Genomic DNA, 52728 nt, shown 5'->3' with positions numbered 1-52728 from the left:
CAGGAAAATCAAAACTAATTTTAAAGGGAAGACAAGAAGAATTAAAAATACACACACACAATAGAATTAGAGGGATCAATTGTGGAATGGTTGGCAATAGTGGTAGGCATTATTAGAGGGAATTATTGAAGGAAAGAGGGTGAAGGGAGATAGAGATGAATTCATAGACAAATGAGAACATAATGAGATTAAAAAAGAGTGAATGGACGATCCTTGGTTGTGAGCTGAAGAGACACGGTTTCTACAATTTTTTTTTTTTTTCATAAGTATATACCTCATTCCATTATATTGTGAATCATCTATTAGACAAAGGTCATTATAGTTGTATTATTGTGCTAAGGGAGGTCAGTATTAATTTCAAAATTTGAGGGGAGCTAAGTGAAATTGTCATAACCTCAGGGGAGGTTTTTGAAATTATCCCTTATAAATATCTTGCATGAATATTCTAATTGTGCCGCGTGTAAATTGCTTAATTTTATTTCCACAAGTGACTCTTCTGACGGCTGCTCCTGCCCGTATCCGACTCTTCTCATCTATGACTTGACAAGAGCCTCCACAGTCTTTTACAACAAAATAGCACTAATCTTTTAGCATATGTGGTTGGCCAACAAAGATCGCTATCATGTACATGTTACAGATGGATGGCCATCCCCCCGTACATGCTATAGATAGCAAATTAGACAGTACTTTCTACCCTTCTATTCTTTTGAAAAACATTAACCTGGACCTCAACCTTTAGGCAGATACTACATTAGAACTCCTTCGTTCACAAGTCTTGACCAAACTACATTAAATTTGCCCTTATCCAGGGAAGAAAGGTGCTATCCCTTCAATTTAAGGGGGAAAGAAAAGAATTAATTAAAAAAAAAAGCAGTGGACAAGGTTAACTACTTACGTAGCTAGATCTCGAGCCATTGACGAGGGCAAACTTTTTCTTCAGCAATTGAGCTGGATCTTGACTAGGAAAGAGATCAGCAAGCCTGTCTTTCAGTTGCTGCACTTATTTATTTGAAGTAGCTATTGTTACAGACAGAATTACAGACACAAACAAGGTTAATTAATTACCTAGCTAGCATCATATTTACCCATGAACCATACCATATCAACTTACCCTAAAGGGTTCACCAAACTTACATTATATCAAAAAAGACTTTTGAGCTCATCACCATGAATACTAGCCCCATACCACAAATTTGAAGCAACCAATCCAGGAAAACTCTCAGGCATAAACAAAAGATCATCATCCTCACGGTCACATGTTCCATATATATTGCAATCAGCTCTTTTTGGCATTTCATTTTTGGGTTGCACCAGCGGTTGTTGAACTACATGATCATCCTCCATAGTCTTCAATTCAGTAGAAACCTCCTCCTGGCAGCTGCCACCGACACTGTCTGTGTCCGAATACTTCGTGGGGTCCGGCATATCGGCATCTTGGCCAGTCAGTTCTTGCACCAAAGCTCTAAATTCTGAGGCGCTAGTCTTCACCTTCATGGGATTTGATATGTACACAACCTTCACTGGCTTTTTCTTGTTTTTGGGCTGTTTGTTTGTCTTTTTCTGATTTACGCTCAGCATTTTATCCATTTCACTGAGTGAAGCAGAACTTGAAGTCAAAAGGGTTTCTTTTATGGTGGCTTTGGGTACAGTGGTGATGCAGAAAAGGGAGGTTTCCGGGAAAGGAAAGCAAGGAGTGGGAGGAAAACTGAAGGAAACAGAGGTGTCCTGGTAAGGATATTTGGAAAATTTGTAAAGAAAGAAAAAGACAAAGTACTATATAATGATGGTAAGCCCAGGCTCAACTAAGGGCGCGTAGATTCAGTGTTTGATTTGATTGGGATCACTGGATGCGCTTGGATAGCTGTTTGTACAAAAATTAATGCAGCAAAAATAAAAGTAAAAATTTACACACAAACCAAAAGGGCAAAAAAAAGGGATAATTTTAGAAACCTCCCCTGAGGTTTTTGATAATTTCACTACGCTCCTCTGAGATTTAAAAAATTATATTTACCTTCTTTAATTTGATAGTTTTAGTAACAAAATCTTAAAATACTAATATTGACTTGATCAAATTTTTAAATGAATACCCAAAAATACCCTTATATAATGAATTTTAATTTATTTTCTTATATAATTATAAGATTGTCTAATATAATTATAAGGAAAATATGTCAAATTTTTCATGTCCATATCTACTATTTGATAAACAACTATAATAATAATTTTATTATTATGATAGAATACTTTTGATAGTACTTTATTATGGATTTAGATTTATAAGATAGAAAAAAAATGTTGAAATAATTCATTTAGAATTTATAAATTTTTTGGATAGTGGGATTATCATAATTTGGTAGTGATTTTGGGCCATTTTTTTTGATTTATTATTAATTTTAGTACCAAAAAATAGAAAATAAAGATCAGCAAAAATATTGGATTACATATAAAACTAACTCGTGAAAAAAATCACTAGTTCGACATTTGATTACAATAAAAACTAGAAACAATAGTGGTAGTTCTATAGTTTTATTGACGAAAAATTAAAAAAGGAAAAAGAAGGAAAAGATGAAAAAAATAATTTTAAAACTCATTCTAAGTATAAGCATACCAAATAAGGGAGTTTCATTAAAATATATATGGGTAAAATTATCATTTTAAATGACAAGGAAGGTATGTGTAATTTTTAAACTTCAAGGAAGCTCAGTGAAATTGTCAGGAATCTCAGGGAAAGTTTCTGAAATTATCCCAAAAAAATGTACGAAGCCAGGAACAGAAGTACAAAAGTTCAACGTTGGAACAGTGCGTTTTAATCAAGAATAAGTGAATAACAAAGAATGGCACGGGAGGTTTTAAAAGTTTATTAAACAATATAGTAACATTTTTCAATTACAAAAGTCGGACTACAAGTCCTTAAATAGAGAAATAAAACCATAAAATATATTTCAATACTAATACCTAAATACAATCCAACTTTATTTTCTAAACTAACATTGACACAAATTCTAATCTAGTAACCAAATAATAAATCCAATTCTAAAACAACTAAAATTTTAAATAATTTGATTTAATTATTCTGACATTGCATCTCTTAAACCAAACTCTTCAATGTTGTTTTTTCCAATGCCATTACGAGCTTGAATTCCCATTGCAATCTTTGTAGCGGAATAACTCATGTGCAAGTTCAATTTGCAACTAATCTTCACTTTCTTCTTCACGCATGGGGTAGATTAAGCTTATATTTTGTACACAATTCAATAGTTAATCCCGCTTGATCAAAAAATTCATTAGTGTTCACCCATTCATCATTAGGACCATCATATTTATGATAATCATCTAGACAATTTTCAAGAAACAACAAATCATATCTTTCCTTTTTCCAATAATTTTTACTACAAAAATTTGCAATTCCACAATTCTAAATAATTTTATCTATCCTACCAATAAAATCAACAAAATATTATTCAAATCTTCATTCAAATAGATATTTTCTTTGAGAAAGTCCCTATCCATGGCAACTCACATACAAACTTACATAACTTCACGAAAATTTAAGTGTCTTCCTTGCTAGAATTTCTTAATTTTCTTAGCCTCCCTAGCTTCATCCTTGATCAAACTCCATTGTAGAATCAATCACAATAATTTGGCAAGAACGTTTTCCCTGGTTATTATACAAGAGAAGGATTTTCTTATCGTTGTCAATACTAATAATTTCGACAAAATTCCCTCTATCCAAATTAGGGCCAATTTTTTCCCTAAAGTCAATAAATGAGTATCCCAAAACTAATCCCTATGGTCCAATTTTTCAATATACGGGTATTCTATCACAACTGTACATTTCTATAATACAAACTCCTTTATCACAAATTTTACATACCCTCCAGGCCCTATAAACATTCCAAAATCAAACTCTTGAATTAAGAGTTTCGATACCATTTGCTAGCCCATAAAATCACAGAGCGACAGTAAAACTAAAAGCTTACACACAAACAATCAACAAGACGAACTAGCCGCACGGCTTTCTTCATCAATGAGCAAAAAGGGACATCCCGAAACCAGAAACAAGAGTGCGTTCTAATCAAGAAGAACAAAGAAAGGCATGGTAGGTTTTCAAAGTTTATTCAATCAACATAATAACTTTCCTCAATTACAAAAGTCGGACTTAATGTCCGTAAATAGAGAAACAGAATCATAAAATTTATTTCAATACTAACATCTAAACATAATTCAATTTTATTTTCTAAACTAACTTTGACACCTATTCTAATCTAGTTTCAAATAATAAATCCAATTCTAAGACAATTAAAATTGTAAATAGTTTGGTTTAATTATTCCAACAATATTGAGCCAATGTCGTTGTCCATATAGAAACTTTGTACACTATTCAGCATTTGCTAGTTTATGCTTGTACCGTGCAATAATAATTAATTGGATTGTAGTGCAACCCTTTTAGGGGAAAGAATCAGTCTTCATCCTATTTTATTGAGTAGTGGCATTTTGGATTAATGTAACTGTACCCAATTTGTAAATTATTTGGCTAGCTTGTGAAGGATACAAGCTGCTAAAGAAAAAGGCGGATTCTCACTCATGTTTGTACACCATTGACCATTCAGCATTTGCTAGTTTCTCTTGACCTTTCTATCAGTGTGGAAAAACAGAAAGTACTAATTACAAGTCGATGACAATGGTAGAGTCGTAGGTGCCATAATAATAGGGGTATTTTTATTCAATTTACATAGCTAAAAAGTAAAGAATTATTAGAGATATTTTTACTGTAGCACTTTTTGTGATGTGATATATGTGAAATAAAAAGATAATTGAGAAGATAAAAAGGTGTGTTGGAAATTGTAATGATGATGTAAGCAAATATATTTTGACAAATAAACCGCAATCCAAACAAACCACTGTCAGTAACAAATAAGTAAATGCTTCCAAGAATGTTTTCAGACTTTTCTTGTTTCTTTCTTTTTGTTTTTTTTTTTTTACTTTGAGAATATAGTGGTAGATTATACTGTTCAAGCAAAAAAGACCCATAGTAACTCTTAAAAGACATGTATGTCATAAACAATCACACAGTCAAAAAGTTTGCCGGTAACAACTTTAAAGAATATGAATAATCATTCCCCAGATAAAATTGATGTCGGTTTTTCTCTATTCTTTTTGAATTTTTCCATTCGAGAATTTACATACAACTACGATATTCACAACAAAAATATTAAGAGCAACTCACTAAGAAAAGTGCATATGTCATTTACAATCAGAGGGGAGAGTGTTAGCCTTTAGAATAATGTCATTTTGCTGTGTTTGAAGTTTTGTAGTACGTTTATTTGCTCCTTGGATACTTATGTTGGATATTTACACCACAAAGTTATGAAAACATGCATGCCAAATTGCCCTAACCTCTCATTAATTCCTGATTAAAGAGAGTACATAAACAAAGAACTAAACTATATATATTACATCAAAATGTAGAAAAGATTAGTCATGTTCTTAATAGATAAATAGTAGTTCTTTATTTACTAACAAAATTTATCAAAAATTCCTTGAACTTACCTTTAAGCATAAGTAGTGGTATAGCATTTTGTTAGTTTTGTTACTAAAGTATTGATTTGCACATCTCAAAAGTTCTTGCACAACTTTTATTTTATTTAGATCGAAATAAATATATGAACAAAAATATATAATATGAAAAATATGTAGTAGGCATAAGCAAGAGGGTAGACTTGGAAGAGAATTGTGTGCCAATATTTTTGTTTCACTTTTGATATCACTCTTTATGACAGGAATTAAAATGAAGTCAGTGTAATTTTTAATATTAGAGGATATTTAAGTGAAATTGTCAAAAACCTTAGAGGAGGTTTCCGAAATTATCCCAAAATTTAACCCACTTTTTTACATTTTAATTTGCTAATCCTAATCCGTAGACACGCGCCCTGCTGGCACACGTCAACTTCGTACAGCAAGGCTGTGCTATCCACATATTAATATGCACCACGTGGCAAGATAGTAGCCAATCCCAATCCCGACATCACGCTTTCGTCATAGAATGACGCCATCACGTCGACTTCAGACCTCATGCGACTGCTTTGGCTTGGCTTAACATCCACGTGAATGGTACACATTTTGGATGTTTATCTAAATATTTACCCTAATTTACTATAGTTATTTTAGAAAAAAATATTGATATCTGTCCAAAACATTCAAAACATCCTCTGTTTTCTAAAAATTCACCAAATCCCTTCCTCCTCAACACCTGCCACCGACAACTTTTGCCATCGACTACCAGTACCCTAATTAATGTACTTTTCTTTTGATTTTTTTCTTTTTAAGTTTGCAGGTATTTTAAATTGTTACTATAGATGGTGTTGCAAACAAACTTTCTTTCTTTGTTTTTTTTTTTTAAATAGACCATCCAAACAAACCCTAAGTTCACCCGGAATGTTTTAAGTTTTAAAAATAATCACCATGGATTTTGGAAATATGTAAATCATTTAAGAGTGTAAACGAGTCGAGTTTAATCGAGTGGTTCGTAAACTTGATTCGCCAAAGGTCGAGCTCAAACTCACATTGCTCGAGTTCGAATTCGATTTCAAGTAACTTGAACTACTTGACGAGTGGAGTTGGAGTTTAATATGTGAAACTCGAAACCTCATTGAGTTTAATCAGGTTCAATTAAACTTCATATATATATTTTGTTAAATTTTTTATTGATTACTATCAAATGTCTCGATTAGTATCTATTTTATACCTTTTGTATAATTATATAAAAATATAAATTTATATTTATTAAACTTGATTATGCTGAATTAAGCTCAAAACAAGCTAGATTGGGCTCGATAAGTTCAAATTCGAGCTCAAATTCTGGTAATACAAAATAAAATCGAGTTTAACTTTCAAGAGTTCAACAAGCTCGAACTTGAGTCCATATTTTTTAATTCGAGTTTCATTGGACTCGATTACACCTGTAGATTCAACAATAAAAATTAGGAAAACATTTGTTTTGAATGGAACGAAGGAACTGTAGTGAAATTACATAAATTATAATAACCCTATGAAAAACTGTAAAATTTGGGAAGATAGTGGATTTTAGCGCGAACCGAATGAGCATCCAAAAAAAATAGAAAGGGTTTGTCACACACGATCGCTGTTAGGGTGTTGATGAATGCGTACCGGTTGTGAAAGTTTTATGTACTTAAATTTACCAATTGAAAATCGGTTTGAAATTGTTGTAACTTATGCTGTATATGTATGACAGACCTTGTTAAATTTCGTAGTTGGTTCAGTGGACAGATTTATTCTACAGTAATTTTGGAAACTTCAGTAATAAAATCTATCTGTTTATTTCATCAACAGATCAAAACCACAAGTAGAGCAAAACAAGAAAATGACAACACTCATATTCAATCATTTGTATGGAAAATAATCAGTAGATAACTCTGTGGTCAAGACCAAAAAATTTCGTCAAGAACTCGTGCATATACAAATTTCTGGTGGATATTTCATTCAACCTTTGCACATAGTGGGCTTTTTCTCCGGTTGTTTTCGTGTCGAACTTTACAAGACTTATTAGATTGCGTGTTTCTCTGTCTATTTTTAAGTTGAATACTGGACCTTTTTTGTTTCCTAGAACGCCAAAGTATACATTCACTTTCAAGATAACTTTTCCACCAAATGATTAATGATATTCATTATGCAAGACAACTTTTCCACCAAAGAATTAATTATATTTATCATCCAAGATTAACTTTTGTCTGACTATACTACTTCCATCAATAATATTAAGAGAAAAAGGTCAAAATATTAAAAAAAAAAAAAAAGGGTTAAGATGCAAAATGTAGATGATGAATTAGTGATGAGGAATTCATAGCGAACAATAGTAAAAGTAGTCGTAAAGGCTGCATCACAGTTCACATCATCAGATTGTGATCAATGTAGAGAATGTGATCAGAGGGAGCTCTATCCTCAAAGGATGCTAAATAATATGATGGCTACCATAACACTTATGGAAAAAGTGGCAATATGCATAAATTGAAACATTTATGCTGATTGTAGACTTCAACTACTACTGAGTTCAAGACTTTGTAGGAGATTTATTGGTCAAGCGTTTTTGCTAGATTCATTGGTCAAATACTTTTTGGCACCTATGCTGATTAATCTTGGGTTGTAAGATATAAAAAAAAAAATAGCATAGAGCTAAGGAATTTTGATTATCCTTCTAGAACTATGGTTAGATCATCTCCATCTACATTAATTTTCTCTTCCATTGACGGCTTCTTTATTCCCACTCTTGTCCTTCTTATATAATTTTACAAAAAAAAAGAAGAAGAAAGAAAGAAAGAAAGGGACTTGGGTGGTAGATAAGATCACTAGTTCAAGGATCTTGAAGTTAGAATTCTGCAGTTCAAATCCTTATCTTTTTATAACTTAATATTTTTTGCTAATTTTTCTGTTCTCATTTCTGGTATACCAATAACTTCTTCATTTTTATACTCAAGATCGCAATCATGAAACATGAACCTCTATAATATTTAAAAGACATGATGACATGAGGATCCTCTGATCATCAGTATAAAAAAGTAAATTACTTGAAAAATACAGTAAAAGAAGACAAAAATCACAAACATCGGTCAGGATGAGCAGAGGTAGAATAACAATAGTGTAGCATTCACCTGCTGGTCACTTGTCAATGTCTTTATAAACAAGGCATGGCAAGAAGACGGCGCAGCTTGAGTTTTCAATGCTGTTTTTCGTCCTAAATTTGCCAAACAAGGATTTTCTGCTGCATTCATTGATCTTCTACTAGATAAAATAACTGCTAGTACTAGGATGTCACCCTTGTAAATTTTTTTTTTATCTTTGTTAATAGAACGGCAACACTTGTATTATTTTATTCTATATGAAAGAAAAATCTTAATTGAGTTATATAAAACGTTAAAGAAAAGAGCTATCTAGATTGTATGCGTGTATTGACACACTATAATTTTTTTTTTTTAACTACTAAGTGTTAAATTTGAGTTCTCGACCTACAATTCACAGAGAAATTTAAGTTTTAATTTAACAAGTTGGTTAAAAACAAGTGGACAAGTTGTCTTTGCCCTTGTATCGTTTGAGTCATATCAAAAGAGCTATCTAGACTGTACGCATGTATTGACACACTATAATTTTTTTTCAACTATTACGTGTTAAATTTGAATTCTCAACCTATAATTCACTGAAAAATTTTAAGTTTTAATTTAACAAGTTGATTAAAAACAAGTTGACAAGTTGTCTTTACCCTTGTATCGTTTGAGTCATATCAATTTGCCCTTGTATCGTTTCAGTCATATCGGCAAAGACAACTTGTCCACTTATTTTTAACCAACTTGCTAAATTATATGAATCACAGACTGAAAAACAAATGTTTCTTTCATAACTCAGCGTCGTGCAAACAATACACTAAGTTGTGCTACTGTGTTAGCACATTAGTAGTTGAAACAAGGACGTTGTTGCCGACCCCTAGGACGCATTCATTACTCACACTCGTCATGGTCCACCAGGTTTCTGTCATTTTTCAAGTTCATAAATATCTCTGGGGATGAAAGACGTTAAATAGCTGAAAAATGGACCATTTTGTCTGCCTCTCATGTGTTACCTCAGTCAATCAATTCGTTATTTGATGCTGGCTACAACCCCAGCTTAAATTTATGGAACTCAGCAATTACATTAATTTCCACGATCAATCATCATATGTGATAACATGAAACTTGAGAGCTAGGCTTTTAGATGGAAGAAAAAAAATTCAGCACAAATTAACATGACAGAGTATCAATTACATGCTAGCTTCAAACATGATCATGTAAAGTTTTAAGGGAAATGGACACAGAAATTAGTTTTGTTGTTGTCGTTTTTTTACTTCCTGCTAAATCTATATGGGCCAAAACTCTGTAACGTACTCGGTCCAGATACCATATACTTTTTATTTTGCACGTCCCAAAATATTTATCATGTTTTAAAAAATGAAAATAATAAATTTTACTTTTTGTTACACTCTTTTTCTTTTATATATCTTTTTAAGGATGAGATGTAGCCTACCAATTCATATTTTCGAATTTTAAGGCGTAAAGTTGAAAATATTTAAACAATTAACATGACCTATATAAACACGCCAAAATTAGCTACTTGAATTCCGAAAAGTACAAATATTTACAAGGGAGGAAGTTTCTAATCCCCAAGTTGGCTGCTAATTATTTTCTTCAGTGGCACAATAAAAGAAAGAATCCAGTTTTTTAAGTGCGCAGAATTCATGAAACTTGTGTTCCTTTCCAGAAGTTAGAAATGAACAGTTCTGGTCAATAATGGAGTTCAAAGGCTTCAATTTTGTAGTTATAATCTCACTTAATTTTAGAATGAAAAACAAAATGGTAAGTATGTAAATGCTCTACAAACTTTGACCAAAATCAACAAGGTATTTTATCCAAAAATATATGTATATATATTTGAATATACAGACACAACTATGCGACTAAAGTGTCACTAGTCACTAGATAGGATGAAAAAAGGGCACATCTCTTTGTTCTCATATTTTCGCTCTCCTTCCTATACTTTATAGTGATACATCTCACAATCGTACTATTTTGCAAAATAATTTAATAATTTTCGCTCTCCATGTTTATCAATCTTTTAAATCAAACGTCAATAATTTACACCTACTCTACCTCTATAATATCAGGAAGGGGACAGACTCAACTAGGTCATTGAAAAACGAACGAAACTAAACCAACAACTTCTAAATCAGACTAGTGCCCTTTAGCGCCCATTGAATTTGAAGAAGCCACGTATAAGCGACAATTAACCGGAGATAAGGGTTGCACCCTTCACTTCTCACCCCAGAAAAGGCTACTTTAACGGCCACCACAAAATGTGCAGCGAACAGCAGCGTCCTTGCTACCCTTGAATCAATTTAAAGCATGTCGGTTTGGAAAAGTGGAAGTGAGCGGTATTGCATAAAACACACAGGAACAAATCAAAGCATCCAGTTATACACGGGACATCATCAGGCTGTAATCGTACGCCTAATAAATGCTGCATTTAAGCTCCACGCCATTAACTTTAACAGCACTGAGTTTCCTAAAGCAGTGAAACAGTCTGGGGAACTCCTACTACTAGAATTGGACCATAACAGATTGTGATGCTTCTCCTAGAATTGGTCCATTTTTGCACGGAATACTCTGTTTTGGGACCACGAAATTAAGAGAGGCCAGGCCACCTGTGTTGAAATAGACGGAGGCAACGACAAGAGAGGTTATGGAGAACAGAAAATGGTGAGGCAAAGAATTTGTAACGAAATCAACAAGAAGAAATTTACCAATGTGGTATTGCCAAAAACTAAACAATCCCAAGTTGCTTACCTAGGCGATCCTCAGCCCAAAGGGAACAGAAAGTTTTACCCACTTCATTCTTCCCAGTAGCAGTGCTAGGTGCCAAATGAGCATAGATATATAAAACTTTTGATTTTGTCTTTTATGCTGTTTTTGTCTTCTCTTCATCTCTGTAAAACTGACTGAGTCTGTAATTGTGCATATTTCTGATTTTTAAACTACTAGCTCCAATACACAACATGAAAAACGTGCCTCATACCTAATTGGCCTATATGACAGCAATGAAAAATAACAAGATAACTTTGTGGGTCAGTGAGACATAGGGATGCCGAACCACTCAGGCCAGAGTCACTCTGGCCCTCCTCCTGCCTCTTTGGTTTTGGTGTTGATTGAAAGATCAAATCTTCCACTTGTGTTTTCTTCTTTTTTTTTTTTTTTCAATTGTCATCTCCTACTTCCACTTGTGTTTTCAATCAAGTGTTTTTCGAAAATTTTAGCTAAAGGATGCACAAAATATCCGTTTAATCTGATAACAGTTCAATTCTTTCTAGTTTTCTATTGATTCCTTTGAATCTATTCCTTACTCTTAAGCGTAGAGTAGAAATAGGAGTAATAATAATATAAAAATTATCGTGTCAATGGAGAGAGAGAGAAAGAGAAGGAGAGAGAGATGCTAGAAAGTTAATTATGAAGCTTCATTTCAAAGGGCAGTGACAAACAAGAATTGCTAGACAGTTACTACTTTTATCGCTTCCTTTAAATGATTAATCACCAGGGATTCTCAAGTGATGATCAAACAGGCCTACACAATGATTTGCCCTATCCCCTCTTTAAGTGTGAAATTAAAAGAAAAAGGTTAACTACTTTGACAAGATAACTTGATGACTCAATGATTAGCAGATGATCAATCAAACATTTCCTGATAATGGAGTTGATGAAGCCTTTGAGCTCTGGATAATTGCCAGAAGACAAGTGATTCAATTTGAAATTAATGCAGTATGGCACAGTTAAAACTACAAGATAATGGAGTATTTTGAAAAAAAAAAAAAAAATGGCAGCAGGATGGACGGCCAAACTTCAAAAGTTGATTCAATAATTCTTCTGCACCTCAAAAAAATAAACTATAAACGATCCAGCATTGATTTGATTTCCTATTACGCTAGATGCCAAATAAACTATAAAGTACCACGAAACAATTACAAATGCCTATGCCTGATTCCACAGCTACAACCTTGAACAGTTAATTATAATAAGAAACAACAGTTTGCTACTTCTCTTCATTTTGTGGAGCCAAAACAGTAGGAGGTTATGTAGGACACAAAAAGCCCACCCAGTTCTGCCTAAATATGCTACACAATATACAGATGTGAAGAGACATGGCAGTGCTGAAAGTGCCAACTAATGCTCATGTTTGACACGCGCCTTGAGTATTCCAGGAAGGGGAGGAGAGGTGGGAGGCCTAGCTGGTATGCTTGGTATCGAAGGTTGATGGACTTGAGGCTGGAACACATTGGCCATGGAACTTTCACCTCCATCAGCAGAAACATTTTGTGGCACATTGTCACTCTGTGGCCTCTCACAAAATTTCATTGCTTTGAGAACATAATTATCATCATGTAGCTCAAAAGGAGTGCTGCAATTAATAGATCAGACAAAATAAAGCGATTATGAACTTCAGAAGGTACTGGATTGCCTATCAGAACCGTTGCACTATTGTATTTAGCATGTATGCATATTTACATCACAAACAGCATTTATAACCAGCAAATCTCTCATGCATGAGTAATTTATGAAGGCCTCATACATGCTTTACTCACACTTTCATAACCTAAAATTGTCATAAATATGCTTACCTATTGAAATCAAAATGCACCAGCTGCATATCTTCTGATATTTCCACCTCAACTGTGGCATGAGGACGAGTCTAAAATTTCACAAAGAGAAGAAAACCACGGCAATGTTAGAAGTTTTGTCAAATAAAAACATAGAGGAGTTGTAAGTGTCCTGAATCTATGAACTCTAATAAACATTCGTAGCCGTCCAATAGGAATCATTACTATGAGCTCTAATCAACATTTGCAATTGTCCAGTGGGAATCATTACGCACACTAAAATGCACTGAGGTAATCACATTAAACCTTTCAAACAAGCAGGAGATTTCAGTGGAGGACTAGCTCTTTTCGAAGCCTTGATATACCTTCCATTGCTTAGCGTATGATTTGGGATAACATGATAAAATTCTTTGATCAACCACTGGCATCAGTTGATCACATTCATTATTTATCTGGAAACTCTCAAAATTTTTATAATTTAGTTAAAACTAACTGAAAAGCAAACATAAGCTTGTGCCACAATACTTCTCAGATCTCAAGGACTTCTCTTCCAGACTATCGCCATCCTCAGCTTGAACACTTCAGACCAACCAACCACAATTTTATCTTTATGTAAATCTGTCAGAGCTACTATTGTGTCATTTGTTGTGCTCTACCCTGAAAAACATCTCACCAGTTGCAGCCTATAGAGGACAGAAAAAGAGGGTAATTATGATGAAGTTTGAATACAGGTAAGGCCATTCATCCTCGTGGCTCAGAGTATTAATTGTTTAGTTAGAACTTTTAAAGGAGATCAAGTGATTAAAGCCCTTGAACTCTGTAATGATGGTAAAGCGCCTCAAGGTGGTGACACAATGATCTTCTGGCAGAAATGCTATTTAGGTGGAAAAGGAAGACGTTATGGACCTAAATGGGTACTTTAACTACCATGAGATGTTTGCCAAGTGCCTTACTGCCATCTTTGCCCATCTCCAAAATAGGACATTAATGCAACACAAAGAAACATGGGGCATAGGTCCATCAACCTGATGCAGTCATTTCAAAATACTATTGTCAACCTGTTAGCTTTGAGACAGATAATTCTCCAGATTAAAATCACAAAGACATCGTGCACTTTTGAATGAAAGCAAGTCTTAAAATTTACAAATGGATGTTGACACAGGGATCAGGAAGGGAGGGAGGTTGGTCCTTGGAAGAGTGACGCTAAAAAAAGAAATCACAAGAAAAAAAGCAGGCTTATTACCATGAAAGCTGGGGCATCCTTCTTGACTCGGTCAAAAGATGGGCTTTCATACCAACTTGGTGAAATGATAGTGTTTTTGGTGTCCTCCCAAAAATTCTCTATCTTAACAAATGGCTTTTCATATGGTATCGAGACAGTAAACACTCTCTTCCTTGCTCTTTACTTTAGAAAGGACGATTCAGAAAGCAGAGACAGGCAGCGGTGCTCAACTACAAGTTGGAAATCATCCGCCTTTTATTTAATAAAGGCATGTATTTTTTTGCAATTCTAACAGAAGATAGGTGAAAGCAAGTCCATTCTGCTATATCTTCAAACTATGTTAGGTCTCTTGCAATTGTTAGGAAGAATAAGGTATTTACTTTTGCAAGAAACTTGCGATAAAGAATTTGAGTGCCGGGAGCTCAGTTTAGGGGAAAGCGTGAAGAAAGAGGTAGGAGATTTGGCAGAAACAATAGGACAAGACTAGCACCTTGACTATCATGAAGGACTAAAATTACAGTTACTCCTACCAAAAGAAGAATATTATACTAATGAAAGCTAAACTTCTTACACACTTGTTTGCTCTTCATTGAAGTCCCATTGGAACTAATTGAAAACTAAAAGCAACTCCCTAGAGGGGTAGATCATTGAAAAAGGCACTTAGGCAAATGGGATCTGATATCAACAACTACTGATGCTAGGTGCGAAGAATTTGAAGTAGTTTAAGATAGCACTTCAATGGAAGTCTTTAGGGAAAATTTTCAAGAAACTGAGAGTTTCCGAGAAAAATTAAATAGCAGCAAGCACTTGTGGAGGTTAAGCAGATAGGCAGATGAGGTTTGAGTTCTTATGTAGCTATAGTGCAATGGCATCAGAAAAACTTGGTGGTTTGAGAAATAGCACTGGCTTTGAGAATGGCAGAATTACATTTTGCAAGGACATCAAGTCGTGATAAAGCTCTAAAAGACACTTATCTTCATTTAGGAGTGCAAGGAATATGAGTTATGTAGATTAATTTTGTGAGCATTAACATTACCGGTTGGTGTGGCAACCAGTCTTAAATAGTTACAGACCAGAGAATGTAAATTAATTAGATATTTCTATAACCTTTACGAGTCCAATGAAAAGATGGAAGCTACAAAGGTTGAAGCAACATTAAAGTTGCCTTCTGTCTATTTTGTTATAAAAGTTGGTAGTCATCCACTAGAAGTATGTCACTTTAGATATAAATTTCTTTAGAAGCAGATATGTATAACTTATGCACCAAAAGAAGTTGCATTTTCTGCTTAGGGGAGGCTACTCAGAAAAGCATCCTAAAGATGATAATTTGAAAAAAGAGAAGGGAGATTCATGCAATTTCCCATTGAGTGTATCAAAGAGTATAGAGATGCAAGGAATCTTCTTTTGATTGTCAACTGCATGAAGCATTTGGAATTCACTTTCAGCATCTGAGAAATGAGATACACAGCAGCAATATCAGAACCAGTAAGAAATTCTTAATTCAGCTGAGATTGTACAGGTAATGAAGCAGCTGCAATTCTAGACGATAACCCTCTGTGCATTTACTTTTTGGCAGAGTCAAAGAACTTGAACCATTTCAAAACTATAGCGATGAGAATATCTTCATCAACAATAATCTTTAAGAGAACTCCACCAAAGACTCCTACATACTTACAGTAAGATGAATAGTTCCGTTTTTCCTTTTTCTTTTCCGGAAATTTGGTTTTTTAAGTCACTGACCATGAGTACAGGCTTGCCAGTGCCTTGATGCCCTTTTCAACAAAGTTGTACTTCTACAGGAGAACTGCGGAGGAGGGAGGTTCATATATTTCTTTTGCCAATAAGTTTGGAAAATGCTAAAAGAACACCTTTTAGTATCTCATCTTTTGGGCTTCACATGAAACACCAAATGTCAGATAATCTAAAGCAGCTAATTCCCATTACTGACCTTTATTGGAAAAGCAACTTATACTTGAAAAACAAACAAATTTGCACCCAAAACCTACCATTAGGAGACACATGAGTAGTGTATTTGAGCACTATATACTTGAATGCAAGTTTAGACATTCAGTCTAGTTAAAACACTCAACATTTAAAAAGGAACAAGTTAACTAGCAACTTTTCCTGATACGGCCACGGCCCGGGGGGGGAGGGGAGAGAGAGATGGTCATCCAAATGCACAATTGACTAATCCTTTTGTGAGACCCTCATCAACAGTAAAGTGATAGTCAGGTATGTGTACCTGGACCAGTATAAACGGTAACGCGACACCACCACTGGGAGCATTTCCTGACCCATACAATTGTTCGTTGCGTTGTATGAGATTCTGAAGACCTACGTACTTCACAGGTGAAAGAGTAAAAGCAGAAAGACACACTAGTCACAAGTGAATCCAAAAAGGTAATCACCATTAGATGATACTAAACAACTGCTCGAAAAATCCAAGAAACTGATAAAAATGATGCTCAGACAGGTAATTCGTACTTGTTCCTCCAGTTCTTCCAAATAGGCTGCTTTCTTCTCAATCCTGTTCCTTAATCCAAGTCGCTCATTCTGCAATTGTAACCTTTTGATTAGTTTATATCAGCATGTATAGAGAAAGAATATCTCCCTGCCATATAAGGTCTCAGAAAAAAAAAAGCAAAAAAAACTAGCAACTGAGAACAAGTACAATGAAAAGTATGCAATTAAAATCAAACCTTTAGCTCTTCAATATCATTCAAACTAGTACGTGGTAGACCCTTCCACTGTATTTCCTTTTTATCTTTTGAAATTATATCCATTGCCATAAGGACATTCAGAGCATCGTACACTCTTCGTCGTATATTTTTTTCATCATATTGTTGCTGTACACATGTGAAGACAAGTTAAAAAACACATTAGAAACCTTAACCAATTGTCATCTGTAATAACAGATAAAAGTTTCCAAAATTGAAAAAATAAACGGACCAGAAAAAAGTAGACAAACCTGGTCTGGAGATGAAATAGTATTGTTGGGATCTGCAAATTCAGCCACTAGTTCATCTGCAACCTGGAGGGCAAAGATATATATATATATATATATATATATATATATTAGGCAAGCAATTTCTGGCTGAAATAGCAGAATTATAAAAAAGAGCCCAATAAAATCATTTCAAGCGAACGTGGTTTATAATTCTACAGGCAGAACTTAAACTTAGTTTGAGAGCCCAAAAAACAATAAATCCCACCAATCTCAAAAGTTTAAAATATCCACAGGAAAGATTAAGATTTCATTCACAACCTCACATGAGATGTTATTCTTTTGCATATCAAAGAAAAGAACACAATTTCAACTGTCCTATTTCTATTATTTAACTTCTACAGATGAAGAAAATCAGATGATTCTAGAATTTATTAAGCTGCAAGCTACTTACAGAGTTATTGTTTGATTTTGACTCATATACAGAACGATATAAAGCAAAAAAAAAAAATAGTAATGCCTCTAGAAACAGCTTTTGCTTTTTAAATCTTTTACAATGAAATTAGAATTTCAATTTCTTTAGCCACTTTTTCAAGTGTGTACTTTTATAGTTGCTCAGATAACAAAAGCTAAAGCAACACCTTCTTAGCCTTTCCTTTAAGACAGTAAAGACCCTTATTTCTGTGGCTCCAAACAATTAACATTCTTTGCAAATCATAAAGGTTTGGGTAAAATAACAAAAAACTCCCTGTGATTTGGCGAATATTCAATTTAACTCCCTTTGGTTTGGAAACCTACACTATACCTCCCTGCAGTTTCGACTGAATTGAGAATTGGACGGAAAACATTCAATCTAACAGTTAAGCATGAAATATCAAATATTGCCCCTGCTATATGTGGAATGATTTCCATTCAATTTTCAATTTAGTCAAAACCGTAGGGAGATATAGTGTAGTTTTTCAAACCAAAGAGAGTTAAATTGAACATTCGACAAATCACAAGGAGTTCATTAATACAGGGGCAATATTGACATTTCATGTACAACCGTTAGATTGGATGCTTTCTGTCCAATTTTCAATTTAGTTGAAACCACAAGGAGTTATAGTGTAGGTTTCCAAGTTAGAGGAAATTAAATTGAACATTTGGCAAACCACAAGGAGTTTTTTTTATATTTTACCCTAAAGGTTTCTGCCACCTACTATTGTCGCGAATATGATGAAAATTTCCACATTACTCATGCAAAAAGCAAACAAGCTAATGTTCTTAGGTTAAAAGAACATAATTAGATGCAGGAGAATGTCTATCTGAAGAAGTTTCTCTTCACATGCAGCACTCAAGGGATACTGTAGTGCGAATTATAAGGAATTACAGTAATTGAGTTAGTTTTTTAACTTAAAATTGCTATTCCTTTTTGGTTGGTTTATGATTTTCCTCTTATTAAGTATCATTTAAGTTTAACCACTTGAAGTTAATTACAGTAAAACAAGTGCAGTTTACTTTTAACTTTTAAAAAGGGTTCTTTCTTGCAATCAGAAGCTTCTAATAAATAGCCCCAATTCAAAGATTTCTTGAGATTTTTCTTGAAACTAAAGTTTTATCATAAATCAAAATCCTTCCATTGCACTTTGGCCAAAATCAGAATTTCACTTTCAAAGTTCTACTGTTCGATTCAGAACACAGATTTCAAAATTCTAGTGCTCATTTCCAAGATAGGAGTATTTCACTTTTAACAAGGGTTCTTTAGCAAATCAGAAGTTTCCGAAAAACTAAGCTTATATGACACATCAAGATCCTTCTACAGCACTTCAGAGAACATCATGGCTTCAGTTTCAAAATTCTAGCATTCAATTCAGAGCACCAGATTTCTAATATTCCTAAAAAATAGCCAAACTTTCGGCTATTATCAAGATTAGCTTTCAAGACCACTTTTCTACAAATTACAAGAACACCAAATATAGAAGGAAGCACAAACAACTGAAAGAAAATAAAGCAATAATCTGTCATTAAAAACTCTCTTGGTGCTATGAAATATAACTTCTAGCCTACGAGTATATCGTTCTCAAAGATAAAGCCATTTGGCTAGGCATGAAAAGATACAAAGAGAACATGAAACAAGAGTGTAAAAAATAAGCCTAAAGTCAGAGAATAGATCTACAGAAGCAATGAATGAATTTGCCAAAGCTTTTTATTTGGGTCCCAAATTCATGAAAATTGTTAATCACAATTTTAGCTTTTATTCAGAAATAAGGCTACTTTGAATAAAATATACTAGCCTGTTTGACTGAAAGAACTAAACTTCATTGTGGGTCCACATTTCCTAGCCTTACCAAAATCGATAATATGCAGTTCTAAAATAAGACAAGTCTGCATGACCATTTAACTCAATTCAAAGTAAAAGAACATAAACATTTGCAAAACAAATCATAAGTTTCATAAACTCACTGACTAAATGGTAACAACAAAAGAATGACAGCTAATGTCCATAAATGTTCTCAATACACATGCAAGATACATAATGATCAACTAAACTACCAAAATTCATGAACTCAGACTGAAATATTAAGCTATAAAGCATTGTAAAATAGAAGGCAACTGACCTCATTGTAAGTAGTTCTCCCTTTGCTTTCTACTTTCTCACAAACTAGACAAAAGGGACAGAAGAAACACTAGTGAAAATTAGACCCGAATTCAAAAAGCTAAGCCAGAAATAGAGATCTCCAAAGAGCCACATTTTGAAATTATTTGACAACTATGACGAATAAGCATTTGTATGATCTATATGCCTATCAATAGCTAAAGAAAATGACTGCATCCTATGAAATAGTGAGATTCAAAAGAAAGGGTCATAAGAGATAGAAACCTTTCATGCTAAACTGTCGAAGCCCTCTACCAGACTTATCCCCTCCAACTGCACGTTGACCTCTTTTCTTCTTCCTGTTACTGATTCATAAGCTGAGCATGAGCAACGGTTTGCATTCAAAACTAACAAAGTTGCAGCCAAAACAGTAAGCAACAGAATATTATTTACTATCTAAAACAAGCCAACACCTAAAACTTCCAGCATATTTAGTGGCCTGTATAAAACATTCATTCATTACTCAGATTCTTTCTTCCCTTCTAATTTAGAAGAGAAGAACAACTACTTTTTCAAAGTCATAATCCACAATACGAGCATATCAGGGCACAATTGTTGGAAAAACAACTATGCTGTTTAGTCCAAAAGCTCATCAACAATTTCCACAATGGTTCATCACCAATTTCACTAACTCAAAGTCAACAAAGGGATGCTACCACACCATCACAAACCAGTTCAGAAAATTAAGCATTCAAAAACAACAATAAATTTTAATAAGAACAGAGAGTCAAAAGGGTTACCCAGCCGTCCCCTGAGATCCAGCATCATCACCTTGAATATCAAGGTTGTTTAACTTAAGGAAAGTGCCCTCACTGGCCGGAGTAGCCATTGCCGCCTCACTCCTGCTAGAGGGGGATCCTACACTGCCACTTGTCGAGACAGACTGGCCAGAAACTGTGGTGCCCCATGATCTGGTGGCTCCACCCCCTCCCCCATTCCCACCTCTAGACAGGGCTGAATGGTTCCTCTCTCCATCTTCTTGATTATTATTCACCATTTGCACTAATCATCCAATAAATGGCTCCAAAATCAACCAAACTCCAAATTAAAAACACAAGCAACAAGATTCTAGGTCTCAACAAAAATCCACATCCGGATCATATTTTACACGGTAAAAACAAAGCCCCGCCAAAAATCCAGAATCAGACCCAACCCCACGAGAGAAATCAGCAAGGTCTGTTATTCAGCAAGCCAAGGTAAAAAAAGACCAAAAATCAACTGGAAAAAATCCCAAATTTTAATGGCGGCCCAGATGAAACCCAAACAAGAAAATCGTGGGTTTTGAAGAAAACTATATAATTTTGCAGTTATAGGACTCAACGAGATGAAGAATATAACAAAAAAAAAATAGTACTGGGGTTTTGGGGGGAAAAATCCAAAATCCTGATATTATCAGGATAAATGTGGAATTCTAACCAAAAATCTCCCTAATAATACTACTAATAAAGATTTGTCAAGTAGCGGTTTCTTTGGCGCCGGGAGGATTGTGGGAAGAGGGATTTTTGCCACAAGAAAACAAGCAGTGGAATGGTGCTGAGGCAAAGGCCGTTGGTGAATTGGCGTTCTTTGTTGGTTTCTTTAGTCTTGTTAGACGGTAAAGGAGGGAGAAGGAGGGAAAAAGGACTGTCGAGGGTTTGTATTATTTTTTCATATTTATTCTCCTTTTTTTCTTTTTCTTTTGTTTTTTGGGAGATTCTTTTCTGTCTCTTAACTGTATTTGTCTTTTATCTTTTCTTTTCTTTTTTTTTTTGTCAAAATGTCTTTTATCTTTTCTTGCTTATCCATTTTCTTTCTCTTTACTGTATTTGTCCTTTATCTTTTCTTTCTTATCCATTTTCTTTTCTCTCTTCGTGTCTTTTGCAAGGTTGAAAAAAGAAAAGGTAAAGTTGAAAAAGAGCACTAGATTATATATGATATAACAAATAAGCGAGAAAAAATTACAAGAAAATTGATTGGACTTCTTCTATCAAGTTAATAGGTGTAAAAAAAAAGGAAAATGACCAAATTCATCCCTAAACTTTTTTCTAGTGCTGATTTAGTCCCAAATTTTTATTTCTGGCTAATTTGATACGTGAACTTATATTGTGGCTCTAATTAAGGACTTCCGTGACAGCACCACCACAGAACATTGATTTAGTTCCTGATAGACCAAACAAATAAGGGTATTTTGGTATTTTTGAATTATCTTCTTTCTCCATCACCGAACTCTATAGCCCGTCACCCACCTCTCTCTTGGGACATGAGAAGCGAAGTGCAGTAGTAGTAAAATTTTCTTTTGAAGGACAATTGCCCGAGAAAATGATAAATCTTGATGACTTTCAAGAAATCTAGTAATGAGAAAGATAACTGGAAGTATACTATAAACAACAAATCCCACTACGTTGAAATTGAGAAAGAGTTTACCGAACTGAGGGGAAACGCCAAAGACTTCTAATATTGAACTTGGGTCTTTCAAAATGTTCTTATGCAATCACCTTTTTAATTATTTGAATTGCAAGATCTAGTTTTGGAATAAAAATCCTATCCTATGAAGTGAGCTCGAATGGAAAGCTTTTCTCTCTTCCTTGAATCTAGGATTTTTTTTTGCAAGATCTGATTTGGAAAGCTTTTCTCTCTTCCTTTAATTTGGGAACTTTGGCTTTTTATCTTTTGGATTTTTCTTTGATGGAATGAGATCAAGAGATGCAGCATTAGCAAGGGGATAGGAGGACAATAGTAGACAAAGAGAAGAGGGAATAGGTGGGGGTAGTAGCGGTGGCGGAGAGGAAAGTGGTGACGATGGTAGGGATGGGGGAGAGATAAGGTAGGGGAAAAGGAAAGAAATTAAAGTAAAAGTTTTAAAAATATCTCAAAAAAGTTTTAAATATTAAAATACCCCAAAAACTAATGATTTTTTCTGATTTACTTGGTTTTATCAACATCCATACTTGAAGTTCCCAAAATACCCCTATTTAGCTATTCAATTAGAGGTTCGAGTGCTTTACGTGGTGGCACCGCCGCAAAAGTCCTTAATGAGAACCACAACATATATTCACGTATCAAATTGGCCAGAAATAAAAATTAGGGAATAAATCAGCCCTAGTAAAAAGTTTAGGGATGAATTTGACCATTTTCCCAAAAAAAAAAAGGCAAGTACCATTTAAAATGAACAATATGTATTTTATCAAAAACTTACTTATAAGCCGTTATTGTATTATGCATAATAGTTTTTGTACCGCATATTATTACTACGAGAAGTATCTATGACTCTGTTTGATAAATTTTTCTTTCACAAAACATGCATTTCTAAAATACTAATATACAGTAACTTTTCTCATCAAATTGAATAAATACATAAAATTTATAAATAATTATGAAGGAAAAAGAAAAACTCACACATCCAACACCCTTTTTATCATCAACCACCCTTCATTGTTGCCTCCCTCCAACTTTGCTTCTCTTCTACCCACTCCTCCTTTCTCCCATCACCTCTCGTTTCCCTCTCTTTATTCTTCCCTCCCTATCCACCACTTTCCTATTGTTCCTCCCTTACCGTCCGTTCTCAAGCAGCTCTTTCCTCTCTCCCTTTTCCTCCTATCTTATCCTTTCTTTTTCTATATTTTTCTCTATTCTATTGTGTATCGTAAAATACTTGAAGAACTTTACCATACACATTAAAATTTAGGTGTGTATATTATATATTTCTAACCTTTCAAATTTTGAAAAATAATCTATAATATCAATTTGCTTGACCTATATATAACCAATCCAGCTGCAAATGTTTTTGAAAAACTATCTTCAAATATCTAAGTAGATGCACTTTTTGCTTTTTGTCAATGGAACTTGATTGTGAAATTTTGAATTGTTAAAATAAAAAATGCCCTTTGAGATTTGAAAGTTTTAAAACATTGGTATTTATTTAGTCAAGTCCTATATCTAGCAAAAAGATTTTGTGAAATTATTTGATAAATATACGTTTTGGTTTTGGATTAAGATGTTTTGAGTTGTTTAACTCAAAACTAATTTTTTCAACTAAAAAAATCTAGAAACCCATACATGGCTTACCTTTCTTCGCTTTAATAGTAATTGTTTAATATGGCTTGGAAATCATAACACCTAATGAATTACTAGAAATAGAATGGTTGCCTCTGTTCGTTATGATGTATCCTTATTTTATTTGTGTTATATGTATATACTACCATATGACATATTTTTTCTTTCAATTTTTTTAAAACAAATGAAAAATAGAGTTACCTCTTTAAATTCCACTTTAAATAAATATTCATATCATACTTAAAATTATTCAATGCGCCTTGTCAAAGATTTATATATTTATTATCTTTGTAAAAGCATGATTAGCTAATATGATGGAAAGTGTAGTTACTTTTTTTATTTCCAATTAATTGAATCGCTCGACCAATGATCAAGCAATTTCAATGATCCTTTAAGGATCCATCTTAAGATAGTCTTGTGAATTATATTATCTTTATATATTAATTTACAAAGAATTTGAAAGCCAACCTTTTTTAAGATATTCTTGTGAATTATATTATCTTTATATATTAATTTACAAAGAATTTGAAAGCCAACCTTTTTTAAGCACTAATATGTCAAAAACAACTTTAAATATTTCTATTGGGTATATTAGTTTAATGCTATTCATTTACAATTTAATGAAAATTTAATTAATGAAAACTTCATTTAAATTGTCTTATGCCTTAGCAAAAAGAAATAAGACAAGATCAAAATGCATCCCTTTCGAACTTGAAAACTGTGAAATGCCAATGAGGCATCAATCACTTAATATACATTTTAATCATTTTAACTAATTTCCTAATCCCTAATAGCATAATAATTGCAACTAATATTTAACCAACATGACAGCCCACTTGTAACGATAGTGTTTGATGCATGAATGTCTTCTTATGGATATTAGTGATTTCATTTCACATGTATTCTATATTGCAATAAGGGATAATTGCAGAAACCTCCCCTGAGGTTTCTGACACTTGTACTGACCTCCCCTCTAGATTTAGAAATGGCATTCAGCACCCCTGAACAGGAACAATTCGTTGCAGAAACCTCCGCCGAGGCTTGATGTCCCATTAAAAAATTATTTGTAGAAGTGAGATAAGAAATTTCTTCCAATTTTGCCCTAATCTTGCTTGACAATTAGTATTCACAAGGGAGGGGCATAGGCATTAAGGATCAAGCAAGTTCAGGGGGTATAAATGCAACATATTTTTCATTCCAATATCTAACTTGGTTTGATGAGTGTTTCGAAATTAAATGCAATTAAATTTCAAATTTACCCATGATATAACAATTCTTATCAAACAAAAGAATTACACATACGACAAATTAACATCTCCATAATTGTAACTACAATAGTTATTAACTTTTTTGATAAAATATAAGAAAATCATAAACCATAACAAAAATTAATACTAGAAAATAAATATAGTGGCTGTATTAATAAGGAGTAAATTCCCAAAAAAAGAGAGTTTTTAAACTAACTTTCTAAAGGGTGGCGATTTTTGAGTCTCTCCCCAAAGGGTGAAAAACGCATCGAAGGAATGCGTTCTTCCAAATAAAAATGCAACTTTCAAATACGTTATTTTAATTTTCATAAATTTTTTTAAATATGAAAAATTGGTTAAATAACGCATAACGTACTAGCTCTTTATAGGAAACTGGCAGGTTTTGTAGTATGTTTTATATCAGCTCTTTATGAAAAACATACCAGCTCTTTATGGAAAAAATTGGTTAAATAGTGCCCAAAGGAAAACTAGTATGTTTTGTATTTAACATAAATTAAATATGTGAAAGTTAAAAAAAAATTGTCCATAACATACCAGCTCTTTATAGAAAACTGGCAGGTTTTATATTTAATGTTCTATTTAAACAATTTCGTTGGCCTGTGGAGCTAATTAACCAATTAGCGCATTAACTAATTAGTTAATTAGACAAACAGAAATTAGTTAATTAGTTAATTAATTAAATAGATAACTAGTTAGTTAATTAGTTAATTAATTAATTAGATAATTAGTTAGTTAATTAGTTAAGCAGTTAATTAGTTAATTAGTTTAACATGCAAATAGTTTGTTAGTTTCGGACAGACAACAGCTTTAGTTAATTAGTTAATTAGATAATTAGTTAATTAGTTAATTAGATAAATAGAAATTAGTTAATTAGTTAATTAATTAATTAGATAATTAGTTAATTAGTTAACTAGTTAATTAGATAATTACATAAATAGAAATTAGTTAATTAGATAATTAGTTAGTTAATTAGTTAAGCAGTTAATTAGTTTATTAGTTTAGTTTCGGACATACAACAGCTTTAGTTAATTAGTTAATTAGATAATTAATTAATTAGTTAATTAGATAAACAGAAATTAGATAATTAGTTAATAGTTAATTAGTTAATTAGTTTAACTATGCTAAAATAGTTTGATTAGTTAATTAGATAATTATATAAATAGAAATTAGTTAATTAGTTAATTAGTTAATTAGTTAATTAATTTAACTATGCAGAAATAGTTTGATTAGTTTTAATGAAAGTACTCAAACCTTTCATCTGGTAAAGTCAAATACAATTGGGGGTACTCTAGTAAATTCACACACTTTTACCTTTTAAATTGGCTCCAACTTTTTCTAGGAGAGGTTAATGCTATTTCAAAATTGATAGGGGAGGTCAGTGCAAATGTCAGAAATCTCAGGGGAGGTTTCTGCAATTTTCCCTTGCAAATTGTATGTAAAAATTATTTTACCTTTGTAGAAGGCAATTTTACAATTAATTTTTTGAAATTGCATGTTTAGTTTTATTAGTGCCTATGTGTATAAAAAACACATGATGGGTGATTATTAAACTCTTGAAGCAATAGTAGGTTAATGTTTGCTTTTTCTATTTTCGCATTAGATTTGGACATTTATATGCTTTTGATAACATTAGTATCTCAAAAAAAAAAAGCAGAGATAATGAATATCAAAAGTTAATCTAGCTTTATGTACAATTCAATAATAAAGTTGACTTGTCAATGTTAATAGTGGCTTTTGTGCCGGTTAATTGTTAAGGAGAAATCTAAATAATTGTAGTGAAAATAGTTGCAAGGCTAGATTTGAAGGAATCTATATGGTTAGCTATAATTTAAACTGTTATACGTTATTCATGAATTGTAATTTTAGTACTTTTCAATGAACTTTTTCATTTTCAAAATTATTCGATAAGTTTCTTCTATAAAAATATTTGAAAAAACCTATAGCAATATAAGGTTTGAATTTTTGAACCAAAAATATTTGTCAAGAATTTATATCATCTATAAGTTTTGGAAAGTGGAAAGTAATTTTGTAGTTCATTCTTATTGTATTAGTTAAATCAAATAACTCAAAAAGAAAGATATTTGTATTTGTTCTTAAATATCAAGAATTATGAACTTGAAGTGAATTTTATATCATTAGCCAAGTGAATATTAATTTCAAAATTCAAAAACTTGTCCTATGTAGCAACACTTGCATTTGTGACGAAAATTAGTTCCAATTTAACTTGCTTTATTGATTGTTGATGATCGTCAACTTCTTTCTCTATTGTAATATTTGTCTGAAAGTACATGATGGTAGTTGAGGCAAAACAAGAAAAATAAGGGAATACCTAAAATATAGTGCAATTTAGTACAAGACACCTATCCAAAAGAAATGCGATTTTTTATTAAAAAATTAGACATTCTAATAAAATGGTATGTTTTGCTTGTAAAGTTATATAACTATTCTAAATACAATAGTTGATTTTCAAACAATATACTAGACCTTTTTTAAATATAGCAGTACATTTTAAAACTATAAACTTGAAGTGAATTATATTATTAACAAAGTTAATATTTATTTCAATATTGAAAAACTTGTCCTATATACCAATGAGACTACTTGTAGATCATTATTAAGCTCATACCTTATTTTAACATTTATTTAAAACTATGTTATGGAATAAGACGTAGAAAGAAAAAGTAAGGAAATATATAGTCCAAAAAAGAAAATGTTGTTCAATCTAATCAAAGTTTCAAAATTTTAAATCATCTAGTATAAGACACGTCTAAATCTTTAGTCACTACAACAAAAATGACCTTTAACGGCATTTAAAGGTGTCAGTATAAATAATATAAACTGATACTTTACCTTTCCTCACACCTCGGACGAGTGTTGTTCCTTCCAATGTGGGGATAGGCTTGTAGCATTCAAATATGTCAGGAAAACTATACTATTATAACATCCCATCTGCCGACAAAAATCCTTTTTCTTGACAATCGAAAGTGTCAGGATATTGTCGAAGCTGTTGAACTATACTGACACTTTTAACTAGGGGTGGCAATCGGGTCCAAATCGGGTTGGCGGGTCGGGTTGAGACCCGGGTATAACAGGAAACCCGCTGACCCGAACCTGACCCGCCAACCCGAAACAGGTCAGAACACCTGACCCGAACCTGATAATTTCAGGTTGGCGTTGACCCGCCAACCCGAAAATTAATTTGAATTTCTTGATTTAATCGTATTAAAAATATGATTATCATTCTTGATAAATAAAATGCATAGTATACAAATTTAATTACCACCAAGAAATGCACAATCGAAATCTAAGCAGCTCCAAGCCATTTCACACACGCTGCAATAACTCATCAAATAGAAGACACTCTTAACAGAAGTATCATGCAAGCCATTTAAGAGAGACTGTCGAAAAACAACTACACAGTTGAGTTTCAACTGCTTGATATCAAAGCCATTTACTTCAATGCTTGTTATCAGACTATTTCTGCAAATTCTGGGTGGCTGGTCCGCTGGTGCATCCCAGATTCAAAATTCATCCTAAATGAGTGAGAGACATCAATATCTGTACCAAGAGCCCATATGACCATAAGATAAGACACCATAAGAGTAGAAATAGTGTAATACATCATCCATCCAAATCTAATAACTCCAACTTCACACAAATCAAACAAAATACTGCCAACCAAATATAAGTTTAGAGTCAATACATTACACCAAATATAAGTTTAGAGTCTTAATCACAACAAAGTGGTGCTCCAAGGCCAACCAATGCTTCGGCCCTCATCATTAACAACAGCAGCATTCATAATGATGCCAAACTTTTGCATCCTCCAAGCAACCTCCAACTGCAGCCGGACTGCTTTGATCACGGCAAGCACATTCATAGCAACTAAGTATCATGGATTAGAGATTAACAACATTAGAATTTGAATCCTCAATTATTGTTGCATCAGCCTCATCCTTGTTGATATTTAGAGACATGATATTTTGAGTTAAATCCTCCAAATTCATATTTAGAGATCCTACATTATAAGAATGAAAAAAAATATATAAGTAACAAAACCAGAAAACTAAAATATGTATAAAAAAACTGTATTTACCTTCACTTTTATCTCCAAATAACCAGTCCTTAGTGCAAACTAAAGCCTCAACAATTTGGGGTGAAAGTGAACTACGAAATTGATCCAAAATTCTACCACCAAGACTAAATGCAGATTCAGAAGCAACGGTTGATACTGGAACACATAGAATGTCCCTTGCCAATTTACTCAAATCTGGAAATCGAAATTGTTGTGCTTTCCAATAATCAAGAACAATAATATGTGAGGATCGTTTAGCTCTTGGCTCATCTAAATACAATTCCAATTGATTTTTTTGTGCACTACAGGCAAATTCAAAGGTGTCAAATTGATCAAATTCCTACATAAGTTACAAACAGAGATATATTAGATATGATAATAAAACAAAATAGTTAAAAATCATCATAATAATCATAATTTTAGAACGCAATGAAGTCACGAAAGTTTAATTTTCATACCTCTAAAATATCAAATGATTGGTTGTCTTCTTGTTCCTTGGCTCCATGAGGAGAATAAACTTCATTGCTGCCTCGAGAGCATGAAGATGATGCACCAGGTGTGTTGGAAATCTTCACATACTCATTATAGACATCAAAAAATGCACTCCTGACCTTGACTAATTCATTAGACCCCGGACCATATAGCTTATTATAACAAAATTCAATAAACTGAAATTTATACTGGGGATCAAATACCACAGCAATTGCCAACAAGAGATTGAACTCAGACCAATATTTGTTAAACTTCACAAACATTTGGGAAGCAATCCTCTTCATAAAATCATCTGAACTATTGCACTCCTCAGACAGCTTTAATTGAATCTTAAAAACTTGAGGAAAGTACAAGTTACTAGTTGGATACTTGGACCCCGAAAAAGCATTAGTTGCCTCATAAAAAACTTGAAGAAAACTACAAATTTTTTCAACTCTTCCCCATTCTTCAAGAGATGGACAGCTCCGAAAATTTGAATCACTTAATTGTAAGTGACAAAATGCAAGGCGATAATAAAGTGCACTGGAAAGCATTCTATATGTGGAGTTCCACCTAGTAGGAACATCTTGAACTAAGGCTTTTTTGGAATCAAGAGAAGTCTGTGTTACACATTCGGTGAACCTTAACTTCCTTGTTTGAGAACCCTTGACATACTTGACACATTCTCTTATTAACTCCACAGATTTATCAATTTCTTTCAAACCATCTTGCACAATCAAGTTGAGAATATGTGCACAACATCTCACATGAAACAACATACCATCACAAATTAAAGAATTTTTCAACTTAAGCTGATTCTTAAGTATTGCAACACAAGAATCATTTGCAGAAGCATTGTCTAATGTGATGGCAAACAACTTCCTTTCAATACCCCAACTACTAGTCAAACTGTAAATTTTTTCAGCTAATGCAACACCATTATGGGGAGGAGGCATATAAGAAAAATTCAGAATTTTTTTCTGTAGCAGCCAATTGCTATCAATGAAGTGTGCAGTCAAACTCAAGTATCCATCAGTAACAATAGATGTCCATGCATCAGAAGTTAAACATATTCGACTAGGACATCCCCGCAATTCACTACCAAGTCTATTAACTTCCTTTGCATGCAATTTTTTAACGTCCGACTTGGCTGTGTTCCTAGTGATATGTTTAATTTGAGGCTCCAAATATGTAAGGACATTTTTAATTCCCTCATGCTCCACAAATGAAAATGGCAGCTCATGTCTTACTATGGCATGCACAAGTAATTCTCTAAATTTATCTTGACTAAATTGTGCATTTCGTGTGGCAAGAGCACCTTTGTTAGAAGTGATTAGATACTGTCCAATGTCCTTTGTTGTCATTTTTACACACCTCTTTACATGTCGATGCAAATTACCTGTCCCACTTTTACTCTCAGCAGAATATTCATTCCCACATTTCTTGCATCTGCACTTCAACTTATCGTTTGGATCCTTTTTGGGAATAATGTCGAAGTAATCCCAAACTTCTGAACTTAATCTCCTCTTCTTGCCAGGCATATTGATTGTAGCTTTTGGAGGTAATTTCTTTTTCCCAATTGCACTAGTGTCAGGGCATTGAGATTGATGATTTGTGTGGCCTGTTTCCTCGATGCTATCACTACTCCCTGTATCACCATCTTCTTCAATACTGATTGAATTTGGATATGTCATACTTGTATCCATCTGTTAATCATCAAGAATTATGCAATTCAGTAGTTATGATTTTTGGTTAAAACAAATATTCAGTAATTAAACAAATAATAGTGCTTTCATATTAAAAATGCTTAGTACAAGAGGGGGGACGAGGGAAACAATAACAAACTAAATCAAGTGCAAGTGAGTGTCATGTGCAGAATAAACTTAAGAAGTAGTGGTGTCTGATGTTATTGCTATCTTGGGGAAACAATGACGATTTATGTTTTCGTCCCAAGCTTAATGGAAAATCTGTTTTCTGCCTTGTTTGTTGGAAAGTTTTTATTTTCTTCTTTTTTTAATTGGAACCTGGCTTGTAGTTTCTATAATTTCCTTGATTAGTTACTGGTTTTTGTCACGATAAAATTTGGCAGCGCCACTTTAAAAGGATCAAAGCAGAGATACAAAATTAAAGTTTGAGAATTAGATAGGCCAAAATAAAAATTAAAGGCATAAATTGATTTTATTAAAAAAAAGGTTTGAGTACTAAATTCGCCATTTGCCCATGAGTTGTAAACCAAAATTTTGGTATGCCATGAGTTTTAAACCAAAATTTGGACCCCCAAGTTTAATATATCCATTTTCTGTCGACGATCCCAAATTAAAAACATCAAAAGCACTCCTCAGATCATGGCTGCCTCTACATCATAACACTGAACCGCCACTGCCTCTATAACACTACCATTAAGCCCTCCAATGTTGTTTGATCACAATTACCATGCAAAAACCCAGATCGAATATTAGGGACATTAAAATTCGAAATCAGAGACAGTTCAAAGAGAAGAGAAGAAAAAGGGAACCAAACATCAAACGGACATCAAACGGACCCATCAGCCATTTATACTTCAATATGTTTGTTGCCCTGTTAACCTCCAGATTTGGAGGAAGAATTTAGAAATCGATCCATCACCACCAAATCCTTCTTAAAAGTTTCACCTCACCACCGACAGAAATTTACATTAGTAGTGAAAACCAACCTTTTTGTATAATATTTGAACTTATAATAGAAACATCTCTGCCAACCTTTTTTAATCCAGAAAGTTTTGTTTTACCGTATCATCTTCATACATGGTTATACCAAAAGAAAGCTAAAGCAAAGGGCGATATTACACCACAAGAAAGAAATCGATTTAGGGGAAAAAAAATTGCTGTAAAACTGCACCTTAGAGAAGAAAATCCGTTGCTTGCTAGTTGCTTCTAACCGCCGTTTGACAGATGAAGACCGTGACGTGAACTGGTGAAGTGAAGGGCAAGGCGGCCGCCTTTCTAGTTTTGCCGTTTAGAAGAAAAGGGGAAGAAAAATTTAGGGTTAGGTGAGGAAGAAAGATTTCGGCTTTTGGGGTGAGGATTTACTGATTTAGGGCCGGCCAACTGAAGACTCTAAGTGAATGTGTATGTGTAAGTGTAACTGTGTAAGCCTATTTAGTGTTTAGATAATTTTTTAATTTTTATTTATTTATTTTTATTTTAGAAACGGGTTAACAGGTCAACCTGATTTTGACCTGATTTTGACCCGATTTTTTTCGGGTTTATCGGGTCTGACCCGATTCTGACCCGAATCCTCAAAATCTAAATCCAAACCCATTAATTTCGTGTTAGGTTCGGGTCGTGTTTTCAGGTCGTGTCCAAAATTGCCACCCCTACTTTTAACTGCCAAGAGTTTTTTTTTTTTTTTTTAAATAAAGAAGAAACCTGGTTGTGCTCCCTGCTATACATTCAGACAATCAGATACCCAAAGGACTTGTAAAATTATCCCAAAGAGCAGAATGCATGTAGTAATTTAAAAGCAAAAGTCAATGCTCAAATATCCTTCAACAACAAAAGTAAACAAGTGAAAGGGTTCAAAAGAACTACAAACTAACATGAAAAGCATTGCCATCTAATAAACAAAAGAAACTAAATGAGAGAATCAACACTAAATCTATAAGAACTTCTAGTAAGAGTCGACAGGTAGCTGACACCCATCCATATCCTTCTAGCCTTCAAAATTTACTGCAACCTGTATGAATACAAACATGCATACATTAAAATGCAATTTATGATTTCAAGAAAAATTGTGACAGCCCCACCTTTCCCTAAGGCGAACCAAAGGGTTCGGCGGACCGCCTGCCCAACTCTCGCCAGAATTCGATCACTCTATTCAGATAAAATAAGACAAAATCTTGAGGAAAAGTAAAACAAAACCAATTTTCAAACTTGAAATGCTTACTTACATTCATATCTATCTCAAAAGTAATACAATCCCAAATGTACAAAAGCTTTAGGTTTCCAATACTTCCAACCCTAACCAAGCACTAGAGCGAGTACAATTGCAAAAGATAATTTCAAAAGGACTAGGTTATGCTATTCTATATAAGTCTCTCGCCCTTGCTCGCATCCCCTGTAAGGAAAACAAAACTAACGAAATGAGTTAAAAACCCAGTGAGGTTCCAGACACAAACAAACAATGAGTTCAATGCATTAATCATAGATAGCAAGTAATTCCAGAAACATGACAATATAAAGCAATAATAACATTCATTAAAAGGATATGTGCTCACATGGAGCCATTCACTCATTCATTCATTCTCCTTTTATGTCCTTATTCCTCCATTCGTTTGAAAATGCATTTTGATAAGCAAAACCCTTCATTTACATTGACATTCGTTCATTTATTTCATTTCACCCCCTCTTGGATGTTGGCCAGGCTCCACCAGACTACAAGGTAATACTCGAGTATACCAAACGTTCACCCAGGGTCACCAAATTGCCTGATCGAGTCCGCTTCTGGCTCGAGTCGACCGGCAACGAAGGGCAAGGGCCCAGTTCAGCCAAACGGCTTACATTTATGCGCAACTAGCATTTAATTATTTAATCATTGAAAATTTCACATTCATTTAGGTCGAGTGCGATAAAGTACACACTCGCTTATAAAACTCATTTTAAGCAATCATTGAAAATATTTAACATGTTATCATTCGTTCATAACAAGTCATATAATCAAGAACAAGCCACATAGTCAATGAAAATATAACAAACAAGGAACACTCACTTATTTACGTAAAATAACGTCCAAAATATCCTTCCGGATAACACCCTCAATCACCAAGGAACCCTAATATAATCAAAAGAATACATTATGCTTCAATCACCAAAGATTTAAGTGATTCAAAGAAAATTCGAATACGTACTAGTACAAAGTATAAATATGATTTTGGTAGTGAAAAGAGTACATTTAAACCAAAAAACATAAGTAAAATATTTGTAAAACTTATGCTCACTCATAAAACTTTAAAATCTCCATTTGGGTCGAAGTGACAAAGAAAACGTATTTCTATTAGTCGAAAATTTCATTTTTCCAAGGGTACAAGTTTCGACCGAATTCTAACTTATATATCTCGATAAAAGAAAACGTAAATACCCTAGATGGTTCACGTGGTATTCGCTCTCAAACCTTACTCAAGTCGCAAGTATATCGACCTAATTCTCGAGCGTAAATTTGGGCAGCACGCCCTTTGTATTTACCTATTTTCCAGTCATTTATGACTTCATTCTTTTCCTCAATCAATCCTAAAGTCACACACAAAATCATCTCATTTCAATAGCCATTCCATAGGCTCCAAGTCATACAAGTACAAAATCAAGCTAGGAACATGTGCGGAAATGAAGGTTGAGTCAAGAAACAAAAGACAGATTTGACGTTATTTTGCGTAACGGACACAACCTAGGCTACACTTATCGGATTGGAGTGCAATTTATATCGTTTCGAAGTTAAGACAGAGGGTTACAATTTTGATGAAGACCACTTAGTCCAGTTTCTAGTGTATCCAGGTCATATTCCCAATTTACAGAATCGGATTCCTACCAACAGGCTAGTTAACTGCACTACATTCAAATGGCCATAATTCAAGCTACTGAAGTCGGATTAAGGCGTTCTTAGGGGCGTTGGAAAGCTAAGACATAGTACTACAATTTTCATGTTTTGGCTAAATACTAGTTCAATACATATCATGGTGAAAAGACACGACCAAATTGGTGAAATATCCAAAACGGATCACTGGATTCACTTAGGGCAGTCTGGGTATTTTAGTCTTTTCATAGGCTACGTTGCTCCAATTGAGCTGTAATTTTGTAGGCAACTATAAAACATTATTCTCTACAATTTTCATGTTTTGTGATAAATCTAATTCGACCTCTAACCTAGTCAAACAAAACCGGTCAGAACAGGAGAGGTGAAAAATCCTAAAACTGAAATTTCTATAATACTATTTCCAACTATGAAATATGCTCATAACCTACCCAAAACTACAACTTTAAACAACTAATTAGCAATTAATTGAAGTAAAGAGGAAGTTATTGGCAAAATACCTTGGAAACTCAAGAAAAATGGTAGCTTAGACTTTCCTCCTCCAAAACAACTCCACCAAAACCTTTAAACTTCATAGTTGAGCACTTGTATGGTGTAGTTTGTGATTTGGGTGGTTGAAACTCAAGATTTGAGCAAGAATTGAGGATAAAAAATGAAGAACTTTTCTTTTTTGTTTTGCTCCTCAAATGGGTCGGCCAAGACTAAGAAAAATGGAAGAAAATTGGGTCAAAAATTGGTTTTTAGTAAAGGTGAAAGTTAAGTCAAAGTCCAACCTCCAATGGGTTTGCAACACTTGGCACTTCTAGTGTTTTCTCTAATCCTTTGGCTTCCAATGGTTACATCATATAACAAACCTCCAATTAACCTCTAGCACCTTGTATAATAATAACACTTAGCACAAAAATCACTTAGTCACCAAAATTATATCGCACTAGCAGGTCGCACGTCTATAGCACACTTCAAATTAACATACACTAACTCATACTAGAAAAATAATTTTAAAACTGTACTTGCTTGTAAAAATGCATAGAAATTTTAATATTTCCAAGAAAAGTATAAAATGTAGGCAAAAAAATAAAATAATACTGAGAAAATGTGAAAATTTTTGGGTTCTCGCAAAAATAATAGTAAGTCAATAACAAATATGGTAAGAAAGAATATTATGATATCAAAATTGAGATGTCATACCAAATTTAAAGACCAAGCGATTGGTGATTCAAGTGCATCTTGGATTGTTTGCTGCAAGTCATACGGTCTAATCAACTGCTCACTAGGTTCCACCATGACTTGTACATTTATCTCATACCAATTTGATCCTAACACTTGTCCTCTAATGTCATCAGATGGATTCATACCATGCAGATATCCTTTTGCTACAATTTTTGTAGGATTAAACAAACTCTTGAATTGAACCATAGTTCCCATCTAATAAAAGAATAGACCACTGCATCATAATATTTCTACATTTTCTTAATTGTACTTGTAAACTGAATTTTAATCATATGTACATACTCGTAGTACTTGATTTGCTTGATTGCGGCCTGAAACACTGGTAGATGACGATGATGGATACCTTAGGCTGTCTACTGAACTTTGACTCAATTATTGCTCTAATTTCTTCAGATCAGCAATGTTTGCATCAGAAATTAAGAAAGTTACCGTAAATTAAGAAATCAATCTGTACCATTGTAGCATAAGAAATCTTAATTGCTGAAGTCAGATCTTTACCTTATGACCTTTACTATCATCAGTCTTCACGATCTTAAAAGGATGCCAGTTGGGATCTTGAAGGTGATCCTCCCATTGTGAACACAGCTCAGTAGCTTTCACGGCTATTTCCTTCTGTCGAAACATTCTTTTAGCTGCATTTTTGAATGGGACATCATCCATTTCACCCATTCTCTTCACACCAATTGAAGTCAGATCCATTTCACCCATTCTCTTTACACCAATTGAAGTCTGAGAAGTCCTCTCCATCAAGCACTGCAGGACAATCAGAATATATATTCATTAAGTAGCCCATAAAGAACCAATCCATATGGAGAATATCACATTTTACCCAGGTGACAACTTCAAACTTCTTGTATTTCAGTTGTGTCTGATGGCACAAGCAAATACTTAAACCCATAGGAGTAGCAGATTATGGTAAAGACAACTAGAGAACTAGCTGAGAAATGTAATGCAATTCTTACGTTTATGAACTCTTTCCAAGCCTCCTCAAAGAGAAAATGCAACTTTCTCCTTTTTCCTTTCTCCCCTCCACCTCCCAAACAAAAACCCCTAATCTCTGTTAATGGCAAAACAAGACACACCAAATGAACAGGATTCAATCACTTTGGATTTTCTTTTTGGATATATTCAGAAACACTAAAACAACTCATGACACCATTATTGTAAATGCAAATCAGAAAAGAGATAAATGCAAATCAAACACCCAAAATTTACTTTAGATTGCACTATTTAGGTATAAAAAAGAGATCTAAGGAACCGAACCTCTTCTGCAAAATCAGCTCTAAACCCTTCAACACTGAACCGTTGCACTGAAGCCTTCATCTCCAAAAGCAAAATTTCAAAAAAAAAGTCAGAATCAGCACGTAATTTGGGAATAATCAAGAACCCACATCTTATTATTAGTACATGTTGAGAAGAACATTAGCAAACTAATCAATATGGGTGGAATAGAATTGATTCGAGGCAAAAAAAATTAGGTTGTACATGTTCTCTTTCTTGTGGGAAGAACAATCGGTCTTGCAGATATCAAAACAAGTAGTACAAAAATGGCCCAAGAATTTCAAAACAAGTACAAGTAAACATCCAAAAATGATTTACTCGTCTACTTGCAACAACAGCCAGCAAGTACCATTAGCAAAACAAAAATAGCTTAAAGTAACGGTACTAGTCGCAGATCTAAAGCAGAAAATGAAAATGATGAACTAAATACCGTTATCAGCAGCAGAGAGAAGCTTCAGGTTTCTGATCCCATCGATATCCCCGAGAGGTTTGAGAAAAGAAGCAGAGTATCAATACTAGAAGAAGAAGAGATGTCTAATTTAGGTGCCTTGTAGTTGAATAACTACTTGCAGATAGTCTCGAAGGTGGAGACATTTATGGAGGAGATATATTTTTTCAGAGCAATATCTTCAGCCGAGGTGGCGATGGCGGTGGTGGTGGTGGTTTTGAATTTAGAGGCGGAATGGAAAAGGTTGCCAAGGTTTTTGAGCTTAATGGCGGGCATGAGACGATGTCTAGCAAGTGTTTGTTAAAATGCAGATGGTATGGGCGTTCGCAGCTTTTTCCCCCACCCCTTTTTTCGTAAGATATTTGTGGGCAAAGTCTTTTGGCAGGAAATTTGAAAGTTTTGAATATTTCATGCCAAATGAATCTTCTGCCAATTGAGTACGATGTCGTTTAGTGTCTTTTTTTTTTATTTAGGTATATCTCACATTTTCTCAAGTGTTATGACAGGTAGTCTAAAGGCACATTATTATTTTTATATCAGATAAAATAAAATAAAAAAAGAGTATATATTATTGAGTTGATAACAAGTATCATGATAGAAGTGCTATAATAACACAAACCATCAAGTGTCCTTATAGATATGTCAGGAAAGACTATTTTTGTTGTAGTGAATATTACATTTTTTCTTATCCAAAATTTTCATAGCCTTATAAAGTTGTACAATTAGTGATAAAGATTGTACAATTCTCCCAAAGACGATGATACATCTTTCTAACAATATTTTGTACTTTTTTTGGGGTACAATCATGCATTTAAAAGAATTATGGCATTAATTTAATTTTATATCATTAATCAACATAATATTTATTTCACTATTCAATAACTTATGTAGCTACTTGGATATTCGTGATGAACGCTAATTTCTATAACTTGTTTCGTGGATAAAAACTAATTGTTGATCATCAGTAAATCCTTACCCTATTGTAACATTCTTTCAAAAGTATGTTATGGTTGATAATTATGAATGTGTTTGGATTGGAGATTATTTGAAATAATTTTTGAAAAAAATACTGTAATACTTTTTTGGTTATAGGAAGGGTTGAATTGGGTGGTAAGGTGGGAGAGGTTGTAAGTAAGAGGTCTTGGGTTCAAACCCTCTCACTTATTTCTATCCAAACGCACTCTATATTATTGCTAATTGTAACAAATAGCTTAGGATAGGTGAAAGTTGTTAACTTAGCATGAATTTGTGTAGATGATTTACTATCCAAACGCACTATATATTATTGCTAATTGTAACAAATAACTTAGGATAGGTGAAAGTTGTTAACTTAACATGAATCACACAAGAGGTTAAAGATAAGTACTTGGATGGAGAATTTTCTATCTTCTTCTCCATTAAATTCATATAAGTACCCAAATATAAAAGTTTAATTACACCATTTGCAACCAACATAATTTTTGTCTACAATGTGATACCAAATTATTGCTTACATTCAATTTTTCTACCAAGATCAATTTTTATTTTGTCAACTTTGTATTATATTTAACTCAATCTTCCAAAAAAAGAGTTTTTGGCTTGACTAATCACACTTATTTTAAAAAACAACAAAGTCCCTTACATACTCAAAAAATATTCCTTTCCTTTTCTTGAATTTATTTTATTTTCTTAGACGCAAACTCTCATAACCTTCTTTGACTCAATGTTTTAGTTCTTTTTTATGCATCTCCCTAGGTCCCTTTCTCTTTTTCCTCTTTTTATACATTCATTCATACTTTGTAATTAAAAGAAAAAGTGATACCATTATCCCTCACATTTTATAGTTGTACTTTTTAATCCTTTATATTCAAAACAAGGCATTTCAATTCATCACAATTCACAAATAAAAAAATACATTTTAGATCTCTAAATACATATATAGCCACTTTTTTTCTTGAGAAAAGTTATGGACACATCAAGTGGTTAAAATAGCAAGGCTAAAATAAACATCTTACCCAATATTTACCTAATATTGCACAAGTATCTCATATGCAAAAATTTTGCTACAAGTTAAGTGAAAGCCAACTAACAATATCTTATATTTTTCAATCATTGAATATTTAACTATCAAATAACCAGCCAAACATTTTCAAGGAAATTCTACAAATATGTCTTGTTGAATCATGTTTTTAGAACTTGTATGCATTAAATCATTCTCATGGGCCCCTCTTTGTCTGAGTTTCGAAGAAATTCGAGACAAGACAAAGATGTAAACATCAAATACTTACCTGTAGTTATTCTGCCACGAACTGAAACAAGCAAACATATAAAGGTTAGTGGGATAAAATTTGAGTTTGCCATAAAATTGGTCAGTAGAATAAAATCAGAGCCTGTTGAAAATTGGTTAGTGGGATAAAATCCGAACCTGCCATAAAATTGGTCAATGGGATAAAATCCGAGCATGCCATGAAAATTGATCAGTGGGATAAAATTCGAACCTGTCGAAAATTGGTCAGTGAGATAAAACCCAAACCTGCCATAAAATTTGGAAAATTATTACAAAATGCTTTTTGTAAGACTTCGAAGATTTTGATGGAGACAGATAACTTTTCTAAAAAATAATTTGCCTTAGTATGATGTTATTGGATATTTGGACTTGCAAAAAAGAAATAATCATAATGACAGATAATGCCACCACCATCCAATTAATCCCTCCTTCAAGAAATGTGTAAATATGAGTATTTGAACGTTCTTCTCCACTGTAGCAAAAACTTTACTTTGCGCTGCGAACTGCATCAAATTTTCTTAACTTCCAAAGCTAATCAAGTATTTCATTTGGTATCCAGATACTTTCAATAAATCACAGGAATTGTCATTTGATAAACCTAAAGAGATAAATGAGATCATGAAACACAAGAAAAAATATTCTACTTACACAAAAATGATGCAAATTCCAATAACATGAAGACAACCATTTACCTTTATTGAAAGAAAATTGATTTTAGAGAAATGAACATGTAAACTCAACAGTTTATGCTTGATGAACCAAAACACTTTGGTCTCGAACGAAATGCCATATTTGACCCTTTGGATATCGTCCCTTCGGCATTCAATGCTGGCAACAGAACTACAACTGTGAAGAGAAATTCAACTGAATTGAGTCACCAGTCATTCAACTCCAAGCACACTTTTCCTCATAAAATCCTACCTTAGCGCCCTTTCGGGTTTTCACTAAGGCTATCCCCACCTTTTGTTTTCTTTTTCTTTTATTTTTATTTTTATTTTTTATTTTTTCTTTCTCTTTTTCCTCTTTTTTTTTTTTTTTTTTGAAAAGGCGCCCGTTCGGATTTTCACCTAATAAACAAATCTTATTGACAGACTTTATCAACTCGGAAATGTGCTTTAAGAAATGATGACATCAGTGCGACAATCCTGCCCTTGCAAAATTGGTGAAGGTGTATTGACATCATTTGCCATGTGATTAGAAAATTTTTTGAAAGAGGTAGTGCAAAGAACGAAAGTCAGGACTTTCAGTTTTCGTAATGTGGTCAGATGAGGTGCTAAAAAAAGGTTAAGGTTTAATCAGATGTTATAATAAGTGTTTAAATCACCTGAGGTCGCATTTTCATATTAACTCTACTTAGAATTAAACTAAAATTGTCCCAATTTATTCTCAACCGAGATTCTTTTCTTTAATTTTCTTTTTCTTTTGTTCCTTTATCACTTTTCACCTCTTGAGTCTTTTCTTCTCTTTTCTTTCAACTCAAACTTGTCTATCCTAGATTCTCTATCTCCCCTTTTCTTGTTTCCTTCAGCCTCCACCCTTTCTCCTCTCGATTTTTCTTTTTTTTTTTCCTTCTTCTCCGAAACTCCTTCTCCTTTATTTCTTCCTAATTTTTCCAAAATTTTCAAATCCCTTTGCAATTTTTCTCTTTCTTGCTCTCTCCCCAGATTCTTTTCCCTCATTTTCTTTTATTTTTTCCCTTTTTTTTTCCTGCCCGAAAGCTCCCTTTCTTTTCCTCTCTAGTTTCTTCTTTTTTCGCTCTCTTGTTATTCAGCATTTCTTTCTTGTCCCTGACAGTAGGTTGAAACTCTAGTCCAAAGATGTCCTTCTTTTCTCGAAACTCTATTGGTTCTATAATTTCTTGCAAGTTATGCCCAAGACCTTTGCCTATCTTGTATCCTCCTCGAATCATTTCTTTAGCCATCATAACGCTAGCTTCCGGCAAATTCATTCCCATCACTGACTTGTCCTTAAATACCCAATCAACTGAAACGATATCAGCCAGATGATGAGGAGAAATCAGAACTTTTCTATCACTTTCCTCTTTTGATCCGGGATTGACGATCATAGTACAATCATCCTCTGCAAACACAGTAATTAATTGGTCATTCACTACAAACCTCAATATCTGATGGAGCGAAGATGGTATAGCACCTGAACCATGAATCCAGGGTCGTCCAAGTAGAATATTATAAATATTTGAGAAATCCATGACTTGGCACATGACTTGAAATTGGATAGGTCCTATTTCCAATACTAAGTTCACTTCTCCCATCGATTCTATTTTTCTGCCATCAAATCCCTTCATCATAGTTGCAGACGGCCGAAATTTAGTTTCTTGAAATCCCAATTTAACCAAAGTATTCCAAGGACAGAAATTCAAAGTAGATCCGTTGTCTATCAAAACTTTCGACAATAACTTCCCATTACAACGGACTGAGATATACAATGCCTTGTTATATCCAATCCCCTCAAAAGTTAAATCCTCATCAGAAAAAGAAATCCGATTTGAAGCCCAGGCATGTTCGACCACATGAATTTGTTAATCGGAATGTTCTTAGGCACTTGAGGTTCAGTTAACACCTTGAGTAGAGTTTCTCTATGAAGTTTCGAAATTAAGAGCAAATTCAACATATAAATTTGAGCGGGCATTTTATTCAATTGTTTGATCACTTTATACTCGCTTTTTTTTAACATCCTAAGGAAATTAAATGCCTCTTCTTCAGTCACAGTTGGTTTTGTTGGCGTGGCATTTTCTTTTGCTTTAGATGGCTCGTTAACTGCAAGTTCACTCACGATTCTTTCAGATCTGGTGATGGCGGCCACCTCCTTCTTCGGCATTTCTTCTCCTCCAATCAATAAAATAGGTTCACTATAATTTCATGGATTTCTTGTAGGTTAAGAACATGCGCTTGTTCAAGCAATTCAAGTACCACAAGCTCTGAAGGCTCACATTCAAAAGGTATCACATCTAAGATAAAAGGATCAGTTTTCCCTTGACCTCGGAGGTTTCTTCTTCCAATATGAATAGTTCTTTAGTGACCCCCATTATCTCAGTTTCATCCACAATATATTGAGTAGATTCCTCGATTTTCTCGTCTATGGTAATAACTCCAACAGCATCCATGTGCGCCGGAAGAGGGTTCTTGCTAACACTCAGTCCTTACTCCTCTCTCCTTCTTAAAACTATGTCTCCGACCTCAATCATGTCTTGAATTTTATGCTTAAATGTCCAACAATTGACAGTTGAATGTCTAGGAGCTCCCGAATGATAAGCACAAAAGGATTGAGTATCATAACCAAGAGAAAATCCTCTATGATAGACTTTAGGAGGTATCGTACCAATTTTTCCTGCGATTTTGAGCTGTTCATATAACTAATCAACGGGCCGACCTAGATTGGTGAAAGTTCTGTGTGGGATTGGGTTTTGGGTGTTATTGGTTTGTTGATAGCTGTAATTTTGGTTGGCTGGTGAAACAGGTCTTGGATTATAAGAAGGGCGAGGTCTAGTTTGAAAATTAGGTAGAGGAATATAAAATGGTGTTGCGGGTGTGTTTAGGTAATTTGGTCAGGGTCGAGAATGGTTAATAGTGGTATGATAAACAGGTCGAGAGTGTGGCTGGTACGGGTAACGGGGTGAGTAGGTGTGATATTGTTGATATCTAGGTTGGGCAGAAAAGCCTTGGTCCCAAGCAAATGCAGCTTCCACTTCTTTCTTTTTGAACTGAGGTTTCTTGCTACTGCTGTGTAAACACCAAAGTTTTGTCAAATTTTATGTTTTCTTGAATATTTTCTATTTGATGAATCATTTATTTTCTTGCATTTTTATGTATATTTTGTCTCATTTTTGTAGGTTTATCTTAAAGAAAAATCAAAATCAAATCATGACTAAACTTGCACATTTTCATCATTTTCCCTACCAAAACCACTATTAACCCATTTTACACTCAATTCCCATGACCTTTCTTTTCATTTAGCAAAAGTCATCATTTGAAAGAAACCAAATCCATTTTGACTACCTCTCGGCCATTGGTTTTTCTGTCTCTCAACACTCAACATTTTCCAGAGAGACAAGACACCATCAGAGACATAAGAAGAAAGCGGGACTTTGGCTCAAAAGAGACTCTCTCTGCCCTTTCTTTCTTCTCTCTCAACAGACAAGCAAAAAAAAAAAAAAACACTCCACTCAATCTCCCTCACTCTTCTCTCGGCTCTCTCTCAATCCTTCCTCTCATTTTTTTGGTTAATAACAACACAAACAAATCTCACTCATTCTCGACTCTCTGTTTTCTCTCAACTACACAAACAAACACCAATACAAAACCTCATTCTCTCCCTCTCAGCTCCTTTTCTCCTAACACACTCACACATAACAAAGAGACAGCAACCGGTTGGATTGGAACTTGTAATTTCATCAAATTTTTAGTCAAGAGACTACAATCTTCATTGAGATATTTCTTTTTTCTCTTTTTCTAGCTTTTTCCTTTCCTTAATTTATTAAATTAAATACATGTTTTGATGCTTATTTGTCCCTTGGTTTCGTTTGTTGTTGTTGCTACTAATGTTGTTGAAGTTTTGGGATTACCCATGAAATAAAGTTAAAGAAAAGAATAGCTTTTGTTTCTGCATCCTAAATGTTTGAAAAAATGTCTAAATAAAAAATGAATTAAAGGAGTGAATTTGGTGTGTATGTTTTGCTAAAATAGATAACCATTAGTTAGCAAAGGTCCGAAAATGTTGGGTTATCTAAAATTTTTGGAGTTTTGAGCTTTAAAGGCATTGAAATATTTTTCTTCATCTAGGGGCTGTTTTTACTTTATTTTACCCCTTTTATGTTGTTTTCTTGTCAAACAAAGATTATAGTTGTAATGTAGAAGTTATAAGGAGTGTTTTGGCATAAATTTTATGATTTTTAGTGGTGATTATAGTGGTTTAAAAAATGAAAAAATTGGGCTTTTTTTTTTAGCATTTTGGCCACTTTCAGGTCATTTTTTGTAAAAACTAATTTTAAAAACGGATTTTACACTAAAAATCGAATTGGAGTGTGTATTTTGATAAAATTTGGTGACCGAAAAATTTGTCGGCGTCTGGTAGCGGTCCGGCGGTAGCGCTGCCGATGGCGGGCATAGCCACCAGCTAGAAGGGAGCTTCAATCTCGGTAGGGAAGAAGGGGAGGAAGAAGGAAAAAAAGAAAGAAAAGAAAAAAAGAGAAAAGAAAATGGTTTGGGCTAATATTTTTTTTCTAGTGGGCTTGTGGTTATTTTTGGTTGGGTTTCGGGGATGGGTTTTGGTTTATTTCTTTTGGGTTTCGGTTTGGGTTAGGAGGTCAGAATCTATGCATTTTTTTTGGTTGGGTTTGAGTGATAAAAAGACGGGCTCACCTGCTCACTTCTCTTGGACTTTCGACCGGGCTTAGGTAGTGTTCGGCCCAAAGAAATAAAATGATGTCCGATGGCTTTTTTCATTCCTTAATTAGAAACCAAAATTTTCACTTTAGCCCCTAATCTTTGGAGTAGTTTCACTTCAGCCCAGGACATTTTAAATTTCTTTCACTTAGGTCCTTAAATTAATTACACTTTGGTCCTTAAACTTTATCTTTCATTTAATTTTGACACCTAAACTTTGGAAAAATTATATTTTTGACCCTAAATATTTTTCAATTTTGCAATTCAGTCCCTAGTGAATTTTGACTCTCTTTATTATGATTGTTTTTTTCTTTAATAGCTAATTATGTTACTTTTGAGTATATTTAACTTGTAATTTTTAGATGTTCTTAAATTTCTATACATTTGACATGTTAAGGTAAATTTAGTAATTTTTTTATTATTATTATTTTTTAATTAAGTTGGTGCCATGATTCTTTTGTTCATTTTGAGTATAAATAGGGCAATTTTTAAATTCTTTTTTGCCTCAAATTTTCTTACATTTATTTTCTATGTATATATGTTTTTTAATCTTTGATTTCCAATGTTGCCAAATTTTAGTTGAGGAAAAAATAAGTTTTATAAAAACTTAAAATGACTTGTATATATGATTATAAAGAAATGACATTGTATAGACTTGTATTTATGCTACTGAAACCTATGGAAAAGCATAGATAGTGAAATTAGTTATAGCCCAATAATAAGGTACAAAAATGAAAGTTTAGTTGCATTAAAACTTTTCACATATACTCCAGAGGCACATCAACCTGAATGCTTTAGTCTGAACATGTAAAAAATAGCACAGTTTCCTATATTTTATTTCACTTAATGGCCAACAATTTTTTAGAACCATTTTGCCTAGGTAACTAGATGGTCTAATTTAAAACTCAACATAGAATTACTATCTTAATCTTTCCCTTTCCATGCGATATAGAAGGGAAAGGAGAACAGGATTTGAGGACAAAAAAATTTCTAACCACATGACGTTGTTTTATTCTCCATGTCAAAGAAAAAAGTTGATTCGTTTTGAAGAGAGGAATTTTGGGATGAATTAAATTTTTGATGAGATGTTTGGACTCCAATGGATACCCAAGTATTTCCTAAGAATTCCTATCAATTGATGGATATAAATGAGATTAGTCCCATTTCAAACCCAACCTCAAAATTAGAATACCTATCCTACCCAATGTCCCTTTGAGCATGCGTAGCCCATTAAGATTTGGGATAGATTGTCATCTCTAATAGTGGTAACTAGGTTGTATTACTAAGTAATTAAAATATTGTTATCAATTTAGAAACTTAAATTTTTTAGTTAGAAAAATAAGAGATAATTATACTATTATTATAGAATCTAAATTTTTTATCATTCACATCGCTTATGGTTTAGACTACTTGACTTAAGATTTAACATTAGTTAAAAAAAAAATACAAAACGAAAGGAGTGTGTGTGAGAGAAAAAAATGCAAAACTAGGGATGTAATCGAGCCAAATCAAGCTCGAGTTTATTGTAAATTCCGTAAACCTTATACCCATAATGGTCATTTTATAATTATAATACATATATATTATTTAAATTATAAATATATTATTTAAATACCCCCGGCTCGACGAGTAGCTCAACAAGTCTCGAATCTCAAAATATTGGCTTGAAACTCGACTCGAATGACAATCAAGTAGCTCGAGACTCGGCTTGAACTCGGTCAACCCGAGTTCAAGCCAAGACGTTGACCGAGCTACTCGCGAGCTATTCGATTATGACTCGACTCGCGTACATCCCTATGCAAAACACTGAATGAGCATAGCTTGATATATCGATTTCCTCTTTATGTGGCATAATCAATTGACAAATCAAAATGAAAAGGAGTGTGTGTGAGAGAAAAAATGCAAAACACTGAATGAGCATAGATTGATAGATCAATTTCCTGTTTATGTGGCATAATCAATTGACAAATAAGTGACATGATATAATGATCCAACTTGACCCTCGTGAATAAAGGACAAATTGACCGTTTGTCAAGATCTCACCATGCCTCTAAAACTAAAAAATTAAATTTACAAAAGTCTAAATTTGCTTTCTAAAATTAAATGTAGAAATATACCTTCAAAACAATTACACAGTTTCTAGCATAAAATAATTCAAGTTCACAGTATTAGTACAATATTTTTACATTTTTTAACTCTTTACTTCTAATAAATTTTAATATTCAAAATACTATTTTAGGTAAACTTTATCCAATACCTAAATCAATTCATCCGATTAGCATCATGAACCATATCAACTCCAACAAACTCAAGATTGGTGGAGATACAAAACACTTGATCACCTTCACTTCAACTTTCGCAAATCCTTTGTGACCTCATTTTTTCCCCTTGAATTTTTAATCAAAAAATACCATTTCCTCCTAGGCTCGTGACCATGGTTCTCATCTGTATAATGATAATCTATCACTAGAATACCATAACAGCATGACCAGAAGCATTTTTATTCATCCACCAATTCCTGCGTGGATAGATCAATTGAGTCTTCCAATGTCTATTTCAACTTCTTATCGACGAAGTATTTAGCTTCTGTTGCAATCTATAGATTGCAATGCATAGCAATTATTAGTTTTCCACTGAAATAAATCAGTTGAATTCATTCATCTAGTATATTTGTGCCTTTTTCAGTTTCTTATCAATGAAATACTTAGTTTCAGTTGCATCTACATATTGAAATGCATAGCAATTTTCCACCAAACTCAATCGAATTCACCCATCTTGCATACTTGAAATTTCTGAGCAATGGCTAATAAAGCCATTGAGAACTATGTGTGTACATATAGTTTAAAATATAAGTAGGAGGTTTTGAATTCGGGACCTATCACTTACATTTCTTTCATCATACCACTCAATTCATCCCTCCCCATGTGCTTATTTAATTCAAAACAACCATTAGTTTTAAATAATACATGTATGTACAAGTGTTGTTATAATAGTTTTTCATGACATCTATGCAAATTTAAGCATATTTAAAAAACTCAAAATTTAACATAATCAAATAATTGAGCGAAATAAGCTATTATTGGAATCACAATTAGATTGTATGAATGAATGATATTCTATAATCAAATTGTGATGTATATGTTTCTTTTAACATAAAATAAAGGTAAAATCAAAATATTCTAATTGCATATTGTAAGAATCGAAGACAACCTAAGAGGAGGGTGAATTAGGTTATCTAAAAACTAATAAAGTTACGAGACACTTTTTTGTTCAATATAAAATTTACCCTCTTTTCTAGATGACCACTCAATAAAACAATTAGTAAGAAAGTAAGATTGCGTGAGAGTAGAAGAGATAAGCAATTTAGGTTCACAAGATAGTAAATAATAAGGGAAGAAAAGCAAACCAATTTGACTTCCAAACTCCTCTTGAACTTGAATATAACTTTATAGAACAAACTTTTTCAAGTTGATGAAATACAACCAATTTTTGTGTACAAAGGAAAGATCACTTCCTCCTTACCCCAAGTTACACTCGATCAAACTAGGAAGTTTTACTATCACTCAGGATAACTCTCACAAAGCTACACTTGAAATATTTTTCTCACACAAGAAAAGCTTGCACGAATTTTACACAACTAAGAGTACAAATCTTCATTGTAGAATGTTTTCTCACTAAAACTGCTCTTGACCTTTCGTATTCTCAATGTGCAAAAGTTCTTTTGAAATTGTTGACCATGCACTATTTATATGAGATCAAAAAGTGCCCCATTAATGCTTCCAATGAATAGAAGGCAGTTCAAGAGTCAACTAGTCGTTACGTGTATCGGACGTCCGGTACTTCCGATACTTGTGTCCGACAGCAGGCAGTGAGTTTGAAGAATCTCTTTCAATTATTTCAGACGTTTGGTAACTCTAATGCTTGCGTTTGAAAGCAGATGGTGAATTTGAAAAATCTTTTTCAATTCTTTTGGACGTCCAGTACCTCTAATGCTTTGCGTCCGAAGTGCTGTATTGTTTATCGGACGTCCAGTGCTCTAATGCTTTGCGTCCAAAAATAGACAGTGAGCTAGAAAGAATATCTTAATTCTTTCGGACGTCTGGTGATGGAGTTCTTCATGCGTCCGAAGTGCTGCACATCGGATGCCCGATGTTGTCTTTGCGAGCGTCCGATAGTTTTCAATTTCCTTTATCTCTTTCAAATGCTCTTGATCTTTGAATTAGATTTGCTTCATAACTGAAAGTATTTCTTGAAGAGATATTAGTATTATCTAATTATTTTGTAAACATCAAAAGTTAGATACCAAGATTAGCATTCTCCTCCTTTTTGATGATGACAAAACAATGGATGGAAGAAAAAAAAAGATTGAGCATAAGCTCCCCCTCACTCATTGCATTCAAAATTCTTAAGTGCTAAACTTATAATCTCAGAATAACTCTCCCTTACACAATAACCATTTACACAACATCCATTTCTCCCCCTTTTTGTCATCATAAGATGAGTTTAACAACCAATATCAACCATAATACGGAACACCATAATAGTCATAACCATCCATTATCAACTAAAATCAACCATAACAGTCATAACACCAAAAGTCAGCAACCAAAACAGATGAATAATACAAATAAAAATTCCAACCAAAAAAATATCAACCAAAATATATTAGCCATTCAACTAGAATGCATCAAAAGAAACATTAATACAGAATTCATATCAACACATCAGAGAGATCCATTAATACAGAACACTAGAAATATCAAAAGAGAAAATACAAATGATGCATCCTAATATGAAGTGCAAATGCCCCTAGAGTGCCTAAATGGTGATCTTGGATGATCCAAACTTTTTTCTTGCAAGACAAAACTGAGATGAATCCAACTCATCTTCAGTTTCTTCATCATCTTCTTCACTAGCCTCAATAGCTGGAGTTTTGCCTTTGTCTAAAGTCGAGAGATCATGAGGAGTGGGTTGAGAGCTTGAGGTGTGGATTTCAGCAGTGAGAGGAGTGGACTCAGTTTGTTGTTCTTTTTCTTGTGGAACAGGAGTGGACTCATGCGTGACTCCTTTTGATGCACATGTTCATCCTCTTATGGGATAGGAGGCACAAGAAGTTTTCTTTTGTCTAGAAAAGTGGCTTGTTACTCAGATGTCATGGTCATCATTAGACCATCTTCAAGGAGAAGGACATGTTGTTTGAGTTCCTCAAATAATGAGACGACTTCATGATTGGATGAGGTAGGTTGAGTGGATGATTTTCGAGAATGGATAGAAAAGGGTGAAACGTAATGAGACTGATCTTTGGAAGGCCTAGGAGTAGCAGGAGTTTTGTGACGACTTTGGTTCTAGATTCCAAAACAGTTTCCTTATAGCACCAATGACCATCAAAGAACTTGATATTTTTTCTTTCAAAATAAGTTTTGGAAAAAATGGAGGATGAATTCTCTTTTGGAGATATTCCAGTGAAAGGAATTTTGAAATGAGCAAAAATTGGAGTTAAAAACTTTCCATAGGAGAGTTTCCTACGGCTATCAGTGCTGAGTTTGAGCAAAAATTTGCACATGATAAAGTCAAAATCAATTCTGACTTTCTCAACAAAACAATAAAACAAATAAAGTTTCATTTTGTTGGCATCAGTCCTATAACCATCAGCAAGAACTAACATGTTTGAAATTATTGTAAAAATGATCAGATTTTGGGGACTAAGATCCTTTAATTTTGCTTCAGCAGGTGTGTTAAAGTGTTTTTGAAAGTAGGTCATCAGTTTTTCAATGTGAAAATGGTGATAAGCAGTCAGAAACTCTTCATAAGAGAAAAAGTTTGTAATTTTACTCTTACAGTCATCTTCAATTTTTGTTTTTAACACAAGATTAACACATATACATAATTTTCAATCAAAAGATATAAAATATAGCTGAATAGATAATATATCATTCAATTCAATTTTGGCTCTAACAAACACAATTGTTGCGCCCCATTTTTAAATGAAAAATAAAATTAACAAGTTTATTCAATAAAAAGTGAATTTTGATTAATTTTTGAGTAAAAATGAATTTTTATTTATTAGAGAATAAAGTAAAGAAATATGATGTTTAGAAAAATGAATTTTTGATTGATTTTTGATTGAAAAAATAAGTTTAAATGATTTGTAAAGAATAAACAAAAAAATGGGCCTAAATTGGGGTTTAATAGGTGTGACGATTTTGGCCCAAATTATAGTCTAAAAAGGGTTTTTGAATGAAAAAATCGGAGTCGCCACTTGGTTTCAAGTTAAGGTATATCAAGTCACCTAAAATAAATTTTGAATAAAAAATTAGAAAAACCCTTTTAAACGACTCCAAATTTGCGAAAGTCAGAGAAAAGTGTTCTGGAGTCACATTTGAAGAAAGGGAAGGCAATGATAAAATCCAACGTACCCTTTCAACCTAGTCAAGGTTAGTTGGGTGATTTAGTCAAAGATTTTTCTTATTTTAACCTAAGAATTTATCACATTTGGATGTACTATATGAGTGCAAACCCTAGACCTAATGTATCGAGGTCAACATGTTTTTTCGAATTTTATTTGGTGCAAATCGTATTAATTACGATGCCCAAAAGTAATTATTTGAAGAAGTCACGAATGTACAAAATATGAAACTCTAAAAGAAGAAAAGAAACTGATAATTATGCAAATATACATGACCTAGAGGAATGCAACATTACGGGT

At 33.5% G+C, this 52728-nt stretch overlaps 2 protein-coding genes across 6 annotated transcripts; both read right to left on the bottom strand.

Moving 5' to 3' along the window:
* Positions 1-12417: 12417 nt before the first annotated feature.
* LOC113739989 (transcription factor-like protein DPB) lies at positions 12418-21747 on the bottom strand. Of its 5 annotated transcripts, none has more exons than XR_011817053.1 (10): positions 20728-21747; positions 20213-20292; positions 19950-19993; positions 17377-17439; positions 17108-17254; positions 16893-16961; positions 16651-16749; positions 13712-15856; positions 13208-13607; positions 12901-12987 (listed from the first exon to the last, which is right to left on the bottom strand). XR_011817053.1 is itself a non-coding variant. In XM_027267444.2 (9 exons), the coding sequence occupies exons 1-9, from the start codon at positions 20982-20984 to the stop codon at positions 12753-12755; spliced, it is 1059 nt and encodes a 352-aa protein (XP_027123245.1). In that variant the 5' UTR covers positions 20985-21724; the 3' UTR covers positions 12418-12752. The 5 variants fall into 5 exon arrangements, 2 of the variants coding, with proteins under 2 accessions (XP_027123245.1, XP_027123244.1); XR_011817054.1 differs by having other exon boundaries at positions 13208-13278; XM_027267444.2 differs by lacking the exon at positions 13712-15856 and having other exon boundaries at positions 12418-12987; positions 13208-13278; positions 20213-20286; positions 20728-21724.
* A 7273-nt stretch (positions 21748-29020) lies between these two features.
* LOC140009774 (zinc finger BED domain-containing protein RICESLEEPER 2-like) lies at positions 29021-31197 on the bottom strand. Its single transcript, XM_072056086.1, has 3 exons — positions 29821-31197; positions 29384-29702; positions 29021-29172 (listed from the first exon to the last, which is right to left on the bottom strand). The coding sequence occupies exons 1-3, from the start codon at positions 31195-31197 to the stop codon at positions 29021-29023; spliced, it is 1848 nt and encodes a 615-aa protein (XP_071912187.1).
* Positions 31198-52728: the final 21531 nt, after the last annotated feature.

This window comes from Coffea arabica, chromosome 6e (assembly GCF_036785885.1).
Source record: "Coffea arabica cultivar ET-39 chromosome 6e, Coffea Arabica ET-39 HiFi, whole genome shotgun sequence".
NCBI lineage: Eukaryota > Viridiplantae > Streptophyta > Magnoliopsida > Gentianales > Rubiaceae > Coffea > Coffea arabica.
This window is presented reverse-complemented; position numbering and strand designations above follow the sequence as displayed.

Bases quoted from the DNA above. Each gene is read 5' to 3' on its own strand.
- LOC113739989 (XM_027267443.2), bottom strand. From the start codon at position 20,984: ATGGTGAATAATAATCAAGAAGATGGAGAGAGGAACCATTCAGCCCTG. The intron at 16,962-17,107 runs GTTTGATTTTAA...TTACAATTGCAG, and splicing joins ATGATATTGAAGAGCTAAAG to AATGAGCGACTTGGATTAAG. The intron at 16,750-16,892 runs GTACGAATTACC...TCACCTGTGAAG, and splicing joins TGGAAGAACTGGAGGAACAA to TACGTAGGTCTTCAGAATCT.
- LOC140009774 (XM_072056086.1), bottom strand. From the start codon at position 31,197: ATGACAACAAAGGACATTGGACAGTATCTAATCACTTCTAACAAAGGT. The intron at 29,703-29,820 runs GTATGAAAATTA...TAACTTATGTAG, and splicing joins AATCATTTGATATTTTAGAG to GAATTTGATCAATTTGACAC. The intron at 29,173-29,383 runs GTAAATACAGTT...CATGATACTTAG, and splicing joins ATTTGGAGATAAAAGTGAAG to TTGCTATGAATGTGCTTGCC.